Here is a 61,909-nt window from a genome sequence, read left to right on the forward strand (position 1 = left end):
TCCTTTTTCTTTGGGTCTTTTCCTGGTTTTGGTATCAGGGTGATGTTTGCTTCATAGAATGTGTTGGGGAAGATTCCTTCTTCCTCAATTTTTGGGAATAATTTCTGCAGTACAGGAATAAGCTCTTCCTTGAAGGTTTGATAGAATTCTGGAGTGAAGCCATCTGGACCAGGGCATTTTTTGGTTGGAAGATTTTTTATTGTTTCTTTGATCTGAGTGCTTGAAATTGGTCTGTTCAGGAGCTCTATTTCTTCCTGGCTGAGTCTAGGGAGAGGGTGTGATTCCAAATATTGATCCATTTCCTTCACATTGTCAAATTTCTGGGCATAGAGTTTCTGGTAGTATTCAGAGATGATCTCTTGTATCTCTGTGGGATCAGTTGTTATTTCCCCTTTATCATTTCTGACTGAGGTTACTAGAGATTTTACTTTTCTATTCCTCATTACTCTGGCCAATGGTTTATCTATTTTGTTAATTTTTTTCAAAAAACCAACTCCTTGTTTCATTAATTTTCTGAATGATTCTTTTGTTTTCAATTTCATTGATCTCTGATTTGATTTTGGATATTTCTTTTCTTCTACTGAGTTTAGGCTTAGATTGTTCTTCTTTTTCCAATTCCATAAGATCTCTTGTGAGATTGTTGATGTACTCTCTTTCGGTTTTTTGAATGTAGGCATCTAAAGTGATGAATTTTCCTCTCAAAACTGCTTTTGCAGTATCCCACAGGTTTTGGTAGCTTGTGTCTTCATTGTTGTTATGCTCAAGGAAGTTAATGATTTCCTGTTTTATTTCTTCCTGCACCCATCTGTTATTCAACAGAAGATTGTTTAATTCCCATGCCTTTGGGTGGGGTTGAGTGTTTTTGTTAGAGTTGAGTTCCACCTTTAGTGCCTTATGGCCTAAGAAGATACAAGGTAAAATTTCAATTCTTTTGATTCTGTTGATATTTGTTTTGTGTCCCAGGATATGATCAATTTTGGAGAATGTTCCATGGGGTGATGAGAAGAATGTATATTCTTTATCTTTGGGGTGGAGTGTTCTATATGTGTCTATCAAGCATAGTTATTCTAGGGTCTCATTTAAATCTCTTATATCTTTGTTTACATTCTGTTTAGAGGATCTGTCCAGCTCTGTAAGAGGAGTGTTAAAGTCCCCTGTTATTACTGTATTATCAGATATCATATTGCTCAGACTGAGTAAGGTCTGTTTCAAGAATCTGGGAGCATTTAAATTGGGTGCATAAATATTTAGAATTGAAATGTCTTCTTGTTGTATTTTTCCCTTGACCAATATAAAGTGACCGTCTTTGTCTTTTTTGACTTTAGTTGCTTTAAATCCACACGTATCTGAAAATAAGATTGCAACTCCTCTTTTCTTCTGAATGCCATTTGCCTGAAAAATTGTCTTCCAACCCTTGACTCGGAGCTTTAATTTGTCTTTTGAAGCCAGGTGTGTTTCTTGCAGACAGCAAATGGATGGCTTGTGTTTTTTAATCCAGTTAGCCAATCTATGTCTCTTCAGTGGGGAATTCAAGCCATTAACATTTATTGAGATAATTGATAAGTGTGGTAGTATTCTATTCATCTTATTTTGTGAGAGTCCATTGCTTAGTTTTATCTTTTGCATCAGTGTGGAGGTTAGGTTCTGTCCTTTAATTTCTGAGTTCTTACTTTGCTGCTGATCCATTGTGGTGGTCCGTGTGCAGAACAGGTTGAAGTATTTCCTATAGAGCTGGTATTGTTGTGGCAAATTTCCTCAATGTTTGTATATCCGTAAATGATTTGATTTCTCCATCAATTTTGAAGCTTAGCTGAGCAGGGTACAGAATTCTGGGCTGGAAATTGTTCTGTTTAAGTAGATTAAAGGTAGATGACCATTGTCTTCTTGCTTTGAAAGTTTCATTAGAGAAGTCTGCGGTCACTCTGATGCATTTGCCCCTGTAGGTCAACTGCTGCTTACTCCTGGCAGCTTGCAGAATCTTTTCTTTTGTCTTGACTTTGGACAGGTTCATCACAATGTGTCTTGGAGAAGCTCGGTTAGAGTTGAAGCGACCTGGGGTCCGATATCCCTCTGAAAGCAGTGTGTCAGAATCTTTGTGATATTTAGGAAATTTTCTTTTATAATATTCTCTAGTATGGTTTCCATTCCTCTGGGGCATTCTTCTTCCCCTTCTGGAATTCCTATAACTTGTATGTTGGAACGCTTCATAAAGTCCCATAATTCTGACAGTGAATGTTCTGCTTTCTCTGTCTTGTGCCTCCTTTACTATCTGAGTTATCTCAAGAACTTCGTCTTCTACCTCTGAAATTCTTTCTTCTGTATGGTCTAACCTGTTGCTGATACTTTCCATTGCATCTTTAAGTTCCCTAATTGACTGTTTCAGTTCGTTCAGCTGTGCTATATCCTTTTTATATTCTTCATATCGTTCATCTCTTATTTGATTCTGTTTTTGGATTTCCTTTTGGTTATTTTCCACTTTATTAGCAGTTTCCTTCATTGTTTCCATCATTTCTTTCATTGTTTTCAACATGTGTATTCTAAATTCCCTTTCTGTCATTCCTAACATTTCTTTGTAGGTGGAATCATCTGCAGTAGCTATCTCATGGTCCCTTGGCGGGGTTGTTCTGGACTGGTTCTTCATGTTGCCTGGAGTTTTCTGATGATTCTTCCTCATGAGTGATTTTTTTTATCTGTTTCCTTGCCCTAATTTTCCTTTCACTTCCTCTTGCTCTTTAAGTTCTCGTGCCTGTGGACTAAGGGTTACAGGACCAGAAGGGTGAGAAGGTTGAAGAGCAAAAAAGGGATGAAAGAAAGGAGGACCTAGTGATAAGAAAAAAAAAAGAAAAATAGAGAAAGGAGAGGGGGTTGGGTACAAGGAATATTGACAAAAAGAAGAGATGCACAGAAAGAGGGAGACAGAGCAATATAGGTGTACAGTAGGGTACTTTGACACAACCTTAAAAAAACCCCACCTTCTGGGGGTGCCCAGTTGGGTGGTTCCCTTGAGGTCAGCAGCTCTTTGCTAACATGATCAGACACAGTACCCCACCTCCACCAAGTAGAGAGGAAAGACAAAAATGCTATAAATCAAACCAAAACAAGCAAACAGAAAACTTTACAGGATAAAATTGGGTGAAAAACCAAATAATAGTGGTAGAAACACTAGCAAAAATGAAGTTCCAATTATTGAAAAAGGCAGCAATGGGAAATTATAATTAAACTAGAAAAATTGAGAAAGAAAAAGGATCTGTATGGAGAAGGTTGAAATTAAAATACAAAACAACATCGAAATAAACCAAAAAAAAACCAACCAAACCAAAAAAACAAAAACACAACCAAAAACAAAGCAGTATGTATATGTTATTGAATATTGACTGGGCAACACGTGGTCTTCTGGGGTATGAGATTTTAATCACAGTTCTGATACGACTGGAGGCTGCTGATTTCTCAAACCCCAGCAGGTAGACACCCTAAATCTCTCTTCAGCCCACTTAAAAGGCACTTTGAACTTGTAAACTTGCGGAGCAGAAGCTTTCCCAGGAAAGTGCTTGTCGCTGGAATCACTGCTGAAGTGGCTATCCACTTACCCAGTTTGCCAAAACCGGTCTCACTCTGCCCCTGAGGGTTAGGGCTGCAAGGCAGCTCAGACCCCACCCTTAGGCTACTTGGTTGCTGGGTTACCAGCTCCCACCTGATTCCAGCTCTGCGACCCTGAGGGTGAAGCTTGCTGGGGCAGATCACTCACAATGGCTCCCTGTGATCCACAGCCAAACACTATTAGCTCCGTCTGGCTCAGTGGCTCAGACTGGGGCCCTAGACAACGGCCAAGTTCTCTGCATTTCTGCTCAGGCTCTCCCCAAGGCAGTTCAACTGAGTGCCAAGTCCAAAGACACCAAAACAGTTCACAGGTAAGGCCTTGAACTGTTTGCAGTCTCGCTGGTACTGAACTTACAGTTGCGGTCGGGTTTAGACAGATTGAACATACGCAACCACTTGCCGGTTTTCCACTGTTTTAGTCCTCCTCTTGGGGTCCAGAAGTCTCTCGCTGACTCCCTGTATCCTCAGAGGGGTGATGATAGGCAGATCCCACCAGCCAGAGATGCCTGGAGTCCTATCTCCCCAGACTCACGGTGCCCAGATGCAAGGAAGCTGTTACTCGGCTGCCATCTTGCTCCTCCTGAATCGTAGATTTTCTAGACCACTTCCCTACTGATATTTGTCACATCTTCCTCCATACTGGGTCATATTTCCCCTAAACTTCCGAGAACTATGGAAGGAAAAAGATCAGATATACACACCAGTTATTCTGGGACTTGTTAGCTTCTCCAGGAGAAATCTTTAGGGAACATTGAACCAGCGGGTATTGCATTTTTCAACTTTACCAACTTATAAAACAATTTAACAATTAGCTACTACAATTAATCTTGCCACTTTTGGTATCAAAAAGTGAAGTTTTGGGGGAGTCTCAGAGTGGCTGAGCTCTGTTGAAAGGAGAAAAATGAACAAATCATTATACTGAAGTTAAATCTAGCAGAAGAAAATTCAGCAGGCAAAACCCAGAAAATCAAGCTGAACAGGCTAAATTGCCTGCTGAAAGAGGCTCCAGTGGGTCGGATTCCCTAACCTCCATCAGAAAGGCCACAGCAGGCCTGCTGCTGACAGATCTCTAAGCCCTGTTGCCTGCTGGGAGAGAACAAAGTCAGTGAAGCAATGAGTCACACTCCACCTGGATTTGTGACTTTCTGGAGTTTACAACCCCATTTTCTCAACATGTGAGCTACCAACATTTATTTGCTTACTATGTTAATGAAAATCAAAACCATGCTGTTTGCAGCTCATTAATGGACAGAACATAGTTCATTGCTTCCTTGGTTGGGGGTGGGGAACCAACCATATGACTTACCTAGAACTAATGAGGAAATTGTGTAGGGAGAATGCAAACAGGTTCTCAAATTCAGGATCCAAGTTCAGGCACAAAGAATGCCTTAGGCAGAAAGCCTAACAAGCATCCTACACTGTATGATAAATTGAGGTTGTGGTGTTTGGTTTTGGTTTTTTTCCTGCCTTAAAAATTGATAGGGTTAGTGCTTCTTAACAGCAGGAGCTGGCATGTCTGTGGCAACCTCAAAGCCTGAGCAGGACAGAAGACGATCAATCATGTCAAAAGCAGTCGATTTTGCTCAGACCAGCCCGTGGCAACAGGTCCTCTGAAGCTTGGGCTGGTCTTGCTTTTGTGGCAGAAATAATAAATGCCTAGCAACTTGGCTCCTTTCCTGTGGGCTCCCAGGAAAAGGGTCCCTGACAATTTAATTTTTTTCAGCAAAATAATGACCTTCATAGTCACTGATAAATTGATACATGTCTCTTTAAAACTTTATTCAGTTTTCATTAGCTTCCTAAGGTTGAATACTGCAAAGGTTCTTAGCTCACAGCAACCTCAAATTCTTGCCACTTGTCTTAGCCTCCTGAGTAGCTGGGACTACAGGTGCCCTCCTTAATACCCAGAAAGTATTTCTATTTTTAGTAGGGCTGGTGTCTTGCTTTGCTGAGGCTGGTCTTGAACTCCTGAGCTCAGGCAGTCCATCTACTTCAGCCTCCCAGAGTGGTAGGATTGCATGTGTGAATCACTGAGCCACAGCACTCTACCCAGGGCAACCAAGTGAGACTGTCTTTACAACAACAACAAAAATACTGCAAGGATGTTAGTTTTAAATACCATGCTGGAATTTCCTTTTCCATTACCTCCACATTCAATGAATCCTCCATATTACCACTTCTGAAGCCTAAATATCTGTGGAATCTATTCAATTCTTTCTATCACTTCTATCCTTATCTTAGCCCAATCTCCTAAGGAGGCCACTAATTTTTCTCCTTGTATTCATTCTTAAGAAAAACAGTGAAATCTCTGTGGCTTACAGCAGCCACCCTGTCACTAGAGGTCAGCAGGCTAACTTAGTTCAGCTCTGCTCTGTGTCTCCTCCCAGGACCAGGGCTGAACGGGCACACTCTTCCCATGACTGATGCAGATGCGAGAGGCTGAGACAAATCTCGCCAGCACAGCTAAAGCTCTGCTCTGTCATAGGCACTGACCTTTCAATGGGCAACCAAGTCACATGGCCAAGCCTAATCTCTCCCATAGACAGTGGCAGATGGTGCAGAGTCACAAATGCGAGGATCTATTACTCTACAGCTGGGGAGGGAGTGCAGAATGAGAAATTACAATGTAACTCAATATACTTCCTACTGCTTACTCCCCACATCATACCAAAGAGGCCATTTTAGTAAATAAATCTAGCTAAATATGTCACTCCCCACCATGATCCTTAATGGCTTCATTGACCCTACACTAAGCATGCCCTCTGGAACCCTCCAGGACCAGAGCCCCCACTGCTCCAACCTCATCTCTTGCCATCCTCTGCCTCCTCTACTCCCAAGGTCTAGCCTTACTGAGTCTGTGATGAAAGACTCTCCCAGCTCTGGGATTTGCCGCCTCTATCTAGAATAACTTTGCTTCCCTTTTTCTTCTTTTTAACTTAGATGTTCAGGACTTCACTTCTCAGAGAAATCTTCTTTGACCAACAAGACTTAGTCGGGTCCCCTCGTTAATACTTATTGACCCTCCCTCATTGCACTTATCACATGTAGCAGTGAGGGTTCTCCATGGAAACAGAACCTACAGGAAATATAGAGATGGATGACAGGAGATTTATTAAGGGAATTGGCTCATGTGATTATGGAGGCTGCAAAGTCCCACCATCTATCATCTGGCCAGTGAGGCCAGTGGCATAACTCAGTTCAAGTGTGAAGGACTGAGACCCAGAGGAGCCAACAGTGTAACTCAGCCTCAAATGAAGACTAAAGCACCTGGAGGCTGCTGGTACAAGTTCAGGACTACAAAGGCTGGAGAATCCAGAGTTCTGATGTCCAAAAGCAAGAGAGAAATGGGTGAACCACTCCAGAAGACAGAGCAAGCAAATTCTCCTTTGCTCTGCCTTGTCTGTGTAACTGGGCTCTCAGCTGGCTGGAGGGTGCCTGTCCATGCTGGTGAAAGCCGATCTTCCTTACTCAGTCTGCTAATTCAAATGGCAGTGGTGAGAAGAGATTGTCTCACTGATGGACCCAGAAATAACACTTTACTAGCTACCAGTCAAAGGTTATTCACCCAGATATAATCCTTGACCAGTTAAGTTGACACCTAAATTAATTGCATATCATAATTGTAATTAATTTATAGTACAACTATAATTATTGCTAAAATACAACTTGTAAAATTGCACTAGAATTTTTACTGTACAAACTACATTACAGTAATAATGAGGAATAGAGACATCTATATCCGTGTGGCACCTGCCTAAATGTTATTTTTGGTTCTTTCTTGTTATCTATTACACAGGAAAGCTCTTCAAAGGTAACATAAAACCCACAGAGCAAAATCACACAGCAAGAGGCCACAGCCCCAAGAAGTTATGAAAATGTATGTTTTATGACCCACAGATATTATGTTGGGTTGCCAAGATATTTATTTGCTTGTTTAATGTTTTTCCTGTATTATTTGGTTTCATATGAGGAGTGCATTGTGTTGAGAAATAACAAAAAATTTATTTTATAAATCCAAACAACCACCCCCAAACAACATATTCTATGACTTTCTTTTTTTTAACATATGAGATCCAAGCACTTCATTTTGACATTCAAGGCTTTTTATGCTTTGGCTCCAGAATATTTTTCCAGCATTTTTGTTAAATCACTTTCCTTCATACTCCCCAACATTGCAGTGAAATCATGTTCTTTGTTTCTTTCTCCAGGTGGATGGCCATCCATCCTCATGGCTCTTGGCAAGACTCAATTTCCCCAGCATTACTGACTTTCTCATGCCCTCTATATTTTCATGAGCTTTCAAGCAAGAATCCAGTTTGCACTTCAGACACCTGTGAGAAATTGCAGCTTCAGGCATTGCTCTCTGCTTTCTATTAAGAGCCCAAATAAGAAAACCATTACCCTTCTCTGTTCCCTGAGAACATATATAGATGACTTTGCACAAAGGATTTTCCAATTTCTATCTGTTGAGAACCAGTGAGTGACTTGGTCCCTCCCTAAATGCAGCCTCTGTATTTAAATCAGAATCCTTGAAGCAGAATATTGGTGGGTCTAATTCCAGAATATAATAATAGTAAGTGGATGCTTTGCCAAAGATTTTGTGGAAACCACAGGAAAGAAGATTCACATGGCAGCAATACTCACCCCAAACCCAAATTGATGGCTGTTGAACCCTCTCCCTTCTCCCTAAAAGTCTCTTGAGATACGTCATCTCTCTTCCCCTCTGTTGCCCTCTGCTGCCTTAAACATCCTTTTTGTTTTCCTAAGAGCTAAATTCAGCTTTCACACTCACTTTGTTTATCCTACTCAGCAAATCAAAAGCCTGATACACAAGCCTGCATTTAGTGCTCTCGGTTCCCACCTCCCAAGAAATGATCAGAGCGTCCATCAAACAAAACAAGGCAAGGCTTTCATTAGAGGAAAATTCTATAGCTAAGAAAATACTTCTCTCTCAATACTAGCCTTCATCCTTTAAAGATCAATTGAAATGTCATGTCCTTCAGGAAGCTCTCCCTGACTCTCCCACATGCACAAAATCTCTCCCACCTGAAGCTCTATGTAGTGGGTTGAGTAATACATCTCATAAAATCACATTGAGAATTTTTATTGTATAAACTACACTGGGGATGAAAGATGCCTATATCTGGCTTCGCATCTGCCTAAATGGTACTTTTAGTTCCTTCTTGCTATTGTATAGGAAAATATTTCAAAGAAAATCTAAGAAGCTTCAGGAAATACTACTCAGCAAGAGGCCACAGCACTAAGAAGTGATGAGAATGTATGTGCTGTGGGCCACAGACACTGAGATTCTGAGACCCAGCCCACTCAATTCTTTAGATGTGTTATGTTAGACTTCAACAAGACTAGAGGCAACTTTATTTCAAATGCCATCCTTATTTTTGCTTTAGAATTTATAAGCCTGCTTATCTTTGCAAAATAAAGCAATATGACACTCTTAAAGAATTAGAAACCTAAAATTGTTTTTATGATTTAAGCAAGGCATTTTACTTGCAGTGATGTAATTCTGTGTCAGAATTTTATTTACATATAGTTGGCTCTAGACTCAAGTAATTGGAAGAGGGTATTCATGAGGCAAAACTGAGCTAAGAGCTCAGAGCAAGGGAATATTTTACTTTTCAAATTCACTGGCAATAAATTCTCATATGTCCTAGGTCTTCACAAAAAAAAAAAAAAAAGAAAAGAAAAAATAAATCCCGGCACTGTAAACATTGATATTACAAAATTTCCCAAGGAACAAATAGGTGATAGGAACCTATCCATTTATGGTAACAGAGCCAAGCATGGGGAAATTGGATAAGCTGGCACCATCTGGATAAGCTCTCCCAGATGGTGCCTTCTGATGGTCAGTCTAGTTCCTAGCACAAACTCATGGTCACAATGTCTTCTGTCCCAGAATGAAAGAGATGTATGTGGCATATAGTGCTAGAACGCTTTGTAAAGCCAGGTGGCCCTGTTTCTCTGCTGCTGTCTCATATGCTCTCCATCACCTTCCCTGACATCTGTAACACTTGAGTAGGAGCTGATGGGGACATACATGACTCAAGGAGTTCTAGGGGATTCACCTGAGTTAATTCACCCCTATACACTGCAGAGTCCAGCACAGCAGAAGGCTTGTAAAGTGGCATGTGCTTATGTAGCTTTTGAAGGAGCTCCAGAAATGCCACCCCAAAATATCCTGGTTACCTCCAAATGAGGGCACCTAGGGAATAGCAAATGCAGGGAGGGGCTTTCTCTGAACTCCCCTTACCTGCCCAAAGACTGATCCCCCGAAAGGAACTCAATTATCATGAGTACTCCAGGAATTTCATGAACCAAAGGTTTGTCTTGGATCACCAAAGAGGAGACTAGAGGTTGGCAACCCCATTCCAGGGCAGATTATATCACAGGACAGCACTGATTCTTCTGAGGGCTCACTCACCTTTCCCCCAAATCATTTCCTCCCCTCTAAGTTGCCTCCACTCTGCGACCCTCTATGAAGAGGGTCTATAAGCCTCTAGATCCCACTATGTTATGGCATATTCACTTTTGTTTCATATGATATCCCTTGTACATAACGAATACCTTTTCTCCCGTTATTCTTCCTGCTATCATTTTATTCTATAAACTCAATTACCAAACCTTTGGAGGGTGTAGGAAAAGTGTTCCCTCCGATACACTTTCAACTTCCACCTCAAAGAACTCCTTAAATACAGCTGATCCTGAACAACATGGATGGAGCTGTACTGGTCCATTACTATGTGAGTGGTTTTTTTTTTTTTTTTTTTTTTCACTTCTGCTACCCTGAGACATCAAAACCAACCAACCCTTCTTCCTCCTCCTCTTCTTTAGCCTACCCATTATGAAGACAAGACTGAAGACCATTATGGTGATCCACTTTCACTTAATGAATAGTAAATACATTTTTATTCCTTACAATTTTCTTAATGACATTTTCTTTACTCTAGCTTACCTCGTACAAATGCAGTATATAATATATAGAACATAAAAATATGTGTTAATCAACTATTTATGTTATCAGTAATTGGCTTCTAGTCAACAGCATCTTATTAATGATTAAGTTTTGGGGGAATCAAAACTTATACAGATTTTTTATTATGTGGGGTAGGAGGGCAATACCCCAACCCCCATGTTATTCAAGAGTCAATTGTACACTCGGTCAGTTCACCTCAGAATTCTATGTCTGTGTAGACTTGGTGCCTGTAAGTCAAATGTCTGCAGTCTGAGTAAAAGATGACCTGATAAAATTTGATTTTGACTTCTCTTTTCAACAACATGGCTTCTGTTTTCAACAATATTTTATTATTTTCAATAATTTGACTTCTGTTTCCTGATTAAGACAGATAAAATATTTTCCTAGGAATCATTTTAAAAGCACTGCAGAGCTAGCACAAAAAAATAATAATAATAAATAGAAGGAACTCAAAGATCTTAAAAATTAGGCAAAACAGTAACTCTAAGTGGTAAACAAATACTAAGGCTGGCTTTTTCCCCAGAGATTTCTGCTGAAATATAGAGAATTCAGGGTTATGGCTTGTTAGTGGCTTAGTACACTGGAAACAGTAGAAAAATTCCAGGGAAAACCTAATATTAGACCCCTATGTAAAATAAATACCCTAATGACACTAAAGGAAGAGGGAAAGAAATTTGCTTATCTTGATTTTGATACTGGATGACAGAAAAAAAAAAATCTACCCTTAGAAGTTGAGACCTTGACCTGGTCTTCAAATGCTTTTTTTTTTTCCTCCCAAATGTATATATTCTGATTGAATTGGTGGTGTCGTCCAGAAGAGAATGGCCTAAGTAAGTGTAAATTTTTGCTGGTGGTATCAGCTTAGATTCTAACCAAATATCTTCTACAGATACTTTCACAGCACAAAATTTAAGGTTTCACAATAATAAGGCACCATGAAACAGAAAGCACAGAAAAGACTAAAAATATTTCCAGATACAAGAATCGTTAAAGTATAGGATGTGAAATCATTACATTAATGTGCTTCAATTTTTTTAAGAAAAGAAATTCGAAAGCACAAGGAATAAGACACAATTATTACTAGACTTGATACAGAAGCAAATAAAATCATATTTAAGTAAAACTAAAGAAATGAAAATTTGTAAATTTCATTAAAAATCACAGAAAGACTAAATAACTAATTAGAGTAGAGGGAATCAGAGAACTGGGAGATACCTACAAGGAAATTAGAAGCAAAACATGAAAAATAAATTGAAAGTGAGACTAGAATAATAAAAGCTATAATAAGGGCCACTTATAGATTCAGAAAAAGGTAAAGAATTGGAAATACACAATATTTGAAGATAAAAATGCTGAGAACTTTTACTTATTGAAAGATACTTAGACCCAGAAAGCTAGTCTATCTCAAGTAAAATAAATAAAAGTAAATTCATTTTTATATACATAATAGTGACAGTGCAAAACAACAAAGAAAAACAAAACATTTTTTAAAAGCTTCTAAAAAAAGACAAATCACCTATAAGGAAACAAGTGGAATGATTGTTGACTTTACATCAGAAAGGAAGAGTGCAAGAGTGCAGAAAAAACAGACTGACAGAAAATCACTGTCGACCTAGGTTCTATACCAAGCAAAACTGTCTTTCAGAGAAAAGAAAAAGTTAAGTGAGTTTAGCGCCAAAAGATTCACTACTAAATTTAAAGAATATGTATTTTCAGTAGAAAGAAAGTGATCCCAGATAGAAAATTTAACGTGCAAAGATATTAGTAATTATGTGGATAAAAGCATGAAACAATTGATGGTATAAAACTATAAGATTAATATCTAGTTTATGGCAAAATATAGCCTAAAACTAAAATACTTGCTAATAATTCTACATGTTTCCACTCAGGTATGGGCTCTGAACAAGAACCCTGATTTTTCTAGCCTAGCAAACACATCCCCCCAAATATTGGTTAATTGGGTTTTATCTGATTGGTGATTACGCCTGTGGCTCAGTGAGTAGGGCGCCGGCCCCATATGCCGAGGGTGGCGGGTTCAAGCCCAGCCCCGGCCAAACTGCAACCAAAAAATAGCCGGGCGTTGTGGCAGGCGCCTGTAGTCCCAGCTACTCGGGAGGCTGAGGCAAGAGAATCGCGTAAGCCCAAGAGTTAGAGGTTGCTGTGAGCCGTGTGACGCCACGGCACTCTACCCGAGGGCGGGACAGTGAGACTCTGTCTCTACAAAAAAAAAAAAAAAAAAAAAAAAAACAATGGATGAACATAGTGTATGACAATTATATGAGGAAATTAATCTCCACCTAAACACTTAGGATGCATGTGATTTGAGAAGTTCATTCTGGCTACTTTTTCAAATTCAGCACTTTTTTCCTGTCTTCCTCCCTGCACCCAGGCTAGCTAATTCACAAAAATGCTGTGGGGGCTAGTCATGTACTGCTGAATTGGAGCAAGGAGATGAAATGGCATTTGTTCTGTCCCTTCTCCAAACCTTTGACCAGGATGGACATTGCTCATTAATCATGATGCTCTTTGGTGCAAGGTCCAATGGTGATCTCAGGTCTTTCTTAAACGCTCCACACAAGAAAAGGGAAAACTTCTGCACTGCTGGTGGGAATGCAAGCTAGTACGTTCCTTTTGGAAGAAAGTTTGGAGAACACTCAGGGATTTAAATGTAGACCTGCCATTTGATCCTGCAATTCCTCTTCTAGGTGTATATCCAAAGGATCAAAAATCATTTGGCAATAAAGATATTTGCACCAGATTGTTCATTGCAGCTCAACTCATAATTGCCAAATCAGGGAAGAAGCCCAAGTGCCCATCGACCCATGAATGGATTAATAAATTATGGTATATGTATACCATGGAATACTATGCATCAGTAAAAAAAAAATGGAGACTTTACCTCTTTCATATTTACATGGATGGAGCTGGAAAATATTCTTCTTAGTAAAGTATCTCAAGAATGGGGAAAAAAGTACCTAATGTACTCAGTACTACTGTGAAACCAATTTATAATAACTCACACTTGCATATGAAAAATGAAACACAACTTTAGCCCAGGATGAAGGAGGGAAAGGGAGGGACAGGAGAGAGGAGGGGGTGGGAGGGATTGTAGGGGGACCAACACCTATGGAGCACATTGCAAGTACAAGTTGGATCTATCGTGTGTAGAACACAAATGTCCTAATGCTATAATTGAGTAAATGAGGTGAAAGCTATGTTGATTAGTATGATGTAAACACTCCGATTTGTACAAATAATCAACACATTGAAAATGGCATAAATGTATTTATGATCTATGTACAAAAGACTTAATAAAAATAATAATAATAAAATAAAAAATAAATGCTCCACACAGCCATCCCAGTCAATCAGGGTGAGCATCTGACATCAAACCAGCTAAAAGGGTGCTGACCATATCCCATATGGAAAGAAATTTGTGATATGATTGCTACTCCTTTATTTCTTTAAGTAGAAAAATATCATTCTGAAAATCATCATTCATTTTTTATTTATGTCAAAGGATAAAAAAATTATAATCAAATACTAATAATAAAAAGGCTACTTAGAAGAAATTCGCATTGGCTTAGGTGACATGTAATCCAACTTTCAGGTACACACACTCTGTATTTGCATATAACTATCATACAATATTATGTCTTACTACATAACTTATAAAATGAACAAGACCTCACATTTGTATGGTGCTTTACAGTTATCAAAGCACCTTGTCATAAATCCTGTGTTCCAAATTTTAAAGCAAGTACATATTGAGCAATAGTATGTGACAGGCACTGTGCTAGATGCTGTGGATATCAGAGTTCTTGTTCTCTTGAGCTTATAGCTTAGCAGGTGAAACAGACACACACACAAATGATGGAAATACACAACAAAAACTTTCTATGATGAAAATTAAGGGGGGTAGCATGATGTAATGATTACAAGTATGGACTTTAGACACAGAAAAGCCCGAGTTCTGTCCCTGCTCTGCAATTTTTCAGCACCCTGGCTTAAGGCTCCATGTTAGTGAGGCCTCTCTAGAGAAACAGGCCAGTGGGAATTTTCTGTTGCTATAATAGAATTCCACAGATGAAGTAATTTATAATAAAGACTTATTTAGTTCACATTTTGGGAAGTCCAAAATTAAGGGATGGGTTTCTGGTGAGGGCTTTCTTGCCACCTCATAATACGGCAGAAACATGCCATAGTGAAAGAAGAACGGAGTGCTTTTAGAGCCATACTGGGGCCCCCATGAGGACCTTACCTAATCTAATCCTAAACCTCCTCCAATCAACATATGAGTTTTAAGTTTCCAACACTTAAAATGTGGAGGCAATTGGCTCATATGATTGTGGAGGCTGGCAGGCCTGAAATTGAAATTGTGTTTAAAAGCTGATATTGCAGTCTTGAGTCAAAGGCAGTCTAGAGGCAGAATTCCTTCACATCTGGGAACTCCAATTTTTACTTTTAAAGCCTGCAAGTGATTGGACAAGGCCCACCCACACTATGAAGTCTTGACTGCTCTACTCAAAATCCAATCATTTACATGGTAATCAAATCAACTTAGTGTGATTGCCTAACTAAACTGACACATAAAATGGACCACCGCAGGCTTATTTCCTCAACAGTCAATGGAAACTATAATAACATCTGCCTGACTGGACCCTCCTGAGGTTGAATGGGAACCGTTCTATCAGTGTTCAGCATGGTGTCTGCAAGAAAACACACACAAGATATCACCATGTCCAACCTTTAGAGTCAGCACATCCTCTGCTCCTGTACCAGCCACAGGCCACAGGTCCCAGCCATGTCACCTTCTCCTCCATCCTTTGTGCATGTGGCTTCCTCTACTCAGAACACTTAAGCCAGTCTTTGTGCATGAACTAGCTATACCCAAATCTAATATGGCCCATGGATCAGATGGAGCCCAGAAAAAATGGCAATATTTGATCACCTTTAATTTATAAAAAATCAGCAATTTCATATGGTTCAGCTTAATAAAGCTAAATTACTTCATAGCACTATTGGCATGGATTAAAAAGAAACCCCAGACCAAAATCCAAAAAGTAATGAAAACAAATAAGGGAATTAAATTATTAGTTTACAAATACAATCCCTAAAATTCTTTCTCTTTTTTTCTATCTCTTAAGAATCTCATACAAACACACTGATAGTTGTGTGTATGCAGATAGTTCCATATAGACAGTATATTCATATATGTACATATACATAAACTAATTTAAATTGCAAATGAACTTTATGTCCACCTTGTATATGTATGTAACTGAAACAAGGCCAACAGCCCAATCTGTTGCTCTAACCTGGCTTGGCTTAGCTCTTTCATCTTTTTTTCTTTTCTTCCCCTTCACCTTCTAGATTTATTTCTTTGCTTTCCCATAAGTAGTCTCCTGACCTTTCCGATATAAACAACTCAGACTTGTTCTGCCTACCTAACAAAAGCCCGGCCTAACAAAGACAAAGGCTCTGTAATGGAGGAAATTAATTAAGTCACATATTAACCTTTTCTTTTGCTGTTATTGTCATGGCATTTTATGCATATATAATCCACTTTTAGATTAAATAACTTTATATCTACTTATACTTTGCATTCTACTGTTACAGCCACACAATCAAATAAAAAGCAAACAAATTTTTACATGTTTGGTTTTTGTCCCACGACTATTTTATTTTTAACAAAGAATGACTGTTGTAAATAGAAGACATGATAAAAACATCCCAAGATCCCCAAGGCCTCAACCTGTATGCCTGAGGAGATGCCTTCAACTGACAAGCTAGAGAATGCTCTTCAATTCATCTGCAAGGGGAAGAAGGGTTGTCTCTACTGATGTAGTTTAGCCTTTTCTCATTTCCTTGTGCAAAGCCAGCAGGTACAAATTTATGTCTGATGAGAAGAGATCTGGCAAAAGTTACTTGACCCTGATGTGATAGAAGTTTCCGAGCTCAGAAGATGAATAGCCCTTCCAAATTCCCCTGCTGGCCTCACCATGGCTTTAAGGTTGATAAGGAAGTATTTAAAAGGCAGAAAGTATTTAGAGCTCTGGGAAGTGAGGTAACAGAAGGGGGAGAAGCACTAACAAATATAAAGAGATACTGCACAAGAAAAAAGAGAGACCCATTTAGAGACTTGAGAACAGACTCTGGCACCAAGCCCTGACAAGCCTTCCTGGAAAACTTTGAGAAGCAGCCCACCTGGAAGTGCTGGGCTCCTCTTTTTACATCTCCAAGGTCATATTATCCTTGGAGCAACCATCACCTGTCTGTTGAAAATAGCTGACCTTTCTCTCCTTAAAAATATATGCATTTCCTACTTCCATTCCCTCCTTGAACATATTTGAAATATTTATAATGCACATGCTGGGTTTATAGTTTTATTTACTTGTAGCAATAATTTAAGGAAGTCTGGTGGTATATATTTATATGGAAATATCATGCATAGTCACGTTTATAAAAAAGCAAGCCTGAAGACCTTCAGCTCGTAGAAAATCATGTTATGCATGGGTTCTAATCTATTTCTAGTGTAATGATGCATTCATATCAAAATAGAAAATAAAAGCATGGCAATTTTAGCAGATTATCTGTGCATATTTCACTACACACACAAAAAGGATTTTTCTAAATATGCAAGCATATCTTTGCAACAGTTTTTTATTCAGTATTTCAATTCACAAATTATGTATTTTGAATGTAATCTCTCAGTTCATTTTCTGAAAGAATTGGCTGAAATATAACACAACTATATGACTGTAGAAAGAGGTAGAGAGAAGGTCACGGGAAACAGATAAAATCGTGAGATTAAAGGGTCTTGTTACCTTCTGCTTTACCAAAGTTGTAATTCTAAATCTTGTTGAAGATAAATAACTTACTAAGTTACATTACAGAAATTAATTTTTTCTATTTATTTATTCTTTTGTTTTGGGGCTGAAAAATAAAAATTGGATGTATTTATGGTATACAACATGTTACTTGAAAGATATATATGTATACACTGTGGAATGGCTAAATCAAGCTAATTAACATATGCATTACCTTACATACTTATCGCTTCTTTGTGGTGACAGCACTTAAGAATACAACATAGTATGAACAACTCTAGCTATTAAGTTATGTGATGTCTCCTGAACTTATTCCTCCTAACTAAATGTTTGTATCCTTTGACCAACATTTCCCCTTCCTACTTCTCTAGCCCCTGGTAACCACTAGTCCACTCTCTCCCTGAATGAGTTCAAATTTTTTAGATTCCCTATATAAAAAAAAGATCATGTGGTATTTCTTTTTCCATACTAGCTTATTTCATTAACATAATGTCCTCCAGGTTCATTCACATTGCCAGGATTTCCTTCTTTTTGTGTATGTGTGCTGAATAATATTCTATTGTGTAGATATGAGGTCTGACAATCAAGTTTTCAAACTTAGCACTTACACTGGCAGCACTGTACAAACAGCTCAGTAAGGTTTCATAACCTTGATATATCAGTATCTCGTAGCTGTGTTTAGGCCAATATGTGGTGGTGTCTTGCTGAGTGGCATTTATTACTATTTCTGCATGTTTTGTGTACCATCGCAAAAATGTTGAGGCTTGAATTAAAGCAATGAACATTTGAAAATTTCTTGCTAAACTTGGGAAGAGTGGAAGTGAAATCAGGGACATGTTAGTCCATGTTTATGGAGATAAATCCATAAAGAAAACAGCAGTGTAAGAATGGGTTAAACGTTTTTATGAGGGGAGACAGGGTCACTGACAAAGTGAATTCAGGGCAGACAGGAAGATGCAGAACTGATGGAAACATTGCAAAAATCTGTTGAATTCTGTGTCAAAATTGTCAGCTGACTGAAGTGTAGAAGATCAAGTAAACATTCATAGAGAAACAGGAAAGTCTTACATGGAAATCTTGGCCTACAACTCATGGTTCTTGCATCATGATAATGCACCAGCGCACACAACTGTCTATGAAGGAGTTTTGATTTAGTAAACAAATAACTGCATTGGAACACCCTCCCTACTCACCTGATCTAGCCCTCAATGACTTTTCTCTTTACCTGAAGATAAAGGAAATGTTGAAAAGAAGACATTTTGATGGCATTCAGTACATTAAGGGTAATATGATGACCAAGCTTTGATGACCATTCCAGAAAGAGCTCCAAGATTGCTTTGAAAGGTGGACTAGCTTCCCAAGGGGAGTACTTTGGGGGTGATCACTGTGACATTCGTCAATGAGGTATGCGGCACTTTTTCTAGGATGAGTTTGCAAACTTAATTGTCAGACCCTGTATACCACATTTTCTTTATCCATTCATCTGTGAATAGACACTCAGGTTTAATTCCATACCTTGAGTGTTGTGAATGATGGTGCAAGGAACTTGGGAATGCAGATATCTCTTCAACATACTGATTGCATTTCCTTTGGATACACTACATATATTCTGTAGAATCACTATATCAAGTGGTAGCTCTATTTTTAGGTTTTTTGAGGAACATCCATAATGTCTGTACTAATTTACAGTCCTACCAACAGTGTACAAAAGTTCCCTTTTCGCAAAACTCTCAAAACCATTTGTTATCTTTTGGTTTTTTGATGACAGTCGTTCTTACAGGTGTTATCTCATTGAAGTATTGATCGGTATTTCTCTAATGATTAGTGTTTTTGGAATATTTTTTCATATCTGTGGGTCATTTGTATGTCTTTTTTTTTGAGAAATTTCTAGTCATATCCCTTGCTCATTTTTTATCAGAATTTAGATTTTAATAAGAGATGAAACTTGACAAAATCTCAAACTGACTGCAAATTTAGACCTGGTAACAGTCTAAACTGGCCCATTTTCTAACAGAATCAGCCTTAGGCAGAAGCAAAGCATGTTGTTACGGTCTGGACCCCTTCCTGGATATGTACGCACATACCTCTATTATACTTTTATAAGGATAGTGATCAGGAGCCTCAATTTCCATTATAACAACTCCATTATTGGTAAGATGGATTTACCACAGAGAGAGATAATAGGTGGTTATTATTTATCCAAAGTATATGCCCTGTGAGCCAGGAGCTCCCTGAGTGCAGAGATGTTGTCTTCATTTTTATGATCGAGAGGCAGGTAAAATTATTTGGTAAAAAGAAGTCATCATACATAAATGAATCAATCCCACTCAGTCCCAGTGTGAATTTTCTCATCCCTGATAATTGGCAATCTATCTGGAAGGTGGTTGTGATGGGAAGTCAAGAGAAAAGGTAGACAGGAATACCCAAAGCCAAAGGCACCATCCAGAAAGACCAGAACAGAGTAGACAGCCCTGGGAAGCCAACAGTCCACAAATAATCCTGGGTTCATTCCAGTTTCCATGTCTTGACTGTGATTTGGGCCAAGAGCCGTAGCTTTCTTAGTTTCAGCTTCTATTATCAAAATAATAGAGTGTGTGCAAATTAAAGATAGCATGAGATATATGAGGCCAATAAATAATGGATAACGACTAAAATGAAGAATTTAAAATTATTTATAATAGTTGATTTTTCAATATCAGTCCTTTTCAATATCATTAGTGTCAATAAATAAAATAACCACACCAGGAAGAAAGACGTTTTTGGAAATGACAATGGCAGGGAGGTAAAGAGAAATTTTCCCCTTCACAATTTTGCCTATAGTTGGCTCCTCTTTCCAACAATGTTTTCTCTCTAAAAAAGATGGTGTTAACAAGTAACCACCAAATCACTAAGACAAATTAATAGATACCAACTTGGTGAAATGCAAATTCTCAAATTTATATGAGACTGAATTTCACAACAATTACACTAAGAGGAAATTATCCACTCTACTCTCTATGGTCATATAACCCCAATTCTTCAGATGTAGGGTTTCCACAGCCAGTATGAGCTGGCTGCACATAAGTAGTTGTGCACACACACACACACACACACACAAAAGTAGGCTAGATACAGTTGTCTCCTTGAGAGATACAAAGCTACCACAAGCCCTCAAAACTGAAACTGCAATGAAAGGAAGGCCACTTCTAGAACATTACAGTACATCTATCCAGGTGCTTCTCCTCGTTAAGTACTTGGATAGATAAGAATATGCTGTGGACAAACTTTGGCTTCATGGTAGGTCTACTTTTAGTTCTCTGAGGCATCTCCATACTGTTTTCCATAGAGGTTGTACTAATACAGTCCCACCAACAGGGTATAGCATTCTTTTCTCTCTGCATCCACACCAGGATCTGTTGTTTTTGGACTTTGAAATAAAAGTCATTCTAATAGGGGTAAAGTTATATCCCATTGCAGTTTTACTTTGCATTTCCCTGATGATTAGTGATACTGAGCATTTTTTTCAAATATGTATCAGCTATTTGACTATCTTCTTTTGAAAACTTCTGTTCATGCCTTTTGCCAGATTTTTAATGTGATTATTTTGTTACTTTCTGATTTGCTTGAGTTCTTTGTAAGATTCTGGTTATTAGCCCTTTTTTGGAGTATAGCTTGAGAATATTTTCTTTAATTATGTAGGTTGTCCATTTGCTCTGTTGATTGTTTCCTTAGCTGTGCAGAAGCTTTTTAGTTAAATCAAATCCCATTTATTTATTTTGTTGGTGCTATGATTGGTCTCGTTATAAATTCTTTGCCTTGACTGACATCCAGCAAAGTTTTTCCTACATTTTCCTCTAGAATTCTTAATGGTTTCATGACTTACATTTAATACTTTTATTCTTCTTGAATTAATTTTTGTGAGTGGTAAGAGATAAGGGTCCCATTTCATTCTTCTACATGTGGCTATCAAATTTTCCCAGCACCATTTATTGGACAGGGCTTCTTTTCCTTAGTCTATGATATTGTCTTCTTTGTTAAAGATCAGTTGGCTGTAGGTAGATAGTTTTATATATAGGTGACCTATTTTGTTCCACTGATCTATGTCACTTTTTTCTACTAATATACTTGTGGTTTTGGTTATGATAGCCTTTTAGTATAGTTTGAAGTCTAATAATGTGAGGCCTCCAGATTTTTTCTTTTTGCTTAATATTACTTTGGCAATTTGGACTCCTTTCTGGTTCCAAGTGAAGTATTAAATTATTTTTTCTAGATGTGTAGTATGGTGTTGGCATTTTGATGGGAGTTGCATTGAATCTATAAATCACTCTGGGTAGTATGGCCATTTTAACAATGTTGATTCTGTCAATCCATGAGCATTTGTTTGTGTCTTCCATGAATTTTTTCCTCAGTATTTCATAGTTCTCATTGTAGAAATCTTTCATCTCCTAAGTTAAGTATATTCTTAGGTATTTTATTTTCCTTGAAGCTGCTGTGAATGGTATTGAGTTTTCAATTTGATTGTCATCTTAACTATTATTGGTATACAGAAATACTACTGACTTACATGCATCGATTTTGTATCCTGAAACTTTGCTAAATTTATTTCTCAATTCTGGCAGTCTCTTGGTGGAGTCTTCGGGGTTTTCTAGGTACAAGATCATATCATCAATAAAGTGATAGCTTTACCTCCTCTTCCCTGATTGTGATACCCTTTATTTTATTCTCTTGCCTGATTACTACCATTCTTTTCAAAAATCCCATTACTAGGAATCTACCCAAAGGAAAAGAAGTCATTCTATCAAAAAGGCACCTACACTCAAATATTAATCATGGTGCAATTCACAATTGCAAAGATGTGAAATCAAACCATGTGTCATCAATTCATGAGTAGATTAATAAAATTCAGTATATGTACTACCCAGCCATAAAAAAGGATGAATTATTACCTTTTATAACAATTCAAATGGATGCAGAGACTATTCTCCCAAGTGAAGTATCTCAAGAATGGAAAAACAAACGATGCACTCATAATTAAATTGGAACTAACTGAAGAACACACATGTGCATAGAGAAAAGTAAAACTCAGTGGAAATAAAGCAGAGGGGAGAGGGGAGCAGGGGAGGGACAAAAACCCACCCAATGGGTACAATAAATACTATTTGGTTGGTGGGCACACCTATAGTCATGACTCAAGCATTACAAAAATGATCCACATAATCAAAAACATCTGTACCCCCTTAATATTTTAAAATAAATACATAATAATATTATAATAAATACTTTAATATAATATTAATAATAGCTAACATTTTATAAGCATCTAAGATAAGAGAAATAATAATAATAAATAATCCTTGGCTCAGAAATCACCAAGCAAGGCAAGAGTGAGTTGCACAAAACAATAAGTAAAACAAACTAACAAAAAAAACAAAACATAGTTTTGTGCAGCCAGCTCATATTGGCTGTGGAAAATTCACCTAGAATGGATACCTGGCTTCAGTTGTCACTCTATGCTCACTAAATCATTTCTACTTAGGCTATCTTCTACCAATTTAGAGTCTTTTTGATGCAATCTACACTAGGAACTGAAATCATCAGAAATTTCTTGAAACATATAAACCATAAAGCACTTACCATATAATAAACTGAATCTTTATTTTTCCGGTTATTTGGGGGAACATCCAAATCAATTTATAAATCAGGAGTGGGAAAACTTTCTCTGTAAAGAGCCAAATGGCAAAAATTTTGGACTCAAAACTTAGCTTTGGTAGCAAAGAAGCAGCATGAACAAAACAAAAATGAATGAGAATAGGGGCATAGTTAAGGCAACAGGTAGAGGACCAAATTTGGGCCACAGGTCATAGTTTTTCAACTTCTGAGAAGTCCATATCAAAATCTAAATCAATCTATAAAAACCAAATACCAATTCACCACTCTCTCTGGTCAGAAACTTTATGAAACAACTGTGTCATTTTTTTCCACTGTCACTAAGTAACTTCAGTAATTTAGTTACTTCATGACTACAACTAGTTGTAGTTCCTACAACTATAGTAGGAACTCATAGTACATAATTAGTAATTATTTGTTTAACAAATAAAGAGGTATGAGGTGGAGGCAAGATGGCCAATTGGAGCCAGCTTTCCACAGAGGCTCCTGTCCAGAAAGAGAGTTAAAGGACAGAAGGTTAGCAAATAAGCTGCTGGTTTGGAGCTGAACCAAGAAAGAAGATGGAAGAATGCACATCAACCCTGCTGAGGCAAGCTATGACCCCAAAGATACAAACAAATACAAAATCCATTGCCAAGCAGACAGGAGTCTCCTCCCCCATGAGAACGGCTTGCAGTATACTTTCTACAAACAAGCACGCACAGTTCAAATGTCCTCCCATTTTATCTCATGAGAGAGACCTCTAAAAACTGGACCTCCTTCCCCTATTAGGATGCCATGGCAATCTCCTGGCAGGCACAAAACTTTTCATATATATATTCTCTACCTGCAATTCTGAAGTCCCAGCACTCCCCTCCACTCTCACCCCAAGGTTTGGAAGTCTGTTCCCCATGGAGTCCAGATTCTTGGGCATTTTCTTAAGAGGTGTGAACAGAGTGTGGGCTGTTGCAGGTCTGTGCTGATTTTGTGGCACAGGGATAAGGAGAAAATGGTGGACTGAAGGAACCATACAGGAAAGGGAAAAGGTGATGCCCCCCAGCACAGAGCAGCAACTGCAGCAGGAGGAACAATAGGGCTCACATCCATGGGGATATTTTAGAAGGACACTCCCTGTCTCTCTCGGCAACCAGAGGAAGCCGGGCACCTTCTCCGGTGGCAGACAGTGACAGAATAGGTCTGGAACAGTAACGCAGACCCTATGAGCAAAGGGTATGCCTGATGCAGTACCGGCCTGGGCAGAGCATGGCGGGACGGAGAATTGAATATGCGTGCATAGAGACAGCATACTCCCAGGGTGGGGCTGTGTTAGAGGACTGCTTTATTGAGCCTAAGAAACACCAGCCATCAGGGGATCATAGCTGAGACAAAGGCAGGTGAGCTTTAACTGCACCCACCCCAACACAGACTGCAGGGGAAACAAAAACACCAGCTCTGGGCAGCAGCACAAACCAGGGCTGAGTGGCAGTTTCTGTGAACTCAAACAGTGCCTGGTCTGCAGGGGAATATAGCCAGGACAGAATCACAAATTCTGCACAAATATAAGTGTCAGCAACATCAATCAGGGGTGGGGCTGGAACTGAATGAACTACCCCAGCTTCCATTAACCACCTGAGATTGTCAGGCCTCAGTTTCCCCTGCCAGATGGTGGCAGAGTGGCCAAGGAGAGATAAGATCTCTCTGTGACTCATGCAGACTCAAACCCCTGGAGCATCTGCTAATTGGAGGGAACTGAGTCATAGCCCTGTGGGGTTATGAGTGACTGGGTGTGACAGGTGCAAGGTTTGGAAGGAGGCAGCAACCTTCCCAGACTACTTCATTTTCTGGGGGGAAGGGTCCTTCTGATTCCACAGAACAAGAGAACAAGAAATACGTGAGCTGCCAGCAGACCCCTGCTATCTAGTTCCTGGAGACCTTTTGAACTCCCTCACTTGAGACTGGGTGCTGACTGGGACAAATAATTTGGATCTCTCGAACTGGACCAATCACCTGAGGACTATCCAAAGTGGTAGCCTTGGTGTTTGGTTATGGGAAGGTTTGATTTTTCTTTTCCAGTTGTTGCCCATGGGAGGAAGGGTGATTTAATTGCTAGTATTTCTCACAGCTGAGACTTCAACCCAGAGTAACTAATTCAGTGGGGTAGGAAGAGACCAGCTGAAAACAAGATACAGCCACTTAGCCCCACCACAAGTAAGTCCCCAGTGTCTCAAGCCATAGCACTGTGTGGGTCCTTTGCAAAGCTCTAGGGGAAAAGGTACAGACACCAGTCACAGCTCTTGGGTAAAGGGCTGGTTAATCACTCCTCCAGGAGCCCCCTGACCAAACTTCACCTTATCTGCTCATCTAGCCAAATGGTGTAAAATAATCATGGAGCAGAATTGGTGGGAAAAACTCCAGTAACATGAATAACCAGAGTAGATCAATTCCACGAAGGCATGATACGGCAAACACAACTGACGATCCATTCATAAACAAATGGCTGAGATGTCAGAAATAGATTTCAGAGTTTGGATTGTTAAAAACATTAACAGAATGGAGGTAAAGTTGGAATTAGAAATTCAAAGAGCAATTCAAAAGTTGTCTCAAGAATGCAATGAATTCAAAGACAAAATCACCAAAGATTTTGACACACTGAGACAACAATTTGCAGCCCTCAAAGATTTTAGAAATATAGTAGAATCCCTCAGTAACAGAATGGAGCAAGAAGAAGAAAGGATTTCTGATATTGAAGACAAAGTTTTTGAATGCTCCCAAGTGCTCAAAGAGGAAGAGAAATGGAGGGAAAAAGTGCATCATTCTCTAAGAGAGCTGTGAGATAATTAGAAGAAAATTAATATTTGCCATATAGGAATTTCTGAAGACGACAAAGTTGGTTCGCAAAACACATGAGATTATGAAAGAGAACTTTCATGAGATTATGAAAGAGAACTTTCCATACATGCCAAGAGATTCTGAAATGCAGATAGCAGACAGTTTCAGAACCCCAGCACGACTCAACCCGTATAAGACAACCACCAGACACATCATAATTAACTTCACTAAAGTTAATATGAAGAAGAAAATTCTGAAAGCAGCCAGATGTAAGAAAACCATAACCTATAAGGGGAAGAATGTTAGAATGACTGCAGATCTCTCTGCTGAAATCTTTCAAGCTAGAAGGGGGTGGTCATCGACTTTTAATCTCCTAAAACAAAATAACTTTCAACCCCAGATCCTGTATCCAGCTAAACTGAGTTTCATTTATGATGGAGAAATTAAATACTTTAATGACATTCACATGTTGAAGAAATTTGTCATAACTAAACCAGCTCTCCAGGATATTCTCAGACCTATCCTCCATAATGACAAACACAATGCTCCACCACAAAAGTAAACTCACTCAGAAACTTTTGATCAAACTCCAACTTCCACAGTGGTGAAAGAATTAAAAATGTCCACTAGACTTTCAAAAAACTTCATGCCAAAAATTCTACCAGGCTTATCAATATTTTCAATTAATGTGAATGGCTTAAATTGTCCTCTAAAGAGGCGTAGGTTGGCTGACTGGATACAAAAACTGAGGAAAACTGAGGCCAGATATCTGCTACATACACGAATCTCCTTAAAAGATAAATATAGACTCATGGTGAAGGGATGGTCATTTATATTTTAGGCAAATGGTAATCAGAAAAAAGCAGGTGGTGCAATTTTATTTGCAGATACAATAGGCATGAAACAAACAAAAGCAAGGAAAGATAAGGATGGTCACTTCATATTTGTTAAGAGTAATACTCAATATGATAAGATTTCAATTATTAATATTTATGCCCCCAACCAGAATGCACCTCAATTTATAAGAGAAACTCTAACAGACATGAGCAACTTGATTTCCTCCAGCTCCATAATAGAGATTTCAACACTCCTTTGGCAGTGTTGGATCAATCCTCCAATAAGAAGCTGAGCAAAGAAATTTGAGATTTAAACCTAACCATCCAACATTTGGATTTAGGGGACATCTACAGAACATTTCTTCCCAACAAAACTGAATATACATACTTCTCATCAGCCCATGGAACATACTCCAAAATTGATCACATCTTAGGTCACAAGTCTAACCTCAGTAAATTTAAAAGAATAGAAATTATTCCTTGCATCTTCTCAGACCACCATGGAATAAAAGTTGAACTCACTAACAACAGGAATCTGTATATTCATACAAAAACCTGGAAGGTAAATAATCTTATGCTGAATGATAGCTGGGTCAGACATGAGATTAAAAAGGAAATCACCAAATCTTTGGAACAAAACGACAATGAAGAAACAAATTATCAGAACCTCTGGGATACTGCAAAGGCACTCCTAAGAGGGAAATTTATAGCACTGCAAGCCCTCCTCAAGAGAACAGAAAGAGAAGAAGTTAACAACTTAATGGGGGGTGGCGCCTGTGGCTCAAAGAGTAGGGTGCTGGTCCCATATGCCGGAGGTGGTGGGTTCAAACCCAACCCTGGCCAAAAACCACCAAAAAAAAAAAAAAAAAAAACTTAATGGGACATCTCAAACAACTGGAAAAGGAAGAACACTCCAACCCCAAACCCAGTAGAAGAAAAGAAATAACCAAAATTAGATTAAATTAAAGGAAATTGAAAACAAAAGAATTATACAACAGATCAATAAATCAAAAAGTTGGTTTTTTTAATGGGATTATACCTGCGGTGCATCTTACAAGGGAATATGTGAATCCTAGTAAAAGTGGAATGTAAAGGTCTTAGCAAAATAACTAAGAAAATGCCACGAAAGCTATGTTAACTAGTGTGATGAATATGTGTCAAACGGTCTATGAACCAAGTGTATGGTGCCCCATGATCATACTAATGTGCACAGCTATGATTTAGTAAAAAAAAAAATAATAAATAAATAAATAAATGAATAACAAAAAAAAAAAAAAGAAAAGGTCAATAAAATAGATAAACCTTTGGCTAACCTAGCCAGGAAACAAAGAGTAAAATCTCTAATCTCATCAATCAGAAACCACAGAGACGAAATAACAACAGACTCCTCAGAAATTCAAAAATTCCTTAATGAATATTACAAAAAACTTTATTCTCAGAAATACGAAAATCTGAAGGAAATTGACCAATACTTGGAAGTACATCACCTTCCAAGACTTAGCCAGAATCAAGTGAAAATATTGATCAGGCCCATATCAAGTTCTGAAATAGCATCAACCATACAAAATTTCCCTAAAAAGAAAAGCTCTGGACCAGATGGCTTCACATCAGAATTCTACCAAACCTTTACAGAGGAACTAGTACCTATATTACTCAACCTGTTCCAAAATGCAGAAAAAGAAGGAAGACTACCCAACACGTTCTATGAAGCAAACATCACCCTGATCCCCAAACCAGGAAAAGACCCAACAAGAAAAGAAAATTATAGACCAATATCACTAATGAACATAGATGCAAAAATATTCAACAAGATCCTAACAAACAGAATCCAGCAACACATCAAACAAATTGTACATCATGACCAAGTCACTTTTAGCCCAGGGTCTCAAGGCTGGTTTAATATACGTAAATCTGTAAGTATAATTCAGCACATAAACAAATTAAAAAACAAAGACTATATGATTCTCTCATATGATGCAGAAAAAGCTTTTGATAATATCCAGCATCCCTTCATGATCAGAACACTTATGAAAATAGGTATAGAAGGGACATTTCTTAAAGTGATAGAGGCCATATACAGCAAACCCACAGCCAATGTCGTATTGAATGGAGTTAAATTGAAATCATTTCCACTCAGATCAGGCACCAGACAAGGCTGCCCATGGTCTCCACTGCTCTTTAACATTGTAATGGAAGTTTTACCCACCACAATTAGGAAAGAAAAGGTGATCAAGGGTATCCATGTAGGGTCAGAAGAGATCAAACTTTAGCTCTTCGCAGATGATATGATTGTATGGGATTCTACTACAAAACTCTTAGAAGTGATCAAGGAATACAGCAGTGTCTCAGGTTACAAAATCAACATTCATAAATTGGTAGCCTTTATATATACCAACAATAGTCAAGCTGAAAAAACAGTTAAGTACTTTATTCCATTCACAGTAGTGCCAAAGGAGATGAAATATTTGGGAGTTTATCTAACAAAGGACGTGAAAAATCTCTATAAAGAGAACTATGAAACTCTAAGAAAAGAAATAGCTGAAAATGTTAACAAAGGGAAAAACATACCATCCTCGTGGCTGGGAAGAATCAACATTGTTAAAATGTCCATACTACCCAAAGCAATATACAATTTTAATGCAATCCCTGTTAAAGCTCCACTGTCATACTTTAAAGATCTTGAAAAAATAATACTTCATTTTATATGGAATCAGAAAAAACTTTGAATAGCCAAGACATTACTCAGAAATAAAAACAAAGCAGGAGGAATCACACTACCAGACCTCAGACTAAACTATAAATCGATAGTGATCAAAACAGCATGGTCCTGGCACAAAAACAGAGAAGTAGATGTCTGGAACAGAATATAGAACCAAGAGATGCATCCAGCTATTTACCGTGATTTGATCTTTGACAAGCCAATTAAAAACATTCAGTGGGAAAGATTCCCTATCTAACAAATGGTGCTACGTGAACTGGCTGGCAACCTGTAGAAGACTGAAACTGGACCCACACCTTTCACCATTAACTAAGATAGACTCTCACTGGATTAAAGATTTAAACTTAAGACATGAAACTATAAAAATACTAGAAGAGAGTGCAGGGAAAACCCTTGAAGAAATCGATCTGGGCTAGTATTTTATGAGGAGGACCCCCTGCGCAATTGAAGCAGCTTCAAAAATACACTACCAGGACCTGATCAAACTAAAAACTTCTGCATGGCCAAGAACACAGTAAGTAAAACAAGCAAACAGCCCTCAGAATGGGAGAAGATATTTGCAGGTTATGTCTCCGACAAGGTTTAATAACCAGAATCCACAGAGAACTCAAACGTATAAGCAAGAAAAGAACAAGTGACCCCATCGCAGGCTGGGCAAGGGACGTGAAGAGAAAATTCTCTGAAGAAGACAGGCACACAGCCTACAGACATATGAAAAAATGCTCATCACCTTTAATCATCAGAGAAATGCAAATCAAAACTACTTTGAGATATCATCTAACTCCAGTGAGACTAGCCTATATCACAAAATCCCAAGACCATAGATGTTGGCGTGGATGTGGAGAAAAGGGAACACTTCTACACTGCTGGTGGGAATGTAAATTAACACATTCCTTTTGGAAAGATGTTTGGAGAACACTTAGAGATCTAAAAATAGACCTGCCATTCAATCCTATAATTCCTCTACTAGGTATACACCCAGAAGACCAAAAATCACATTATAACAAAGATATTTGTACCAGAATGTTTATTGCAGCCCAATTCATATTTGCTAAGTCATGGAAAAAGCCCAAGTGCCCATGGATCCACAAATGGATTAATAAATTACGGTATATGTACACCATGGAATATTATGTAGCCTTAATGAAAGATGGAGGCTTTACCTCTTTCATGTTTACATGGATGGAGCTGGAACATATTCTTCTTAGTAAAGTATCTCAAGAATGGAAGAAAAAGTATCCAATGTACTCAGCCCTACTATGAAACTAATTTATGGCTTTCACATGAAAGCTATAACCCAGTTATAACCTAAGAAAAGGGGAAAGGGGATGAGTGGAGGGGAAGGAGGGGGAAGGATGGGCGGAGGGAAGGTGATTGGTGGGATTACACCTGCGGTACATCTTAGAAGGGTATATGTGAACCTTAGTAAATGTAGAATGTAAATGTCTTAACACAATAACTAAGAAAATGCCAGGAAGGCTATGTTAACCAGTGTGATAAAAATGTGTCAAACGGTCTATAAAGCCAGTGTATGGTGCCCCATGATCGCATTAATGTACACAGCTATGATTTAATAATAAAAAATAAATAAATTAAAAGAAAAAGATGTTTCTTGGGGTCAAGGACAATGAATGAATGAACGAAGGCTGTAGTAACTCCACCATCTGAGCCTTCTCTTCTTAAGTGAATGAGTTTTACCAAAATTAACCGCATAAGGCATCTCTGAGAAGTGTATTAATGATATAATACAGAAGGCAAAATTGGAAAAAAATTACAGGTTATTCCTGGATCTGTCTTTAATTCTGTGACATTCAGAGAACCCATTCCTATCTTGGCTGATTTTCAAATTTATGAAAACCGGGGGATGAACGAAAACACCACTAAGACCTTCTTATCACTAACATTATATTTTATTCCTTTCTGAAGAATTGTTTTGATTTAAATGGAAATGTTTATTGCCCCACTAGACAGCTCCTGTCTGTGGGTAACACCTCACTTACCCAGATGTGCTATGTTTGCACACCACCTATGTTATCTTGAATTTCCTCTGATCCCCTTGAATATCATGTCAATTCCTTTTCTAAGCATTAACCAGTGAAAGTGATGGAAGGTGAGTTGCTTTTATGTGGCCCAAGTTTAAGAGAGTAAAAGGGGCATTCCCAACACCCTAGACAGAAAAGAACATTCTGAAGGCACTCCAGGCCACTGGTAAATCTTGTGTTTTTAATAGGGGTCATAAGAAATTACTAAAGTTTAACTTTTTTTCAAAGATGGGCTACTCTGAGCTGTTCTAAGCCAGAGGTTTTAGGTGTTGCCTGGCAACAACCCTCAAGACCTTGGGCCTGAAGAAATCTAGTAAATTGGAATGAAAATTGTCTGGCGCCTGTATCATTCTGGTGTCATGGTCCTATGAAAGGAACTATTTTCTTCCTTAGAAATCACGAAGGAGAAAATTTACTGAGGTAAGGGCGAAACGTGCTTGGTACACTTTCCACAAATCCACCATGTGCATTTGTGCATGAACAGTGTCTCACATACACTCAGCCTTTCCTAGGCCTCATTCTTTTGAGTCTCCCAATAATTAAGGGGAGAAGCTGCAGCAGGAAATAACCCTGAGCAGCTACTTAACACAACCTCTTGCACACCAGTATTTCTTACACACTGTGGTGACCCTGAACCCACTATATCATTAGAAGGATTAATACCTTCTTTTGTTGTTGGTAGGCAGTGACCAATCTATTTTTGAGAAGTTGTGCTAGAATATAGTTGCTTAAGAACTGAAATTTTCTCTAGATAACTTTCCTTATGCTGCCTCTCACTCTTTCACGTCTTTTTCCCTGTCTTAGCTGAGATAATCAGCACTAGCTGCTGCAACACACAGCCCCAACCTCTGAGTGGCCAAAAAATAACGAAGGTTCATTTCTTGCTCAGGTCAAGTCCAGTGCAAGTTTGGCAGTCAGTTCTATCTCATAGCTGCGTCATCTGCAACAGTGGCCATGCAACAGTGGCTATGGCAGGCTAAAAGAAATTTGGTGGAGATTTGGTGGAGAGACTGGGCCCTTAGTGCCTTCGTCCATAGTGTCACCAACACTTCTGCTCCTAGCCTGTTGGCCTGAACTAGCTACAAGGGCCCTGCCTAACTTCAGGGGAGCCTGAGAAATGGGGAGAAACACATGGAATTTAGTAGATGCTGTTTCTGTCAGTTTCCCCAACCAAGCACACTGACTGGAAGGATGAGGCAGGTAGTAATATTTGATGCATCAAATTGATAATGAATCCTGGAACCAGATTGCATCAAAGAACACCTGGTGCTTCTCTGATCATGCGGAAAGAGCCCAGCCGTCACTCTCTAAGACTGACATCCAGCCCTGCTGTCTCTGTGCACTGCCTAGAATAAGATGGTCAGCAGAAGGCCCACATACCTCCCATGGCTCCTCATTTTGGTGACTTCCTCTACCTCCTGGGGCAGCCTGCGTGCTCAGAGGGCTTTGCAGTGTGCTATCCAGCCATTCATTCTTACCGCCACCTAGAAGAATTTCATCTCTGTATACCCAGACTCAGAGATCAAGAATTTGACAGTGAAGGAAGGATACCTACTGCATAATCATGTCCTTTCTGTTAATTAAAATTATGTTAATTAAATGTGTTATAATGGCTCTATCATAAGTGTTCCCATTCTGTACTTCAGGTATTCCCAAGGGTCTGAGCAGGAGATGATCACCAGGAAATAGATGTGAGACCTCTCCAAGAGGCTGAAACTCTTGTCAACTCAATTTCAGATGAGAAACTGAGCCTCAGAGGGATTGAGTTATTTATTTGCGTTTATATAACCTATAAATAGCCAAGCCAGAACAAGAATCTGGAATCTGTGACTTCTAATGCAATGCAAAGAGCTTTGTTAAGGGCATGCCAAGAGCTAGAGTTTCATTCTCCTCCACACTCTCTAAATGCTGACCTGACTCTGCAGGGAAGAAAAGGAGGGACAGCCAGGTCTGCTTTGATAATAGCACCTAAAGAGTCAGCACCGGGCCAATAACGGGCAGTGGCAAATGCAAGTGTAAATCATGCAGAAATTAGTGGCAAGATGAGGACAATAAGCGTCCTCGGATGGAATAATTGCTTCCTGGTGTTCAAGCGGCTCTAGTTTGCTGGTGCCCAGACTATAAATGGAGTTTGCATTGGAGGTGTCACTGCAGCCAACACCATAGAATTGAAGGGGGAGGAGGCAGCCACAGGCATGAAGTTTCCACAACCAAATGATATACGAATTGCTGCAATGTTGTTCTGGGAGATTTACACCTCTTTAAAACTTTATACTCAGAGGAAAAAAAAAAGGCAAAATCACCCTGCAGCGTGGACTCTGCTGGCCTCCTGAAAGGTGGAGTGGTCAGCATCTACTTTATAATAACAGCCTAGATAGGTAATTCAGAAAGCCCTTCTTAAGCAGCAGTGGAGGTTGCGAGCATATTTTACTCTTTCACTGGTACTAGCTAACATCATTCTGGGACAGCATCTGGGCAGTCTATGATGGGAGTACTACATGATTTCTGAAGAGACAGTACACTCATGACAGCACAGAGGACCCCATGAACCCTCCAGCATGCCATGCTGTCAGAACCAGGCACTGCATTACAAAAAACTCCTGAAGAAAATGGAAAATTTTCTGTCTGTGGTGATGGAAGATGCATGATAGGAAAGAAATCAATTGATTTTATCCTGGGACATTTACTCTTGTGAAGAGCATGAGACTGCTCTGGCTAACTCACCTGGCTTCTTGATCATTCTGAAAGGCAAAGCAATCTCATTTGTCCCTATGCAAAGGCACAATAACCAAATGCATTGTTTAAAAGCCCTGTTTGATTTGTGTGGTCTACCTTTTGATGCAGGGTAATAATGGTTTACATTTAATAGAATTTTCACTCTAATACAGCCAGATTTTAACAGTGTCTTATGTGAGCCTCATAGGGTGCTTGTAAAGTAGGTTGGACAGAAATTATTATCCCCATATTTTAACATGAGGAATGATGAGATTCAAGGATGTTAAGTACTTTAACCAGGACCACATGGCTAGCAGTAAATATAATACAACAAATACCTTCAGGTAAGACTTACATCCTCCTTCCTCTCTAAAGGCTACAAAGTCAGTATAGTCACCTTGTCCCAAAATTTACCAGTCAGACTTATTTTTAAAAATCCTCCTGGTGCACAGATTGTTTCCAGAGCTCTCCATACCTTCAAACAACTCTAAGGGCATCTGCAAGCTTAGGGTGACCAAAAATCTGGATTCTAAGCCTAAAATACGTGGACACTGGGGGCTTCTTCTTCAGAGCACCCTACACGTCTGTAGATCCCCTTACATGAAGTGTGGGATCATTTTGGCTACTTTTATTGCATTACACAAATTTCTATTAAGCAATATTTTCATTTTCATTTAATTCAATGTACATATTTTAAAAAATATTATCTGAGATTACTTTTTTGACTAATGTGTTATTTAGAATGTATTGTTTAATCTCCAAGTGTTTTGGAATTTCCCACATATCTTTCTGTTATTGACTTCTAATTTAACTCCATTTTAGTCTAGGAGCAGATATGGCATAATTTCTATACTTTAAAACTTGTTAAGATGTATTTTAGTGCCAAGAATATAGCCTATGTGAACATTCTTCATGAGCTTAAGAATAATGTGTATTTTGTTCTGGTTGTTTGAAATAGTGTGTGTGTGTGTGTGTGTGTGTGTGTGTGTGTGTGTGTGTGTGTGTGTGTGTGTGTGTTATATCCAATTGATTGGTGGTATTTTTGAGTTCAACTGTGCCCTAATTAATTTTATGCCTGCTGAATCTGTCCATGTCTGTTAGGGGGAGGTTGAAGTTTCCAAGTATAATAGAGGATTCATCTATCTTTCTTTGCTATTCTGTTTTTGCTTCACATATTTTAATGTTCTTTTTTGTTAGGTATGTATTACTCTCTGTTCTCTAAATAAATAAATAGCAGACTAGACAGATATAGATATGTAGAGATGATAGATAGATAGATAGATAGATAGATAGATAGATAGATAGATAGATAGATAGATAGACAGATAGATAAAGAGATTTATTAGGGGAATTGTCTTACACTATTATGAAGGCTGAACAGTCTCACAATAGACTTCTGCAAGCTAAATAAACAGGGAAGCCAGTGGTGTGGCTCAATCCAAGTGTGAAGGCCTCAAAACCAATGAAGGCAATGGTGTAACTCTATGTCTGAGGCAGAAGGCCTGAGAAACTGGGGAGGAAGGAGACTGGTACAAGTCTCAAAGTGCAAAGGCCAGAGAACCTGAGTTCTGATGTCCAAGGATAGGGGAAGAAAGGTGTCTCAGCTTTGAGAGGCAGGGGCAGAGATGTGGTTGACCATCCACATTGAGTAATGCCAAATCTTTGTTACTCTGTCCACTGCTTCAATACTAATCCCTTCTGGAAACCCCTTCACAAACATAGCCAGCTATTTGGGTATCCCTGCATGGTGTCAAGATGACACCTAAAATTAACTATTACAAGGTACATACATATTAAATATTATTATGGCTTGGAGAATTGATTCCTTTATTGCTTTGTAATGCCCACTTTATGCCTGATAATTTTCTTTGCTTTGAAGTCTACTCCATCTGCTTTCTTTAATAGCTTTTTTTTTTAAGTGTTAGTATGGTGTCTAATTATGTGTATTTTAACTTTTAACCTATTAGTATCTTTCCTTTTAGAGTGACTTTCTTATATAGGTAACAAATAGGTGGGTATAACAATATGTATATATGCCTTTTACTAAGATACTCAGACCACTTACATTTATTATGATCATTGATATGTTTAAGTTTAATTCAGGCATATTAACATTTATTTTTTAGCATTTGTTTGCTCCAATGTTCTTTTATCTCTTAATCTTCTTCTCTGTCTTTTGGATTAAGTGAATTTCAATTTCATTATGCTTTATATTCTTTGTTAGCTTATTAGCTAAATCTCTGTATTGTTATTTTAGTGGTTGCTTTAGGTTTATATTAGACATCTCTAATTTATAAAAAGTCTATAGTCAAGCAATATTATATTTCTTCACATATAATAACCTTGTAATTATATACTTCCATTTCTCTCATGTTGGCCTGTAAACTTTGTACTTTTATATAGGGTTTAAACCCCAGACTACATCATTGTTATTTTTGTTTAAAGATTCAATTAAGCTTTTAAATATTTACATAATATGAAAAGATTCTTATAAATTTACCCATAAGGTTACTATTTTCATTATTTCTTATTTCTCTGATTAGATTCATATTCCCATCTGGTATCATTTTCCTTCTGTCTAAAGGACGTCTTTGAAAATTTAATGTAGCATAAGTCTGCCAAAGATGAATTCTTTCAGATTTTCTGTCAAAAATATCTTTATTTTGCCCTTATTTTGAAGATTTTTTACTGGATATATATTTTCTTGGTTGATTATTTCTTTTAGTACACTAAAGATAATGCTCCACTATCTTCTCAATTATGTAGCTGATGAAAAATATTCCATCATTCTTTCTTTTCATCCTCTAACTGTAGCATAATATTCTTCCATGGGTGCTTTTAAGATTTATTTCATCACTGGTTTCTTATTATCACTGCTTTCTTTAAAACTTTCTTTTCATCATAATAAGAGTATAATGTGCCTTGATGTAGTTTTGTTTATGTTAATTTCAGTTGACTTCTTGGGTCTGTAGGCTTATAGTTTTCCTTAAATTAAAAAAAAAATTGTCATCATTTCTTTGAATAGTTTTTCACTCTCTGAAGGAACTCAAATTACCAGCATATTATGCTACTTGAAGTTCTCTCACAGCTCAGTAATGATTTTCTGAATTTTTTCTAGATTCTCTTTTCTTTCTGGGTTTCATTTTAGATAGTTTCTATCATTTTTTTTCACTGTTTAAAGAATTTTTATTAAAGCAAGAATGTAATAATCCAAATTACATTTCCTTGCTCAATTATCAGTTCTGTTCCTTAAAACAAAACTGACATTCTGAGCTATTCCACAGTGATAAATTACAAAATTAAAGAAAGGAATGCTTTAAATTTTTGTATTTTGCTGAAAATTCTTTTTCCTGGGGCCTATAAAACATTAATTTTTTTTATATTTTACTATTTTTTGTGGCATTTTTGCTTTTTTTTAAATGAATAATTAATCTAAGACTAGCGTTATGTTGGCTAGACCCAGCGTTTGCTTGGTGCATAAGGGTTAAAGTTTCCTTTCCTTTTTTTTTTTTTAATTTAATTTATATTTTGCAATTTTTTTCCATAATATTTAAATTTTCTGATGTTTATATATTTTTCTTTGGTGAAGCATGAGTTTCTTTTCTTAGTCCCTGATCTATTTTAAACAGTTGGAATGCCAGTGGCACTGTTAACTGCTATCTGGGCAACTTCTTTAGCTGGGTGGGCTTGTAATACAGCTACTGCTTCATCAGCCTTAGAACAGAGAGACTCTGAAGACTCAAGCATGTGAAGAAGCTCTGAAATATCAATCTCCAACAACATGCCAGTGATTTTACCAGCAAGAGTAGGGTACATGGCTTGAATAAGAGGAAACAGCTATTCACCCAACATTTGCTTTTGCTCTTGAGGAGGGGCAAATGCCAACATGGAAGCAAAGTTTCCTGAACTTGTACATGAACAGCAGGCTGTTGCATGGTAACTTGTGGCTATGCATTAATATGTTAAGGATTGTGGACTCCCGCAGCTTTTCTGTACTGCAAAATGGTGCTGACAGCAGGAGTAGCTGCAGGATGTGGACCCATTTGTCTGTGTTGATGTGTTAGCAACACGCTGTGTTGACGTGACTTGTGGAGCCTGTGAAGAAGCTGGTCTCATAGCACTAAATGGTAGTCTAGGAGCCTCTAGGTAGATAGTACTGGGCATATTTTGGAATGGATGAGGTCTGGCACACTGAGCAGTCCAGCGAGGACTTGGTCTTAGTTGAGCAACTTAGCTAGGAGGATAGTATGCAGCACTGTTCTGAGTCTGTGGGACAGCTGTCATGAAGTAACCCGAAGGAGGTGCTGGCTGGTAGGGGCTGATCATAGGTCTGGGCATGGTAACATCCTTTCATGTAAGGTGGTTTGTGATGAAAATGGTTCCAAGAGCTTGATAGTTTCTATCGTTATATGATCAAGTTCACTAGTCTTTTCTTCTATGCCTAATCATATTCACATATTTTTCAACTGACACATTAAAATTTTCATCTCTAGAAGTGTAGCTGGAGATCTCTCTTACATGTTTCTTCTATTTAAATTGTTGACAATATAAAATACACATATATATTCCATCTATAATAAACTTCTCTAATGTCTTTGTCTACTAAATCTCATATTATGGGTCTTTTTTGATTGATTTTTCTGCTCTTCATGGGCGGTATTTTCTTGTCTCCTTTTATATCTGTCTAGCAGATATTGCAAATTTTATCTTTTGAGTGTTAGATATTTTTGTGTATCTGTGAATATTTTTGAGTTTTGTTTTGGTATAAGATTAAGTTACCTGAAAGCAGTAAATTGAGTGTTAATTGTGTTTAAAATACATTAAGCAGGATGAGAGAAGCCTGTAGTTTAATGCTAATTTTGCCTCATTACTGACGTAAAACCCTTCTATGTATTTACCCAATTTTACATGGATTATTAGATTTTCCAGTCTGGTTGGTAGGAACAGGCACCATTCCTAGGCTTGTGATTGGGAATGTCCACATACAGATTTTTTTTCCCCCCTTTATGAAGCTGTCGCTTATTCAGTACTCTATCCTCAATCTAGCTGTTTTGCTCAACCTAGATCTTCAGCTTCATCACCTTGACTCAGGGAGTCTTCTGGGATTCTTCACCTGGATTCTACTTCTCTGGGCCAAGCCTGGAAACTCTCTTACTGTGGTAAGGTGGAACATTCATTGTGCTTATTAGGTCACTTCTTATCACTCAGGCATTCAGTGTGTTTCATCACCTGTTGTATAGTGTCTTGAAAATTATTTTCTTTCAAATCTTTTGTCTAATGCTTTGCTTGTTTAATGTGGGATGGCAAATATTTTCCCTCTTATACCATCTTCAGATATGGTATAATAATTTTAAAGTCTTTTTTATTATTATATCTTTAGAAATCTTATTCTTTCTACTATTTTTCTGAGCCAACTTTGGAGTTAAAAATGGTAGCTTGTCCTCAGAGAAGAATTAAGCAGCTTACAGGTGTAATAGCAAGATGCTATCAATATCAAAATATCCCTTTAGCACTGCTTATGATTTGAAATTGTATTAAATCTGTATTATTGAACCCAGGATCTATTTTTAAACATTATTAAGATGAAAGAAGACATAAATTAATGCCAATATATTTGAAGATAAAATGATACAGAAAATTGTACACAAGATGTAAATTCAAAAATACATTTAGATTTTTACTGTGTTCCCCCAAATGATTTTTCCTATTTAGTTAATAGTAATTTCTTAGCATCCTTCACAGCCTTATCATAGCCTGCAAACAATTTTAGAAATTAACATAATAAGGCTTATTTTAGATATACCTCAATCCAAAGATATGTATAATATTTATTCTGCCTAAAACAAAACTTAAAATGAATTCTCCTGGTCTTCATTGCCAGTCTTCTTGAAAAAGTAATCGATAATCAATCCTTATTGCTCATAGTATAGTTCCTAGTCTGACTGCAAAGCTTCCTAATTGCCCAATCCAATGACTGTTGCTGGTTTCTTTTTTCCTTTCCTTTTATGTATTACATCTTTGAAGTATTTGGAAATCTTGAAAACTCTTATGTTCTTGAAACATTCTTATTTCAATCACTGCTCCTCTGATTCACTCTGATCTCACCAAAACCACTGCAATAGACATGTAATTATATAGTCTGTCCCAGAAGTTATCCCTAACGTCACCACACATAGGGAAAAATGGGAAATTGTAGCTAAATGTACCCTCATTTACAAAATTTTACAGAATATTCTCTATGTATTGGCCACTTTATTATAAAATTTTGTGATAAATATTTTATAATAAGGTATATTTACCTACAATTTTCCATTTTCCCTATGTATGGTGACATTAGGGGAGAATTTTGGGATACCCTGTAGAAAGAATGCAGTAATTTGTAACAACATAATATAACACTACATAGTAACAGGCAAAACAGGAACACCTAATTTGAAGGAAACATCCCATTTTAATATGTTATTTTTATGATTAACGAGAAGAGTAAACCCAAACCATGTTTCTATTTTGTGCTTATTTTATTCAATAAAGAGCTGTGTTGCATACAACTCAGAATATATGAATTACTAATATGCCTCGAAGAGTTATTCCACATGCAGGGAGAAGAAGAGTGATTGCCTGATGTTTACTCTCACATATACACTTTATAATCCACAACAGAGGACAAAATATTGAGAAACAAGTTGCAAAAGTGTGAAAAATAGCCTCTGCCCAGACTTCTGTGTTTATCCTCCTGCTGTGATCCATTAGTAAACAGCTGTTCCTTGACTTTTGTAGATAAGAATTCTCTCAGTACAGAAAAGTTGAGAAAAGAAAAGATTCATTTTTTTCAAGCAGGTAAAGTTCAAGCCAGAACATGATTTATAACTCCTTGCATTAGAGCACACAAACTGGGTACTTAACTCATATATTCTAATTGTCATTACTGAGCAGAATTCTCATTTAATCCAACTTTTTATCACTTTGAGGGGAGGGAAAACCAAGAACATAAGTTTAAGGAATTTTTGGTGAGGTACAAAATATAGCAAAATATCTAAAATATTAAAGGGCATGCAATTTTTTTCTTAAATAAATTCATTCTATTCTCAATAACTCAGTTTATCAAGAGATTTGGAAATTAGAACTTAGTGTTCATGGAATCTCATAAACAAAATTTTTAAATTAAGATTGTATATACACAGGCAGTGCCTGTGGCTCAAAGGAGTAGGGTGCTGGCCCCATATGCCGGAGGTGGCGGGTTCAAACCCAGCCCCGGCCAAAAAGAAAAGACTGTATATACACAAATCAGATACTAGTCTGTTTGGAAAATCACTCACAGATTCAGCTGTCATTCATTCCTTCACAAAATTTATTTAGGGCATGCTTATTAATTGCTGACAGCAAACACTAAAAACCTTAAGATAAGCTTCTCTGATGAACCATAAAGAATTCCACAGCTTGATATGCCTTAATAATGTAACTTCATTGCTAACTCCAGGATGTTGTAGTCCTTGTTAAGTATGATATTGATATGTTTATCTTCTATAAAAAACATATAATCTCACAGTTTAACATACTGAACATTGGAAAGAACCTAAGAAAAACCATGAGTACTGTAGGGAAATAAATTAGTTTTACTTTAGAAACCTATTTATTCTTTGTTTAACAAGAACAGACAAATTACTCATTTCATAGATTAATTCCTTAGAGAACATAATTAAAATTTGTAATTTGGAAGATGTTTAACTTGGAGAATTGCGTCACTTTTAAGAAATGTTCTTCAGGAGACATTATTCTAATTGTCATTACTAATCCAAAAGTTAATTCAAAAGCAATTGAAATTTGGGGAAAGTGTTAAGAAAAATTTTAAAGTATGAATATTCATAAAAATTATATTAATTAACATTGTTCTATGTTGTGTTTCCTTTTGAATCATAGATGTACAGAAACACTCTCAACTTTGTCAATACAAAATTGAACACCATTATTCACCCATTCATTCAAAATATTTTTGAGCACTTATTGCATTCTAGGAACAGTGAAGTATGTTAAAGACTAAAGGATGAATACAGTACAGTTGATGGTATATGTTTTACGGCCTATAAACTTAAACTTTCGATATAAGAGGGAAACAGACAAGTGAATACTCAAGAAAAATGTATCGTGAAAATAGGACACGCCCATCAGAATATAGAAATCATGCTGTTATTTGAGCAGGTGGATTTTACTGTAGAGAGCTACTAACTAGTTGAAGGTAGTTAACTACTAAAAGGGGTAAAGGAAGCTTCTAATGGGTTCAGACAAAGTGAAGCTACTATCCCTAGTAGTATACCTGTTCAGATAAAAGGAAAATAACATAGCTCAGAAATTCATATACATATCAAGAAAGGAAGAGAGGAAATCGTTAAGGTAAAATAAAATGATTTATGTCACTTATTTTTAATTGGTCTAAAATATCACCTTTTGCTTCTAATAATAATATGCTGGATGTAATATGCTAGATGAGGATGGGAAGAAGAAATTGGGCAACTCTGTTGTAAGGTACATGCACTACATTTGAAATGGTATAGAGTTATTTGAAGCGTATTTATATCAGTTTAACATAGGTGGGATTACACCTGCGGTGCATCTTACAAGGGTACATGTGAAACTTAGTAAATGTAGAATATAATTGTCTTAACACAATAACTAAGAAAATGCCGGGAAGGCTATATTAACCAGTGTGATGAAAATGTGTCAAACTGTTTATAAAACCAGTGTATGGTGCCCCATGATCACATTAATGTACACAGCTATGATTTAATATTAATAAAATAAAAATAAAAATAAAATGCATATTTTGAACTCTAGGGAAACCACAAAAAGTTTTTTTAAAGATGCATAATTGATATGCTAAGAGAAAAGATAAAATTAAATCATAATAAATGGTCAATTAAAGACAAGGAAAGCATAAAGAAAAGGTAAAAGAAGATACAAAGAACAAGAGCAATGAATAGCGAACAGTAACAAATATGACAGGTATTAACCCAACCATATCAATAATCAATTCAAATGTGAATGGCCTAGACACACCAATTAAATGACTGAGATTGTTAAAGGTCATAAAGAAACAAGACTCAATTATATGCTGTCTAGAAGAAACTAACACTAAAAGTTCATAGTCACACAGATTAAAGCAAGGATATAGGAGAAAGATGAAGAGGCTATATTTATTTAGAATGAGAGAAGAAATTACAATTAATTACAAATTTGAAAATACAAATTGCTAATATCACAAAATCTATAATAATATGTGTACAATAACATTTTAAAATCAAATAACTACTTGTTGCACCTGCATAATGCTTTCTTTCCCAAATGTTAAGTGAATTCTCTTTCCTTGTTCATGTGGGCATAATTATTTCATTATTTCTATTTATAAATTAAAAAGATATTTTAGTCTTCCCACTGATAAGGTTGATCAATATATTTTTTAATTTATATTTGGGAGATATACAATATACACCTTCACAGATATGTTTTCTGTTTGTAGTACTGCTTTGGGTTTGTCCCTTCAAATAAAACAATCTTAATACATTCGAATTCACAGATTCTCACTGAAAAGAGGAAAAAGATATTTGGTAAATTAATAATTCTACATGCAACATTACCAAGTATATACCTAATAAGAGAATTTTCTTTTGGCCCTGACATCAATGATAACCAGACTGTCTGCTAATGTTATTACAGATTTTAAGCCTGGAAGTAGTTCCTCCAGATTAGCTCTGACTTTGTACCTTTCAAACCTTGTTTCTCCTTCATTCCCCCCATACCTATGGTGCTGGTCACTGTAAGACATGTTCATATATGACCTCTGGCTCTGTAACTTTGTGTTTTATGTAAGATGAGTCCGGTTTATGGGTAACAAGGATAGTTGTTCATAGTTTAATTCTGCTCAGAGTGCCCGAAAACTACATAAAAATATCCCATTAATTGCAAATTAAATATGCCAACTCCATTTCTTCTTAGGTACATTCCAAAAATTCCTGGGGCCATTTCAAAACCATCTAAAGCAGGAAAAGATGTAATGGAGAGGAAATTGAAGTGGAAGAAAACGACAATCTTAATGAGACTAAAATACCTTACCTTTCCAAAATTTACAAAAATATCTGAACCAAATGAATACACTGCCAAGGGTAGGGAACCTGCAGTCTCGGGGCCGCATATGGCCTTCTGGATACTTGATTTTTTGACTGAATCCAAAATTTAGAGTACAAATCCTTTTACTAAAGGTTTCATGGCAATCCTACCTCTCTTCATGAGGTTGCAATTTTGAAAGGTAACAGTGTGAAGAGCAGGCTCTTCCTGGAGGTCATTTCAGTGAAGTGGCCAGAGATATCCTGGGTCTCGAGAAAGAGTAATAGGAGTCTTCATGTTGGCACTTTGGCCCTGTGTTGGCAGGCACTCTGCAGTATCTGTGCTTGGCAGCAGAGACACAGCATCTGCTCAAGTAGCCCAGTACAACCTGGCATTATTTCTGGCAGCGACATCCCCAAAACTATGAAATTCCTTTTCTGCACAAACTAAACTATCTAGAAGAGAATTTGTTATTTTATAATTGAAATCAAAAACTTCACTGTTAAGGCTAGGGATTCTGACCCCTTTGACCTGCAACTTGTCAGTAACTAGACCCTGAACTCCGAGGTTCTTTTGTTATATGCCCTTAAACTACATTCTTCCTTTCAGAGAATTTATTTCTGTTTTATTGTACATTTTATGCAATTAACTGACATCTGTTCCCTAAAAGCCTAAGAATACTGAGATCAAGGACTATGACCATTTTAGTAATTGGTACCTATCTGCAAGAAAATGACAGGTGCTCAATAACTGTTAATTTAAAAAAAAACTTACTAAATGAATCAATTTTTCTCTTCTATATTTTACCATGAAATTAGCATGATTATTTATTGAATTATCTGTTTATATATCTGCATACCCTATTATAAGTTCTTAGAAGGCAACATTATTCTCAATTAGCTAAAAATCTCCAGTAAATATTCAATAGATGTTTATTGAACTGATCTATGCCATGAACAGGGAATTAGTATTTCTGCCATGAATTTCAAACAGCTGACTTAACTTCCTTGAGATTCCATTTTTTTCTAATTTGCAAAGTGAAGAAGTTATTTGAGAGATGATCTCTTAAGATATATTCCATTAAAAAAAAAGTAAAAGTTTTATGATTCTAAAAGCAAAATATTTTCTCATGTCTCAAACCACTAACAATATATTAAAAACTTAAAATTAAAAATAGGCCTTCAGGATAAATTTGAAGAAGTGGAAAGAAATGTCAATAAAATACATAGGATGAAAATTTGTCTATTATTTAATTTTTACCCAGCAGAATTATAAAAAAGAAAATATTGTTCCTAAAAGCAAGACTGGATAACCATAAAAAGTTTATGCATAAAAATTCCAAAAATGTAAGTTTGCATTTTTTTAATGTATCATTTTAGGAAATAGTTTGTACTTCTTGGGAATTTGAAAAATGTTATTTGCCTATTGGATAATATTACCATATATGAAGGTTTGAAGGCTTCCTTTAGGAATTTACTATTATATTCAAGAAAAATCTATTAGACATTTGGGAACATTGGTCCATTTAGGATAACATAATTTTATGTATATATGTATTTATTTATTTATTTATTTTTGGTAGAGACAGAGTCTCACTTTATTGCCCTCAGTAGAGTGCTGTGGCATCACACAGCTCACAGCAACCTCCAACTCCTGGGCTTAGGCGATTCTCTTGTCTCAGCCTCCCAAGTAGCTGGAACTACAGGCGCCCACCACAACACCCAGCTATTTTTTTGTTACAGTTTGGCCGGGCCGGGTTTGAACCTGCCCCCCTGGGTATATGGGGCCAGCACCCTACCCACTGAGCCATAGGCACCATCCAGATAACTCAATTTTAACAAATTTAATTTCTGGTAAAGAATAAAACATGTTAAAAAAAACTCCTCTGTGTATATTTGAATGCTTTAGTTTTAGCTTTTACAATAGCTCTTACAAATGTAAATTTGATACTGAATCTACAAAATACGACTACTGGAAAATCTCACCTAGTCACAAAAGAAATGTCTTGAAATATTATATTCAACACAAAATAATGTTTCCCTCATAATGAAGTCTTTCCCATTTAGTTTTACAGCAATCTTCAAACTAAGTAATTAATGAACGCTTATTTATTGAAAACTGCGCAGTATTTACAGTCACTTGCACCAGGGCCCGAGAATAATTTTCACAAGTGAAAAGGTTTATCAGGACATTTCAAAGAAACAGAAAAGAGATGAAAGGCAATTTTATTCTCACACCCTCATGCAAAAAAATGTCCCTTAGCAATATTACTTCCCCTTGGAAAAATAGAATAAACCACATTACCTCCAGCTCTTTCCAATCTCTCCTTTCAAATTATGAGAGCCTTCAATGCAAGGATATGGGTGGTACTAAAGAAATGTAAGTTTGAAAAACACTGACAAGAGCCACTATCTTCTAAAGCAGTGATGTTCCATCTGTGTGGGGTGAGAGGATCTTGGTGTGCCATGAAAAGTTTTAAATATCATTAATTTAATTATTTTCAAGAGAAGCTGAAAGCAAGGTAAGCAAGTAAGTATATTATTTTTTTAACTTTTTTTTTTTTTTGATCAACATACTTAAAGTGTGCTGCAGAAGTTTAGCTGTAAGTTTAAATGTGCCGGAGCATAATGGCGGACAGGACAGACGTGTAGCCCACCTCTCCCAAGCCATCAGGTGAGAGGCAAGGCGTCTGGACCTTCCCTGTTTGTGGATTATTGGAGTGGACAGACAGCTGGAGACACCCAGCAAACTGGCGGATCGCTATATATGAGGGGTAATTTAAAATCACAGACTCTGTTGTAGAGATTCTTCCCTGCTCGGCCATGCGGGCCAGCAGGCCCCTCCCCTATGGAGGTCAGCAGCTTGTAAATGCTGACAAAACCCAATTGACAAATAATTATTCCTGAACTGAGGGAGGCATCCAAAAGGAGAGCCACTTAAAACCACGGGGAGCTGGGCAAACTGTTGGACAATTGAAGGGAAGGGATCCTGCCCGGGAAACAGACATTTTGAACTACCCAAAAGGGCAGGCACCTTTCCCCCTGGCATTGGAGGGGGCTGGCTGTTTAGGCTGCACACGAACTGGTGGGCACCCATCCAAAAGGGAAACTCTGAACCATAAAACCCAGAATAAGTCCCCCGAACGCTTCAACCACGGGCCCCAGCTTGAAGCCGTGGACTGGCTTTGGCTGCTAAAGCCGGGAAGCTACTGAAGGGGCGGACCCGGCTTTGGCTGCTGAGGCCGTGAATTTGGCTTCAGCCCCGGGAGCCAGCTATAGCAGATAAAACCGCAAGCCCGCCAACAACCATGGGAACTCAGCACCACTCCCCCTACAGCCGATTGCAGTCGCCAGTTTGCAGGAGAACCTGGGAACAGAGTGGAAAGACTTGAGAAGCGTGGATACCTGCACTGAGTGGGAAGGTCGGTCACAAGTGCTGTCTGGAAAAGAACAGCTGAGGTTACACAATTCTTAGGCGACAAACTTTTGCAGAAATTCCAAAATGGCGATCGGCCATGGAAGGTGGTTACCACGGTAACAGTATAAACTGTAAATCAGGTATAAGCCTCGGAATGACTCACAGCGCCACCTGGTGTCCAGAAAGTATATTGCAGTATGAATATATTCCTACGAAAGTTGATCCCTACAGCAGACATATAGATATATATAGGTATATTTCTACACACAAGAATACTTTTGTAGTTGGTGCCTTTTTGTTTTGTTTTATTTTTGGGGGGTTTTTTTTGGTTTTTGTGGGGTTTTTTGTTTGTTTTGTTTTTGTCTGTTTTTTCCTCCCCATTTTCTTAGAGGAGATTTCGATAATTTTTTATTATTACTTTTTATATAAATATATTTTTTATTTCTATGTCTTCTAATTTTAATTTCTTCTTTCTTCTCATTTAACATTCCTACTAACACCACTTTTTTCTCTCTTTTTTTTCCTTTCTTTAATTATTTTACGATTATCACTATTTTTATTGCAGTTGTTCTTATATTGCTGTTGTCGTGGCTGTTACCTGTATGTCTATGTGTTTCCATCTGTCTCTGTATCTATTGGCCCGTATGCCTGGTAACCTTTGTATCTGTTTATTTGTTCATTTGGTCTCAATGAGCTTGGTGTTACGACCTGAAATTCTGAGCTCCTAACACTCCCCTTCTCTCTCACTCCGTGATCTGGAGACCTGCCCCCCCAGGAGTCCAGATTCTTGGGTGAACTCTCAAGAGGTGCAGACAGGACCTGGACTGCAGCTGGCCAGTGCTGACTCTGTAGCAAAGAAGCGAGAAGATGACGGTCGGCTAAGAGGGAATTACACTGGAGTGGTGGTGCCCCGAGGTGCAGAGGAACAGCCGTCTTCAGCAATAACAAGGCCCACCCCCAGATATCCCACAGCCTCTCCTCCTATCTTCCTGGGCAAACATATGAGGCCAAGCATCTTCTCAGATGGCAACCACCATGGAACAGACCTGGGACTGAAACACAGGCCCTGTGAGTAAAGGGTTTGCCTGAGGCAGCACTGACCTGGGTGGAACACGGGGACTAGAAAACACACCCGCAGAGCCAAGAAACTCCCAAAGTGGGGTTGATCCAGAGGACCGCTTGACTGAGCCTAAGACGCACCTGGCCCTCAGGGGATCACCAGCCTATAGACAAAGGAGGCCAAGAGGCTACAGCCAACAACTGATCGTGCTGTGAATACAAACCCACAGGACTAAAGATAGGGCCTGAGGTACAGGTTCTGGGAACTCAAATCAGCCTCTCCTCTGCAGAAGAATCTAGCAGGGTCAGAAACAAACTCCCACAGGGTTGTTCCATTCACCCAGTAACATAAACTAAGGGTGGGGCTGGAACTGAGTGAACACCTCCAGCCTCCATCAAGTGCCCAAGGTTGACAGGCAACACCACCCCCTGCTGGATAACGACAGAGAGTAGCAGCCTAGACGAGCAGACACAGACTACTCTGTGACTTAGGCAGGTGCAAACCCCTGGAGTATCTGCTTACTGCAGACAACTGACTGGGTCACAGCCCTGTGGGGCTAGCCAAGGTGGGGAAGGAGGCATCAATCTTCCAAGACTGATCTATTTACTGAGTGGCTCTTCCTGACTCCACACAGCACTGGAGCAAGCCATATTAGAGCAGTCACCAGACACCTGTGATCCAGTTCCCAGGGACCTCTTGAACTCTCCCACCCGAGGCAGCTGCTGACTGAGACAATTGATTTGGACCTTTTTAACTGAGCCACTCACCTGGGGACTATCCAGGTGGTGCCCTGGGTGAGTGGTTGTAGGAAGGTTTGATTTTCCTTTTCCATTTGTTGCCTTTGGTGGGTGGGGTGACTTAATTGCTGGTATTTCTCCACAGCTGAGACTTCAACCTAGAGTACCTGTTTCACTAGGGTCAAATAGAAACCAGCTGAAAACAAGACAGAACCACTTAGCCCCTCTACACCAAACAGGGCCCCAGTTTCTCAGGCCACAGCACTCTACAGGTCCTCGACAAAACACCAGGGGAGAAATCAAAGGGAGTAAAGCAATCATGGGGTGGAATCAGCAGAAAAACTCTGGTAACATGAATAACCAGAATAGATCAACCCCCCCCAAGGAAAGATACGGCAGATGTAATTGAAGATCCCATTCACAAACAACCGGCTGAGATGTCAGAAATCGAATTCAGACTTTGGATGGCAAACAAGATTAACAAAATGGAATTAGGAATTCGTGGATAAATTCAAAAGCTGTCTCAAGAATTTAACGAATTTAAAGACAAAGGACTTTAAAGAATTTAAAAGACCACCAAGGACTTAGACACACTGAAGCAAGAATTTGCAGCCCTCAAAGATATGAAAAATACAGTAGAATCCCTTAGCAACAGAATGGACCAAGCAGAAGAAAGGATCTCCGACATCGAAGATAAAGCCTTTGAATGCTCCCAAGCTCTCAAAGAGGAAGAGAAATGGAGATCAAAAATGGATCACTCTCTCAGAGAACTCTGGGATAACATGAAGAAGGCAAATATCCAACTCATAGGAATTCCTGAAACAGATGAAGTGGCCTCACTGGGCGCAGAGGCCCTTCTGCATGAAATTATGAGAGAGAATTTTCCAGACATGCCTAGAGAACCTGAAATTCAGATAGCAGATAGCTTCAGAACCCCAGCACAACTCAACCCCAATAAGACATCCCCCAGGCATATCATAATTAACTTCACTAATGTTAATATGAAGGAGAAAATTCTCAAAGTGGCCAGGCGAAAGAAAACTATTACCTTCAAAGGGAAGAACATCAGAATGACTGAAGATCTCTCTGCTGAAACTTTTCAAGCCAGAAGAGAGTGGTCATCAACATTTAATCTCCTCAAGCAAAATAACTTTCAACCCCGGATCTTGTACCCAGCTAAACTGAGTTTCATTTATGATGGAGAAATTAAATACTTTAATGACATTCATATGCTAAAGAAATTTGCCATAACCAAACCAGCTCTTCAGGATATTCTCAGACCTATCCTCCATAATAACCAACCCAATCCTCTACCACAAAAGTAAACTCACTCAGAAACTTCTGATCAAACTCCAACTTCTACAATAGCAAAAGGATTAAAAATGCCCATTGGACTTTCGAAAAACTCAATACCCAAAATTTCACCAAACTTATCAATACTCTCCATTAATGTGAATGGCTTAAACTGCCCTCTAAAGAGACATAGGTTAGTGGACTGGATACAAAAACTCAGGCCAGACATTTGTTGCATACAAGAGTCACATCTTAACTTAAAAGACAAATACAGACTCAGGGTGAAAGGATGGTCATCCATATTTCAGGCAAATGGTAACCAGAAAAAAGCAGGTGTTGCAATTTTATTTGCGGATTCGATAGGCTTTAAACCAACAAAAGTAAGGAAGGACAAAAATGGTCACTTCATATTTGTTAAGGGTAAGATTCAATATGATGAGATTTCAATTATTAATATCTATGCACCCAACCAGAATGCACCTCAATTTATAACAGAAACTCTAACAGACATGAGCAACTTGATTTCCTCCAACTCTATAACAGTCAGAGATTTTAACACTCCTTTGGCAGCGATGGATCGATCCTCCAACAAAAAGCTGAGCAAAGAAATTCTAGATTTAAATCTAACCATCCAGCATTTAGATTTAGCAGACATCTACAGAACATTTCATCCCAACAAATCTGAATACACATACTTCTCATCAGCCCACGAATCTTACTCCAAAATCGATCACATCTTAGGTTACAAGTCTAACCTCAGTAAATTTAAAGGAATAGAAATTATTCCATGCATCTTCTCAGACCATCATGGAATAAAACTTGAGATGAGTAACAACAGGAATCTGCATACTCATACAAAAACATGGAAGTTAAATAACCTTATGCTGAATGACAGCTGGGTCAGAGATAAGATCAAGAAGGAAATTGCCAAATTTCTGGAACAAAACGACAATGAAGACACGAACTATCAGAACCTCTGGGACACTGCAAAGGCAGTTCTAAGATGGAAATTTATAGCACTGCAAGCCTTCCTCAGGAGAACGGAAAGAGAGGAAGTAAGCAACTTAATGGGACATCTCAAGAGACTGGAAATGGAAGAACACTCCAACCCCAAATCCAGTAGAAGAAAAGAAATAACCAAAATCAGAGCAGAACTAAATGAAATTGAAAACAAAAGAATAATACAACAGATCGATAAATCAAAAAGCTGGTTTTTTGCAAAGGTCAACAAAATAGATAAACCTTTGGCCAACCTAAACAGGAAAAAAAAGAGTAAAATCTCTAATCTCATCAATCAGAAATAACAAAGATAAAATAACAACAGACTCCTCAGAAATCCAAAAAATCCTTAATGAATATTACAAGAAACTTCATTCTCAGAAATACAAAAATGTGAAGGAAATTTACCGTTACTTGGAAGCACGTCATCTTCCAATTCTTAACAAAAATCAAGTGAAAATGTTGAACAGGCCCATATCAAGTTCGGAAATAACATCAACCATACAAAATCTCCCCAAAAAGAAAAGCCCAGGACCAGACAGTTTTACATCAGAATTCTACCAAACCTTTAAAGAGGAATTAGTACCTATATTACTCAACCTGTTCCAAAAGGTAGAAAAAGAAGGAAGACTACCCATCACGTTCTATGAAGCAAACATCACCCTGATCCCCAAACCAGGAAAAGACCCAACAAGAAAAGAAAATTGTAGACCAATATCACTAATGAATATAGATGCAAAAATATTCAACAAGATTCTAACAAACAGAATCCAGCAACATATCAAACAAATCATACATCAAGACCAAGTCAGTTTTATCCCAGGGTCTCAAGGCTGGTTCAATATACATAAATCTATAAATGTAATTCATCACATAAACAAATTAAAAAACAAAGACCATATGATTCTCTCAATCGATGCAGAAAAAGCTTTTGATAACATCCAACATCCCTTCATGATCAGAACACTTAAGAAAATTGGTATAGAAGGGACATTTCTTAAAGTGATAGAGGCCATCTACAGCAAACCCACAGCCAATATCATATTGAATGGAGTTAAATTGGAATCATTTCCACTCAGATCTGGAACCAGCAAGGCTGCCCATTGTCTCCATTGCTCTTTAACATTGTAATGGAAGTTTTAGCCACCGCAATTAGGGAAGAAAAGGCGATCAAGGGTATCCACATGGGGTCAGAAGAGATCAAACTTTTGCTCTTCACAGATAATATGATTGTATATCTGGAAAATATTAGGGACTCTACTACAAAACTCTTAGAAGTGATCAAGGAATACAGCAGCGTCTCATGTTACAAAATCAACATTCATAAATCGGTAGCCTTTATATATATACCAACAATAGTCAAGTTGAAAAAACAATTAAGGACTCTATCCCATTCACAGTAGTGCCAAAGAAGATGAAATACTTGGGAGTTTATCTAACAAAGGACATGAAAGATCTATATAAAGACAACTATGAAACTCTAAGAAAAGAGATAGCTGAGAATGTTAACAAATGGAAAAATATACCATGCTCATGGTTGGGAAGAATCAACATTGTTAAAATGTCCATACTACCCAAAGCAATATATAATTTCAACGCAATCCCCATTAAAGCTCCACTGTCATACTTTAAAGATCTTGAAAAAATAATACTTCGTTTTATATGGAATCAGAAGAAAACCTCGAATAGCCAAGACATTACTCAAAAATAAAAACAAAGCAGGAGGAATCACGCTACCAGACCTCAGACTATACTACAAATTGATAGTGATCAAAACAGCATGGTACTGGCACAAAAGCAGAGAAGTAGATGTCTGGAACAGAATAGAGAACCAAGAGATGAATCCAGGTAATTACCGTTATTTAATCTTTGACAAGCCAATTAAAAACATTCAATGGGGAAAAGATTCCCTATTTAACAAATGGTGCTGGGTGAACTGGCTGGCAACCTGTAGAAGACTGAAACTGGACCCACACCTTTCACCATTAACCAAGATAGACTGTGACTGGATTAAAGATTTAAACCTAAGACATGAAACTATAAAAATACTAGAAGACAGTACAGGGAAAACCCTTGAAGAAATTTGATTGGGTGAGTTTTTCATGAGAAGGACCCTCTGGGCAATTGAAGCTGCTTCAAAAATACATTATTGGGACTTAATCAAACTAAAAAGCTTCTGCACAGCCAAGAACACAGTAGTAAAGCAAGCAAACAGCCCTCAGAATAGGAAAAGATATTTGCAGGTTATGTCTCTGACAAAGGTTAAATAACCAGAATCCACAGAGAACTCAAATGCATTAGCAAGAAAAGAACAAGGGATCCCATCGCAGGCTGGGCAAGGGACTTGAAGAGAAACTTCTCTGAAGAAGACAGGCGTACAGCCTTCAGACATATGAAAAAATGCTCATCATCTTTAATCATCAGAGAAATGCAAATCAAAACTACTTTGAGATATCATCTAACTCCAGTGAGACTAGCCTACATCACAAAATCCAAGACCAGAGATGTTGGCGTGGATGTGGAGAAAAGGGAACACTTTTGCACTGCTGGTGGGAATGCAAATTAATACATTCCTTTTGGAAAGAGATATGGAGAACACTTAGAGATCTAAAAATAGATCTGCCATTCAATCCTGTAATCCCTCTACTGGGCATATATCCAGAAGACCAAAAATCACATCATAACAAAGATATTTGTATTAGAATATTTATTGCAGCCTTATTCGTAATTGCTAAGTCATGGAAAAAGCCCAAGTGCCCATCGATCCACGAATGGATTAATAAATTGTGGTATATGTACACCATGGAATATTATGCAGCCTTAAAAAAAGATGGAGACTTTACCTCTTTCATATTTACATGGATGGAGCTGGAACATATTCTTCTTAGTAAAGTGTCTCAAGAATGGAAGAAAAAGTACCCAATGTACTCACCCTTATTATGAAACTAATGTAGGACCTTCACTTGAAAGCTATAACCCAGTTACAACCTAAGAATAGGGAGAAGGGGGAAAGGGAGGGGAGGGAGGGGGGACGTAGGTGGAAGGAGGGGGATTAATGGGATTACACCTGCAGTGCATCTTACAAGGGAATATGTGAATCCTAGTAAATGTGGAATGTAAAGGTCTTAGCAAAATAACTAAGAAAATGCCACGAAAGCTATGTTAACTAGTGTGATGAAAATGTGTCAAACGGTCTATGAACCAAGTGTATGGTGCCCCATGATCATACTAATGTACACAGCTATGATTTAATAAAAAAAAAAATAATTAATTAATTTAAAAAAAAAAAAGGTTTAAATGTGCCATGACATCAAAAAGGTTGAAAACCCTGCCCTAAAGACTGACTCACCCAGATTGCCCTCATATCCAACAGGGAAGGATAATACGCAGAGTTGCTTAATGGAACGAGACCACAGCAAAAATTTAATAGACAACTTTACTAGGGATAGATTATATATATGTTATAATCTACTTATTTTAGAAAAGTTACTTCTGGAAGTTAGAAAGTGGCTTTAAATGCCAAATTGTACTTTATTTTCCTTTGAGACTGCTCATTATTTTCAACAGCAACAATGATGATTCAACAATTGTAATTCCAACAAAAGCCCCTTAATAGTTAACACAACATGCCATACCTGAGACGTGCCCTTTATTTAAGGTATTTTTTCCTCTTCCTTATCTCTTATAGAAACAGAAAAACATACTCTGGCCAGGCTGGGGGCTACACTCACTCTCTCTCTCTTTTTTTTTTTTTATGAAATCATAGCTGTGTACATTGATATGATCATGGGGCATCATACACTAGCTTCACAGACCGTTTGACACACTTTCATCACACTGGTTAACATAGCCTTTACACTCACTTTCAACGTCACTATCCATCGTCCCAGCGCCTGGTGCTGCGCATGGCGCCTGTGCTCCACTAGCCTGGTTGTTGCATTGCCCCCTCTCTTCTCTGACACAGGAATGCTATGCTGGGATTCTTGACCGTGAAGTTCAATTACAGGAAAAGGTAGAAGTATGATTATTCTGACTACAAATCCCAAAAAGGAATGTACATGACTCAGGTGAACCAGCATCACTGTAGTTCCGAAAAACTAACATTCATTGAGAGAATATCCCCCGTGAGGGAAAGACACGTTGCTTAGAGTGCTGCTTCAGATTAAAAGATCATGGGAGTGATGTTCTTCAGCATCAAATTTTATATCATATTGTAACATTTATCTGCATTAAATTTTGAAAGATTACAAATGAAAATGAAAAAGTCTATGGTCCAGCTGAAACAAAAAACTCAGCTTTCAAGCTCAGAAGAAATAATTTAAAAACTGAAACATCAGATAATGGCATATTTAGCACAGTTAGAAGAAATGGTGGGGGGGAACTACTACAGGAAACTTTTATAACATCTCAGATTCATTGACATAGGAACCATATGGAATCCTTGCTGTTCATCTTGTGGCCTTTTATCCTGCAGGACACTTCACCCAGGTGACAGGCTGTGGAAACTCACTTCCACCATTTGACAATTTCCTTAGCAATCCTCTAAATCCTTTCTTACTTTCACAGCCACCAAGGAGAAAAAGAAATAGGTGAAAATCAAATCACAAAATCAGAACAGTTTTATTCCATATAAAAAAATTGCTTATGATTCTTTTCCCATTCAGCTATTTCAGAGCTGTAAACAAACTTTTATAGTCAGCACAAATGTTGAATTTAATTTGGCACTCCTTAACTGTGTAATTTATTTTATTTTTCTATACATCTTCAGTTTTCCCTCCATTATACTTCTTAATATACTCATATGGGAAAAAAAATACTCAGTCACCTAGTATAAATTAAACAATTATCTTCTTAAAGCCTATCCATTAATTTTTTATATTTAAATATGTGTATATTGTATTAAACTTTTATGTGAAAAACATGTCTAAGCTGCTAACTAGGATCCATTTGAGCTATGCCAAAGCATATGTACTTGCTTTATAGTTTTGTATTAAACATTGAAAACATTATTTTTCTATTTAAAAAATCATGAATATAGTTTGGATTGTCTTCCATATATAGATTTTAAAAATAAATCTGCCATAATGGCAACACGATACAGCGGTTAAAAGTGGGGCTTATGTTGGTGGCACCTGTGGCTCAAGGAGTAGGGTGCCGGTCCCATATGCCGGAGGTGGCGGGTTCAAACCCAGCCCCGGCCAAAAAAAAAAAAAAAAAGTGGGGCTTATGTGATAGGACACTCTCATTTTAATTCTGTCTCGAACATTTATAAGCCATATGATCTTAGGAAAAGTATTAGAATCTCTTTACTTCAGTTTCCTCATCAGTAAATGAGAACAAAAATAGTACCTATCTCAAAGAATCATTATAAAACCTAAATCATTTTAAATAATTACTATTACTCTTGTGTCTAGTGTCAGCAAAGGTGATATCTTGGTGTTACTTTCATCATCGTCCCATTGAATCAATTGACACTAGGTAAATGAGTCTGCTACTGATTGAGTTTTCTTAAAATCTGTAAGCTCCCATTGTGTGCACACACACACACACACATACACACACACACACACACACCCTTCAACAGAGTGGGCTACATGGAACTCTTCTGCACCCTGTTGAGAGCATCATCCCTGGATGTGCTGTTTTGGCATCTCAGACAGGCCAAAAAGAAATGAGAAGAGTTGCTGGAATAACCTTGAGAGTCCCTGGGAATCCTGTACTCTGTAAGAGACAGTACAGGCCCCCTCTGGTTATTCCAGAAGCATTTTAGGGAAGAGAAAAGGTTTTGGTAACAGTTTCATTCAAGAGAGACACAATTTGATAGGTCAGTTTCATTGAAAAAGATTAAAATGGAAACAAGGTCTGGATTATCCTTAAGCAGACAAAGCCAGATAAACCTCATGAGTGACCTTAATCTTGCTTGATTTGAAAATGTAAGTGAAACTTAGTATGAGCTATTTCTTATAAATGCCTGTATTAAAGAAAAATGAACTTAAGGTTACCCAATCAGAAGCCACCGACTAATTTATAGGCATATATTTAGAACCTTTCAGCAAGACAGACAAATAAGGCAAGTGTATAATTCTAACCAATCAAGTGGTTTTCCTTCCTTTGTTCCACGTTCACCCTATAAAACAGCCTTCTCCTTGTATTGCCTCAGGAGAGCCTCGGAACCACTTCTGGTTTAGACCTCCCAATTCATGAACTGTTTTTAGGGCAAATAAACCCCTTAAAATGTTATTGTGCCTTGGTTTACCTTTTAACAGTTTGAAAGAAAAAATCTAATAGAGGTTTATGAGACTATTTTCTTAGAGGTTTGGCATTTGAATTCAAATGACTACATCATGAGAGTTTGAGACAAGTTTGTCTAACGTAACTGATGACTCAGGAATCAAAGACTAGAAACCAAAGGAAATTCCATACAAGACTTGCCCCATCTGGCTCCAATCCAGGGGTCCTCAAACTGCAGCCTGCAGGCCACATGAGGCGGTGTGATTGTATTTGTTCCCATTTTGTTTTTTTACTTCAAAATAAGATATGTGCAGTGTGCATAGGAATTTGTTCATAGTTTGTTTTGTTTTTTTTTTTAAACTATAGGCTGGCCCTCCAATGGTCTGAGGGACAGTGACTTGGCCCCCTGTTTAAAAAGTTTGAGGATGCCAGTATGGCTCTTAAGTTCTAGAGAACATGATTAGTTAAAAAACACTACAAAGCTTTTAGGGTAAATAGAAAAAAGCAACTTAAGAAGAACTTTAAGAAATAAATGGATAGATGATGAAAGTAACACTGAACAACGGTAGGCAAGGAGTCCAGAAAAAGTGGGAGAGATATGAGGAGGAAAGAGGAAATAAAATTAAAGTATATGCAGTTTAGCAATAAAGTGCATGTACAGAATGAAGAATGTAAAAAGAGATAAAAATGACTCTAATGTGTGGCTTGAAACTGGAGACAGCTGATGATACAAGTGTTCTGGTGACAGTGGGGACAGGGCAGAGGCATGGGGGGATACATGTGACATCACTGTCCTTCCTTGCATCCTCAGCTGCCATGAGGTCTCCATCCCAACTTTTCCTGTCTTCAGGGGAATATAAATCAAGAGGGTGAACAGGTAAATGTAAAACTACACTTCACAGCTCTTGCTGCCCCGTGAGGTCAACACTTCCTATCTCAGCACTTTGCTGCCTCTCTCCCATCTTGAACACTCTGTCACTGCCAGGTGTTCACTCGAGCTGTTGTTGCTCAGTACATTAGTCCCCCCTTTAGCTGTGGTTTCACATTCTGTGGGTTCAGTCAACCGTGGTCCAAAAATATTACATACGAGATTTTTTTTTAATGTGATACTTTTAGAGAGAGAGAGAGAGAACACATTCACATAACTTTTATTACGGTATATTGTTATAACTGCTTTATTTTATTATTGGCTATTGTTAGTCATTTGCTATGCCTTCTTTATAAATTAAACTTTGGCACAAGTATGTTACAGGAAAAATATATAGGGTTGTGTACTGTCTACAGTTTCAGGCATCCAGGGAAGGTCTTAGAACATATCCCCTGTGGATTTGGGGGCTCTTGTACAATACACAGGATTCAAAAATATTTTTATGTACACACCCACTCAAACATGCCTGCATAGACACATGTTCCTTCCAAAGCTAGAAAACAGTATCTGGAATAAACTTTTAAAATTATTTTATTAATGCCCTTTTCATATTATTTTCTTTTGTAAATAACTTTTGCTTTCTGCACTTAGTCATGTGGAAACTTCCTTTGTTATCCCTTATATTTGTTTCAGGTGTACCACTTCATAAACAGTTCAAGATCTCGGTTAATGACAGAAAATGTTCCTATTTTTCTCCTTAGATGTTCATCTCTCTTCTCCTGCAGTACCAAAAAACAAAACAAAACAAAAAAACTCTAGGAAAATCAGTTCAACACATTGTAAATAACAAACAGTATAAAAGAAGTTCTGCTTGGGGGGGCCCATGTTAAGTTCATTGCGTTTTCAGAGAGCCATAAATGGCACTGAAGAAATAACAAGGCAAGTATGAGGTGGAGAAAACAGCACACAAAATGAGCTACTCTGAGAACAAGCATCTAAGAGCCAGCTCCCATCACTAACCAAGTACCTCCACTTCAGGACAGACAACAAACATGTAATTAACACAAATATCTAATTGCCTTAACCAAACAGGCAGCAGATTATGTCAAAGGGAAGAAATTAAACAGCAGGGAAAATAGGGAGAAAACTACTCAGGAATTATTTATAGGAGAAATGTGATCAGATGCACAAGTATTCTTGTCTTTAATATACTTGGCTGAGATGTTGTCTCAGCAAGAACTCTCCTCCTTTGAAACAGACAAAGGAAGCAGTGGGAGAGAGGGGACGGTATTTCAGCCATAAGAATAAGTACATATAAAATCCTGACATATTTAACACACTTGCCTTAAGTAGTGCTCTGAGTTGATTAATTTGATCTGACTCCATACTTAGTTCAAAGTTAAAATAAAAAAATGAATAGGAAAGCAGCACTTGACTAGTCAATATATGTAATCCAATACAGCCCATAGAATTAAGTAAGCCAATAAACTGAAACTGGGTCCAGGAATGGACAAATTTACATTTATTTTACTACCACCAGATTAGATTTTCATTGGAGCTGTTTTAAAGTGTTATCTTCATAAAAAATTTTGAATAAGGAGGAGCAAGATGGCGGCTGAGTAACAGCTTCCTTGCAACTGGGCATGGTGAGACTGGACAGAGAAGACTCCAGGCATCTCTGGCTGGTGGGATCTAGCCAAGAACATCCTTTTTGGGACACAAGGAGTCAGCGAGAGACTTCTGGACCCCATGAGGAGGACAAAAGCAGTGGAGAACTGGCAAGTGGTTGCGTATGTTCATTAGGTCTAATCCTGCCGCAGCTGTAAGTACAGCAGCAGTGAGATTGCTAACTGGAAAGGCCTTACCTGTGAGCTGTTTTGGAGAGTACGAAGGACTTTAAGCATAGGGCCCCACTGAGATTAAAGAAACAATAAAAAATCTCCCAACAAAAAAATGCCCTGGTCCGGATGGCTTCACACCAGAATTCTATCAAATCTTTAAGAAAGAGCTTATTCCCATACTGCAGAAATTATTCCAAAAAACTGAGGAGGAAGGAATTTTCCCCAACACGTTCTACGAAGCAAACAGCACCCTGATACCAAAACCAGGAAAAGACCCAACTAAAAAGGAGAATTTCAGACCAATTTCACTAATGAATACAGATGCAAAAATTGTCAAAAAAATCCTAACCAATAGATTACAGCTTGTCATCAAAAAAGTCATACATCATGATCAAATAGGTTTCATCCCAGGGATGCAAGGCTGGTTTAACATACACAAGTCCATAAACGTTATCCACTGTATTAACAAAAGCAAAAACAAAGACCATGTGATCCTCTCAATAGATGCAGAAAAAGCATTTGGTAAAATCCAGCATCCTTTTCTAATTAGAACACTGAAGAATATAGGCATGCATGGCACATTTCTTAATCTGATCGAAGATGCTATCTATGACAAACCCATAGCTAGTATTTTATTGAATGGAGTAAAACTGAAAGCTTTTCCCCTTAGAACTGGAACCAGACAAGGCTTTCCTATGTCACCATTACTATATAATATAGTGCAGAAAGTTCTAGCCAATATAAGTTCTAGGCAAGACAAGGAAATAAAAGGAATCCAAATGGGAGCAGAGGAAGTCAAACTCTCCCTCTCTGCTGACGATATGATCTTTTACTTAGAGAACCCCAAAGACTCAACCACAAGACTCCTGGAAGTCATCAAAAAATACAGTAATTTCTCAGGATATAAAATTAATGTCCACAAGTCCGTAAGTAGCCTTTGTATACACCAATTACAGTCAAGATGAGAGGCTAAATTAAGGACACAAATCCCTTCACCATAGCTTCAAAGAAAATGAAATACCTAGGAAAATACCTAACAAAGGAGGTGAAGGACCTCTATAAAGAAAATTATGAAATCCTCAAAAAGGAAATAGCAGAGGATATTAACAAATGGAAGAACATACCATGTTCATGAATGGGAAGAATCAACATTGTTAAAATGTCTGTACTTCCCAAAGCAATCT

General features: G+C 37.8%; 1 pseudogene; it reads right to left on the minus strand.

Moving 5' to 3' along the window:
• Positions 1 to 37,805: 37,805 nt before the first annotated feature.
• LOC128586814 (polyadenylate-binding protein 1-like) lies at positions 37,806 to 38,522 on the minus strand (annotated as a pseudogene).
• Between the last annotated feature and the right edge of the window lie 23,387 nt (positions 38,523 to 61,909).

This window comes from Nycticebus coucang, chromosome 5, assembly GCF_027406575.1.
Source record: "Nycticebus coucang isolate mNycCou1 chromosome 5, mNycCou1.pri, whole genome shotgun sequence".
NCBI lineage: Eukaryota > Metazoa > Chordata > Mammalia > Primates > Lorisidae > Nycticebus > Nycticebus coucang.